The 72,089-nt window shown below is 48.5% G+C and overlaps 1 protein-coding gene across 1 annotated transcript; it reads left to right on the top strand.

The window, feature by feature from the left end:
* Positions 1–16,509: 16,509 nt before the first annotated feature.
* On the top strand, positions 16,510–46,543 carry LOC144506321 (scavenger receptor cysteine-rich type 1 protein M130-like). Its single transcript, XM_078232319.1, has 6 exons — positions 16,510–16,569; positions 16,884–16,989; positions 24,364–24,678; positions 34,505–34,549; positions 38,041–38,141; positions 45,740–46,543. Exons 1-6 carry the CDS (start codon positions 16,510–16,512, stop codon positions 45,818–45,820), a joined length of 708 nt encoding a protein of 235 aa, XP_078088445.1. The 3' UTR covers positions 45,821–46,543.
* Positions 46,544–72,089: the final 25,546 nt, after the last annotated feature.

Here is a 72,089-nt window from a genome sequence, read left to right as displayed (position 1 = left end):
AATGGTCAGCCACTCCCCAAGTTGTGAACCCCAGCAGTCATTGTTGCCACTGGCAAATATGCATCTATGGGAGTGGCCGGGGTCAGCCGTGGTCAAGACTACACATAGACATTGCAGGACCATTCATGGGACATATGTTCCTCATCCTGGTTGATGCTCATTCTAAATGGCTGGATGTCCAGTTGATGAAGTCCACAATGGCTACAGCCACCCTTTCTTTCCTATCCATGACATCCCAGAGGTCTTAGTATCAGACAATGGCACAGCAATTACAGTGGAGGAGTTTCAAAGATTTGGTAAGTCAAACAGTATTTACCATGTTAGGTCAGCCCATTACATCCCAGCTTTTAATGGGTTAGCAGAACAAGCTGTACAACTGTTCAAGTCATCGATTGGGAAAGCAACTTCACAGGCCATTGATTTTATGTTTGGCAAGTTACTTGTTGTCTTACAATACCACACCAAATGCAACCACAGGGGTTACGCCAGCTGAATTACTAATGGGATGCCATTTGGATTTGGTATTTCCAAAGGGTAGAGGGTGGAGGCTAGGATAACCTTCCAGAAAGAAAACCATGACTTGAGAGTTTTCCAAGTTAATGGTTTAGTTATAACCAGGAACTTTGCAGCTGGACTGACATGGGTAACTGGCAAAATTGTGGAAAGAGCGGTCCTGGTCTCCTATATTGTAGAAGTCCACGGTTGTTGTGCAAAAAAGCATGTGGATCATCTGAGGAAGAGAGTTGGGCTTGATACAGGGAATCAACGGATGTGTCCTGCTGCAGACTCATGTGCACAAATGGCTGATCCTGGGATCCCTGATGTAAATGTGGAGCCAAGGCAACCAGTGGTTTCAGAAGCTGAGGAGGCTGTCGACCCCAGATTGATGAGTTTGCCTTTTGCATTGGGCCACCTTGATTCTTTATTCATCAAAGTACCAGTACCGAATTAAGACATTCCTCCAGGGTCTGGAAGTCTTCTAACCAACTGAATTTGTGATGAGTTTTTCCAGATGTACCCATGATGTGTTGTGTGCCTATGTTCAATGATGTTCCTTTTTGTTTCATTCATATGTGGACTCAAGAGTTAGTGGGGAAAAAGTGTGGTAACATGGCCCTTTGAAATGGGCGATCCTTGAGGGCCAGTTGATCAGGCCGGACTCTACGGAGAAGCTGCACAGGAAGCTGAGCCAATCAGGAGCAAGGGCGCATGTCCTGGGTCAGGGAGGAACCTCAGTTAGAGCTAAGGAGGAGAGAGAGTAGACATGTATTGTATTCTGTCAGACGCTTAACAGTACATATATAAATATTGTTGTTAATAAATCAATTATTACCTGAAGCCACTACGAGCCACCTTCGAAGATACTACACACATGCAGCAGTGGAGACTGGACTATTGAATTTATTCAACTCAGAGTTAGACAAATATTTAATATCCAAGGGAGTCAAGGGTTAGGGAGGCAGACTGCAAAGTGGAGTAGAGACCTCAGCAAGATCAGTCATGATCTCTTTGAACGACATCACAGACCTGAATGGCCTACTCCTACCTCAAAGTCTTATGTTCCTAAGAAAGGTGACTGGATGCATTTGAGATACAGATCAGCAAGGATCTATTGAATGGCAGTACAAGCTCAAGAGCTGAATGTTCTCCTCCTGTTCGTAGGTTTTTAGATGTCCTCTGTGCTAACCTGCAATTACAAGAGATTTAATCCTGAACTACAATTTCTGCTGATATCTATTGTGAAATGCCATGTGGTCCCAAACTAATTTAACCATGTTCTTATCTCTAATCCAGGTCCAGTGCCTGTACGACTAGTGAACGGAAGCAACATGTGCTCTGGGAGAGTTGAGGTCTATCGTAACAACAGCTGGGGGACTGTCTCTAACAATGGCTGGGATGTAAAAGCAGCGAATGTGGTCTGCAGCATGTTGAACTGTGGAACAGCCCTGTCAGCAGATAGAGGTGCCTCCAATGGAGAGAGGACTGAGGTTATCTGGCTATATAATGTGAGCTGTGCTGGGACAGAATCTACCCTTGATGAGTGCACTGCCAATCCATATGTGGGGAATAACCGCAATAATATGAAAATCGCTGGAGTGATCTGCTTGGGTGAGTGGGGTTCCTTGGGATAATGTTTGGTGGTATTTGGTGATATCTAGGTATAGGTTAGTGTGAGGTTGATGTTGGAGTCTCGGTTTATGTTGGGAAATCTGGCATCCCCACAATGATATTGGGGGCGATCTATATCACTCATGTGATAGAGGAGAACACAAGTGTGTGTTCAAGGCAGACTGATATCTCGACCTGCTCTGTAACTCCACCCATTGTGTGAACCAGTTTAAGGGTGTTCCATCTCTATTCTAGGTCCAATGCCAGTGCGTCTGGTCAACGGTAACAACATTTGTTCTGGGAAAGTTGAGATCTACCGGAATTCCATGTGGGGAACCATCTGTGACAATGGCTGGAGTGTAAAGGAAGCAAGTGTGATCTGCAGAGTGCTAAACTGTGGGACAGTTCTAGCAGCAACGAGAGATGCCTACTTTGGAGAAGGGACTAAGGACATTTTGTTGGATAATGTGAGATGTAAGGGGACAGAGCTTGCCCTTGATCACTGCTCTGCCAACTCGCAGTTGGGGACTAACTGCACCCACAGGAAGGATGCTGGAGTGATCTGCTCAGGTAAGTCGAGTGATCCCCTCAGCTTTTTCAAAAGTTAAGTTATTCCCTATGAATGTGTGGTACTGAGGTATAGGGATTGTCGCTCACTCGTCACACCATTTAAGAGCCCAACCAACCTAATGCCACTTTCCAGCTCAATCCCCAAAGTGTGATTTTAAGAATTATTTTACAGGACATGGGAATGGCTGGCTACGCCACCATTCATATTGCCCATCCCTAATTGCCCTTGAAAAGGTAGTGGTGAGCTGCCTCCTTGAACCACTGCAGTCCATATGATGTAGGTACACCCATGGTGCTGTTTGCGGAAGGATATATTGGCCTTGGAGGGAGTGCAGAGAAGGTTCACCAGGTTGATACCAGAGATGAGGGGTGTTGATTGTGAGGAGAGACTGAGCATATTGGGTTTGTACTCGTTGGAATTTAGAAGGCTGAGGGGGGATCTTATAGAGACCTATAAGATAATGAAGGGGCTGGATAGGGTAGAGATGGAGAGATTCTTTCCACTTAGAAAGGAAACTAGAACTAGAGGGCACAGCCTCAAAATAAAGGGGGGTCAGTGTAGGACAGAGTTGAGGAGGAACTTCTTCTCTCAGAGGGTGGTGAATCTCTGGAATTCTCTGCCCACTGAAGTGGTGGAGGCAACCTCGTTGAATATGTTTAAATCACAGATAGATGGATTCCTGATCGGTAAGGGAATTAGGGCTTATAGGGATCAGGCGGGTAAGTGGAATTGATCCACTTCAGATCAGCCATGATCTTATTGAATGGCGGGGCAGGCTCGAGGGGCTAGATGGCCTACTCCTGCTCCTATTTCTTATGTTCTTATGTTTGGGAGGAAGTTCTAATTTTCCACCAAGGTTAATCCCAGTCTCCTCTTCACTCCCCACTCCTTCTAATGTCCTATTCAATCTAATCCCACCCTCCTACAAACTTCCTTTCCTTTAATATCATAGCCTCCTGCTTAATCCATGCAACATTAAAAACCCACCCAATCTAATTGTAATGTCCCATTTGTTCCACACATGCTTTAAATTCCCAACTGGTCTAATTCCACTTTTGCACTCACTCTCCAGTCCTTGAATATCCCACTCTGGCCTCTGCTCTATCCTCACATCCTGTGTAACTTTACTGGGCTACTGCGAGTGTGGTTGGTGATATGGGTGCGTGTAGAGACATCTTAATAGCACTTCCAATTATTTTTTTTAAGTACAAATAGTTTAATTGCACGTTTCAGTCGATGCAACAAAAGGACATTACTGGTCCAGTATTCAAGTGTTTCCATTCTGGAAGAAACATTGAACATTGTGTTCTTGCATCTCAAGTGTAGGAGTTCTTTATGCTTTTATTTTGCAATCCCCAACCCCAGCAATTCAATGTGTATACAAGCAATACTCAGGCAGATACTTCCCGGGAGAGTATTCACCCCGAGTGCCGATACCCCAGACACTCCACATTATGTGTCTCTGCAGAGCTCCCGTATTGGGAAGCCTTAACAGGTCTCAATTAGGGAACTCATATTCCAGCACGTCCAACTCATGGACCTCGTTGAAGTCATTACACCCTCCCCCTCTAGGTCTGAGGAATGGCGGCGTATCTACCACCTTGCGAGACCTTTTCTGTATTTTAATGCTGGGTCCGGTTACTCCTGCTCAACCTCAGAAGTGAGTGGGGTGTAGTGGATTGGAGCTTACCTTTTCCTTCGCGACATGAGTTCACTTGCTTCACAGGCAGCAAGGAGGTTGAGGCAGCTGAGTCCACCGTGTCCATTTCAGACTCAGAGGTGTAGTGGGATCTTTCTTTTTACTCCACTTACAGGCGGGTATTTGGGGGTCTGCCAATAGCTGCGACTGTCTCTCTCTTACAGGCCTTGAAATTTCAAAGGCCGGGGAATGCTGCACTGGGGCAACTCCGCAGGAGAGAGCGCTGAACCAGGCTCACCATTTATACCTGACCGGTAGCCTGATACTGATATCACACAGCCATCCCAAAACCGCCACCAAGGCCTGAGTGGTTCTCTCCCTTGTCGGTGGGACAACGGCCACCCTGCACCCACTCCACTCGAGTAGGTCTCCAAGAGAGAGAGCAGAGAGACTCTGTTCTTTATCTCCTGACCAGCAGTCTCCTTTGAGTGAGCGGGTTCGAATCGCTCAGATCACCCTCGGTTCTAGACTCCGGATTTATGGTAAGGGATATTGAAACTGTGACCGCGCCAGAGTGCGTTGATGAGAGAACAAGAGGCAAGACGAACTCCAAACGAGTTTCAAAACTTACAAGTGATTTATTTAACAATAGAATCAACCTCTCCAATACCACACCACACATGAATAAAACTTGTACTTTATACTATCACTATGGGAGAAATGCTAACGGGTACAACGTAAAATCTTACTTTACACAGTTCAAAACAAGATTACTGAACTTTAAAATTACAATACACCACCCCTCCCCTTGCCTCAACCTCTATCCTATCCTCGGGAGCTTCACAAGGTTGGCTGGGATACTCACAATTCTAAAAGGGGTTCCTTTGTGATGGGCTCGAACGTCTTAGTGCAGGGTCGGAACTAGGCTGCTGTTGGTCTTCACCTCTGCACGTGAGCTTGCGATTCTGGAAGAGAGCTCGGTTTGGCTTGTCTGCCTCCCTTGATCTTAACTTCAGCCCAATTTAACAACTAACTTCCCTGCCCCCATAGGTGATTTTCAAGGACGAAGGGCTTCCGATCACCGGCAGTCTCGGTTTAATTGAGTCAAGTCCAAACACAAAAGGCTGGAACTGCCTTGACCCCCCGTTGGTCGTTATTTTAAAGTCTTTTTAATGCTCCTCCGGAGCTTCCTGAACGGTATCCCATTAGTGGGATGGGTCTTCTTGTCTTCTGTGGATGGGTCGATTTCCGTGGCCATTGTCTCCCTGCTGGTCTGTTTACTGTTCGTTTGCTGGTCTCCATCTCCCTTTGTCCTTCTGATGATTAGATCTCTGGTGTGTCTGCCTTTCTGCCGCACCTGGCCACTTGCATATTCAGGGGGCTCACACCTTTTTCTTAGCACAGTCCACAGACAGGTCATGTTTGTCCTGCCGAGCCTTCTGGGAGGTTTTATCAGCCAGCAGCCAGAGTTGGCCACTTTTAAACTGTCAGGTTTCTCCTGAGTCCTTTTAAAATATGGAGGATTGCCCTGAAACTTACAGATGCCCCTACGATACATCCGGACTCGCTCGGACTGTATCGATTTAAAACAGTTGATGGGCAACTCCTCCAGCCTCCAGGACTGTAACCTTCCCTTTGCCAACCTGCGAAGTTATGTACCCCAAAGGTCCCCTTAATCACTAAACTAAACCCTCAAAGCACATCAATTACAGACAAAAACAGTATACATACAGGAACAAAAAAATCACGCATTGATACAAAGAACAAAGAACAGTACAGCACAGGAAACAGGCCCTTCGGCCCTCCAAGCCTGTGCTGCTCCATGGTCCAACTAGACCAATCGTTTGTATCCCTCCATTCCCAGGCTGCTCATGTGACTATCCAGGTAAGTCTTAAATGATGTCAGCGTGCCTGCCTCCACCACCCTACTTGGCAGCGCATTCCAGGCCCCCACCACCCTCTGTGTAAAAAACGTCCCTCTGATATCTGAGTTATACTTCGCCCCTCTCACCTTGAGCCCGTGACCCCTCGTGATCGTCACCTCCGACCTGGGAAAAAGCTTCCCACTGTTCACCCTATCTATACCCTTCATAATCTTGTACACCTCTATTAGATCTCCCCTCATTCTCCGTCTTTCCAGGGAGAACAACCCCAGTTTACTCAATCTCTCTTCATAGCTAAGACCCTCCATACCAGGCAACATCCTGGTAAACCTTCTCTGCACTCTCTCTAACGCCTCCACGTCCTTCTGGTAGTGCGCCGACCAGAACTGGACGCAGTACTCCAAATGTGGCCTAACCAGCGTTCTATACAGCTGCAACATCAAACTCCAGCTTTTATACTCTATACCCCGTCCTATAAAGGCAAGCATACCATATGCCTTCTTCACCACCTTCTCCACCTGTGTTGCACCTTCAAGGATTTGTGGACTTGCACACCTAGGTCCCTCTGTGTTTCTATACTCCATAACAACATAACAACAGTTCCTTAAAACGGAGGGAACATAACTTATATACAAAAAATCATGGGTTACGGCTGTGTCACAATAACGGGACTTTGTTCTGGCTGCGCCTGGCCGCTCGATTCATTAGTTGTTGTAGCTTGGCCGTCCTTCTCTGTCTTCTAAATTTAGAATTTGTGAACAACAGGTGCACGACAATTATCATCTGGCAGACAATGAGTAAATGGGAAATGATGCGGGCCCCAGGCTGGAACTACAATCCACGATTCCAGGTCCCACCAATTTGGAGATTTAATGTTCTCAATTTCCCTGGCGATATCCAGCGTCTTTTGCTCTCGGGAGAAGAAGTGTTTATGTGACAGCTCCCCTGCTGCCAGCAACTTCTTTCATTTCTCTCTGACTGGGGGAATATCACACCCAAAATGGGCCACATATTGATGTAAATTTGTTACGTTTTCACGTACCGAGAGGTGAACCGAGGAAGGTTCCGGGATGGGCGATATTCGCAGGTGTGTCACATGGACTTCTGCCCTGGGTTTAAAGCAGAAGCTGCTGTGCGGTACCGGGCACCACTGCTGTGGTCTGTGCTGAAACCGCTGGGCATTGGTGGTGACACAGTACGTCCCACTTCCTATATATGCCACCTGTGGAGGGACGTGGCCTGCGGCCATTGCCTCCATGGTGCAATTTATAGGCTCTGCCCCAACAGTCGTGAACCCACACTGAGGCCTAGCCTCGGTGTCCATGTGCTGGGGACACAGGATTTCCTGTGCTCCCCGGCTCCAGCAACCCAAAAGGTCGATGCCTGTCACAGTCTGCTCCCGCACTATGACATAGGGTGGGACCTTCCCGTAGCGAACATGTACCCCCCACCACGAACAACTCCCACATTCTCCACTCGGTACAGTGGGGCTGGTCGTGCCAAGGTTCCCGTGACTGGGATCCTCACGACCACCCCCATAATCGTATGGTTCGACTTCCCACAATTCACCGGTACTGGGTAGCCTCCTGAGGCTACACGAAGCTGACAAGGACTCAAGGTGCTGTTATAAGGGTGCAACGCTGCCAGGTGCTGATTGCTTCGGTTACATTTAGGACAGCAGAGGCCACAGCGTAATGTACCCCCTGGTACAACACCTTCTTAGTGGGGACAAGTACTAACCCATCTCCGGGCCCCCTTGGTGGTGGGCAGACAGTGGTGAGGGTCGGTTGGTTGAGCTGTGGGTACCTGAACCAGTAGTTCGGTAGCTTTCACTGTCATCCCCGTCCCAATTCATCCCGTTTCTGGAGTCCTGCCACCACCTCACGAAGGTGATCGATGCCCCTACTGGACATACCTTGGCAGACCCCCATAGGCACAAATACAGTCTCTGGTCGTATGCCCTCAGTCACCCTAACCCGGTCGGTTGCCACCTGTATCTCTGCACAGGGTACGGATGCTTCCCCGTAAGTGAAGCTCCTGTGGCTGGAGAACCTGGTCATCCAGGCCATCTCCCCTTATGGGAGTATCCGGCCTGGCTATCCGCTACTGGGTTCCCTCGCCCGGTCGTTACGAGGGGTGCCCTGCCCCAGAGCACCCGTACACCATGGATTCCTTCGTGTCCCCACGACGCGCCGTGCACATCCTGAGGCACATCATCCCCATCACCCATACAGCTGGGCGACCCATCTGTAAGACAAAACAGAAACACCCTCCTCGCCTTCACATCGTTATCCACCCTTCCTGCAATCCATCAAAAAATTGGAAAGGAGCCATTTGACCGATGGTAGCGGCGACCACTTTGAAATTGCAATATGTGTTTTGAAATTGCCGGCTGTGATCCTGTTTTTCGCAGGGTCCTAGTGCCCGGTGTCCATTTGATACAGCCGAAGTTCCCGTATTATACACTCCTGTGATCCCATACACTTAAAGAATCTACACACTAAACTCAAACAGAACACAATGCTATATACAACTCCACCCGTCTCCGGGTGGCCAATTCAAAACTGGTCCCCGCTATGCTGGGGCCGTCCATCTCGTTGGCCCAACGGCCCGGACCAGACTTTCTACTGTCGACGGGCCTGACTGCCTCTTGTCTCCCCTCCTGTTAAGTGGTTCTGGGATCCTCTACTCTCCCTGCGGGGACTGGGTTCCCTCCAGCAGTACTCTGCAGTGCCCTGTTCCCACCACTCCCTTCCCTGGCCCTTCTACTTCGGGCCCGGGTCCCGGGTGTTAGGTACAACGGGGACCACCTTACCGGGGGCTTGGAGACCCTATCGCTCCTACGTCCCCCCGGCGGTTCCCATGCTAATGGTGATACCTCCATTTCCTCGGTTTCTATGACCTCTGCCTCTCTGAGACAGTTCGCCCGACCTGTGAGCGGGTGCTTGGAATTTCCCTTACTGCACGGGCTGGGTGCCTGTATCACCGTTGGCCTCATGGTGGACACTACCTCTTGTACTGTTGGGCAGGGACAGCACGTTGCAACAGGCTGACTAACGGGGGGGGTCGGTCATCTCCCCTACCGTCTCTACATTCACTGGGGCCTGTTCACCCGTCAACTCCCTAGCTCTCGGCCCCCTCTTGCTCTTGCCTGCCCTAGTGGGGTCGAGCAATTTGCACTGGTTCACATGGAACCACTTGACTCTGCGGGGGAGCTGGACAGCGTACCATGGGACTGGCTTTATCTACAATACTATATGGGCCAGCGTACAAGGGTTCAAATGTCCCTACCCTTGCAAAACTGCGGACCATCACCTGGTCCCCTATGGCCCACTCGTGATTCGTGCGGGGCTCCAGCAGCAGTCTGTTCCTGCGGTGCTGGGCCCCCATGTTACTGGCTGCCTGCCAGTGCATCTGCTTAAGCTGCTCTAACAGCTTTTTGGCAAACCTGTCCCTATTTACCTCCCTGAGCTGTCCCTCTGTCAGGGCAGGCACCATGACATGTATCGGGGTCCTCATGACCCGACCGGTCATGAGTTGATGTGGAGAGTACCCCGTGCTCCTAGACTGGCTAGCTCAGATCCCCATGAGTACCAAGGGCAGAGCTTCCATCCACCGGTTGGGAGAGTCGCCGGTCTCTTTCCGTAACCTCTTCTTGATGGTCCGGTTTAGTCTTTTCTACGGGGCCCGAGGACTGGGGTTATAGGCCACATGCCACTTGGCCTTGATGCCCAGGACCTTAAGGGTCGCATGCATCACTTGCCCCGTGAAGTGGCTCCCTTGGTCAGACTCCACGAACTGTGGGTGTCCCCATCTAGAAAACACCTCCCGAACTAGGATTTTGGCCATGCCTACAGCGCTGGTTGTCCGACACGGGAGAGCTTCCACCCACTTGGAGAACACGTCTACCAGTACCAGACAATCCTTGTATCCCCCTGAGGCGGAGGGAAGGGGTCTGATATAGTCAATATTTACCGACTGCCATGGCCCTTCCACCCTTCGGATGTGTCCCAGTGAAACCTTCCTCTTCTGGGGATTGGGGTTGTTGGTTGCACAAACCACCACTCGCTGCCAGGTGGTCTCTGGTCCGGGGTGTCCCGCTCCGGGACTCTTATGGGCTACTTCCATAAATTCCCTCCTGTGCTGGGAAGGCACGACCCATTGGTCTCCCTTAAAGAGCAGGCCTTCTTTTACTGACATGTCTTTATCCCCATACGGTCCCTCTACTCTCTCCTGCCTGCAAATGGCTGCTGAGGCAGCCTTGAGAATGGGGTCCTGTGCCTGGACCGTGGCCAGGTCTGGGGCCAAAGCCACCCCTGTACTCCCTCTTTGAGGCTGCCCTCTGGCTGCTGCAACCTGTCCTTCCCCGTAGGAGTCCCACGTTACCCCATTCCTGGCTCACTCTTTCGCCAGGAGATCTGCCTTTCGGTTCCCCTCACACCGTGGCTCCGTTTTGGAGTGGGCTTTTACCTTGTGGATATACCTATCCCCGCCCTTCCCTACGGCAGCCACGATCCTCTCGAGCAGAGGCCTTGTGGTAAGGGGCTTCCTGTCCGAAGACGTGTACCCTCGGCGGGACCAGATGGCCAGATATTCTGTACATAAGTTGCAGGTAAACATGCTGTCCGAACATATGGTGTATGGAGTGGGGAAACGTTCGGGGTGGGTCACCACATACATCACTGTGGCCAGCTCTGCCTGCTGAGCACTTAGAGTATGTGGGAGTTTAAGGGCAAGGACTATCTCTGCCTCCGGGTCCCAGATCCCGCAACCCGTGAGCCTGGTGCCCTCAGATACGGTACTGGACCCGTCCACATATATCTCCCTACCCATGGGGTGCAGCCCTGCCTGAAAGCCAAACTCTACCTCCCGTACCCCCTCTACCGAACAATGGTGTGGTTCCCCGGGGTACACCAAGTTGGCTGCGAGCTACGAGCCCGTAAAGCCATTTGGGAAAGGAGAAGGGTCCATTGGGTGATCCTAGCGCTGCTCAGTGCCGTCCTTAATCCGGCCGTCCAACAGCATTTGGGTTGGGGTATGGTGGGTCAGGAGAGTGATGGGGGACATTCTAATTGTTGGAGGGAAATATCCCTTTACCAGTGCAGAATAGAAGTTGAGTCGCAAATCAAGGTTCAAAGCGTGTCTTTATTGTACAATTGCTGGGATCCCAGGGAGACCCCCGTAGCCAGCTCAGAAACAGTGGCTTGGCCACGTTGATCTCAATTAAATCACATCAGCGGTGTATCTTTATAGAGTTTCAAATTCGAGCGGGAACATTTGATTATGCATTTTTACAATATGTATAAAGTGGTCTGTCAGTTTAAAAAGTCCCTAGGAAGTTTCATCGATTAGCATTTGTATGGTGTGTGTTCGTGTTAATGGGATTACTTGGTCCTGCCCCGGTGTCTAAATGCGTTTCCCATTATCTTCTCTATGTGTCCTCTTAGTCCAAAGATGTGCGGGTTAGGTTGATTGGCCATGCTAAAAAAATTGCCCTTAAATGTGTAGGTTAGAGGGATTAGTGGGTAAATCTGTGGAGATATGGGGGTAGGGCCTGGGTGGGATTGTGGTCGGTGCAGACTCGATGGGCCGAATGGCCTCTTTCTGTACTGAAGGGTTTCTATGATTTCTATGATTTCTATGATTTTATCTGAATTGATCTTATTGTTTCGTGTCTGTGTTTCCTGCTTGTGAGATTGAGTGTTAATGTCATCCTGTCCTGTTGGATGTCTGGAGTATTTCATTCTAATCTTTTATTCTTATATCTTAGTTTATCAGATTTTTATGTCTGCCTTGGCCGAATTGGTAATATTTCAGTGATAGCTTGGTTTTGATAACCCACTCTATGTCTCGTTTCGTAGGGATCTTGATCGTCCTTGGCCAGTTTAAAATGCAGCTGCGCGCTGTTGCTAGGCAGATTAGGGATCTTCCGTAGTCTTTGAAATTCGCGAGTCTCTCAGCTGTGCAGGGGGGGACCCGATCGAATATCCATCCGGGGGTGCCCCTCTGCATTGTTGGCCTGTTATGAGTGGTGCCAATTAGTCCAATAAGTAAATATGTTTGATGCTACAAAATATGGTTTTCTGAAAAATTTCCTCCTTCATAATAAAAACTTGCACCTTCTTCACTGCCCAGTATGTGGCTCGCAGGTGCCGCTCACAGTTAGAGTTCGACCTTTCTACTTCCGTGAGGACCCGGGAGGAATAAACTACCGGCCTCAGCTTGCCGTGCCGTTCCTGGAGGAGCACCGCGCTCAGGCCATCACTGCCTGCGGCCACCTCCAGGAAAAACTCCCCCCTGGGGTCAATGGCTCCCAGAGCTGGGGCCTTCTGCAAGTCCTGTTTAAGTCGGACAAATGCAGACTCACATTTCTCATCCCATTCCCACTCTACCCCCCCTCGCAGCAGCCTGAGCAAAGGTGGTGCGGTTGTGGCATCGTCCTCAATGAAATCATGGCAGTAGCCTGTGATTCCCAAAAAGGACCTAACCCCTTTGACTTCCGCTGGGACTGGGAGTTCCTGTACTGTTTGCCTTCTTGCTGCATCTACCCCCCTTTGCCCGGCCCTGAGGGTCAATCCCAGGAACTTGACCTCCCGCAACCCAATCTGTGCTTTCGTTGGGTTGACTTTCAACCCGCTCCTACAGAGCAACTCCAACAGCTCGTCGACCAGGGGGCCATGTTCCTCACTACTGTCCGTAAACAGTAAATTGTCATCCACATACTGGATGAGTCTGTGAGGCTCACTAAATCCTTTCAGACATTCCGCCATGCATTGGTGGAAAATGTTGGGGCTGTTGTGGAACCCTTGTGGAAGGCAGCTCCATGGATACTGCTGCCCCTTAAACATAAACGCAAACTTATATTGGTCCTCCTGCCTGACTGGGATGGACCAGAAGCCATTAGAAATGTCCAGCGTTGTAAATACAGATGCTGACGCTGGGATCTCTCCTAACAGGTCTGCTACGGCTGCCACCGTTGGGGCGCAAGCCGGAATGTTTTTATTGAGGACCCTATAATCCACAGTCGCCCTCCATGAATTATCTGGCTTCCTTACTGGCCAGAGTGGCGAGTTCACGTGGGTGGCGATTGGCCTCAAAATGCCTTGCCTTGCCTGGCCAGCGAACTTAGGGCGGTTTCTAAATCAGCCTTCGCTTCCCGGGGGAAGTTATACTGTTTTTGGGGTCGGGACATGGGATCCCCGTCTATCCTTACCTCTGTTCCGGTGACCCTCCCACAATCATGCTTATGGGTCGCGAAGGTGGCTCGATTTCCTTTTACATACCCTTGATATTCCTCCGGGGTACTTCTTACTAGGGGCTCTGAATCATACCCCTCCTTAGGCTTTACCAGACACAGGGCCCCCTTCTCGTGTGCTTCCTCTATCACCATGACCTCCTTCCCAGCCCCCTCCCCTGTTATGCCCCACAGACAGTGTGACAGATCCACCAGGACCTGGTGTGCCACTATAAAGTCGGCTCCTAAAATCCCTTTACCCTCTTGTTCCCAGCTCATCAGGATGCATTTCCACTACGCCTGGAGTGTCCCTAACCTGATGGACAAAGGAACCAAGAAAAAACCAGCCTTCTCGTTCCCCGTAACCTGACAAGACTGTAGGGAGCCCCGCTGGATAGGGGGGATGTTCGAGGGTTGTCCGTGTGGACAATAGTACTGGAAGCACCTGTAACTCCCGACTACATCCTGGACCCCCATCCTGACCCAGGGTCTCCCGCATGGGCCATACTCTAGTGGGCATAAAAAGGTGGGCTGCTTCGATGGTAGTCATAGGGGTGCTTGGGGTACGGACACGGGTGCTCTCTGGCCGGTTGCCATGGCCACCTGTCCGGGTTCTGCTGCTTTGGATTGTAAATATGCCAGCAGATCTTTAACATCTATAGTCCCCTGTCCAGGTACACCTACCACCGGGGCTGGGTTGGCTGCTACCGGGGCCCTTTCCCCCACTGACCTATTCGGGTTTCTACACTCCCTCCTGTAGTGCCCGGGCTTCCCACACCCGTAGCACACCGGTCTCTTGTCCGAAATCCGACAGCCTTCCTGCTTCCACTCCCTCCTCTTGAGGGGGTGCCGGTGCAATTTCGTGCACCTTGCCCTTAGAGGGCTTCTCCTCACCCTTCTCCCCATTGCGGTATGCAAGGGTGAGTTTTCTAATTACCCCCGCCTCGTTAAGGTTCGGGTCCGTTGGGTCGAACCAATGCTCGGCCTTTGCCCTAACTCGCGGGAGACAGTTTGCTACCAGTGATTTCAGCCAGTGGGCTGTTCTCTCATCCAAATTCTGCCTGTCTAAAGGAGTTCCACACGCTCCCTCATACACCGTCCACAGCCTGTCTGCGAACATGTCCGGAGACTCTGCGACTTGCTGCTTTGTCTCCCACACCCTCGTGAAAGGACTACCCTGGTTTAACCCCATGGCCTCCAGAACCGCTGTCTGTGCCGCTACCCATGTTGCAGGTCTTCCCCCTTCCCTGGAGGTCACTGCCTTACATAGATATGAGTCTAGGGTCATCAGTAATAGTTTTACCCTTTCCACCTCATCACAGTCGTTTATGTCAGCTGCCTGCTGCACCTCCATAAAATGTAATGACGGGTCTCCCGCCCTGGTCAACCTTGGAATGTGGGTCACCATCCCCCTGAGCGCGTGTGCCCCATGGGGAATTATTATATCGCTCTCTATCGGTACCCTATCTGCCTGTCCCACTGGGGGACCATACTTGCGCTGCCTTACCGGGCACATCTGCCCCACCTGGGGCTGCTGCCCCTCTAACACTACGGCCTCCGGCTCTCCCACCATGATTGGTAGCCCCACCGCCTCGTGGTGTGCTACACACGACGGAGACGCCGTTAACTGGGGGTGTTCTCCCGACTCCCCTTCCCTTGGGCCCTTCCCTCCCTGGACAGCCCGAACCCCACCTGCCGACCCGGACACATTACCGGCGCTTCTGGAGGCGGTCTATTCCCCTTAGCCCCTGGGGAATCGTCTGCTGTGGGAAGCCCTCTGCCCCCAGGGGACCCTCCTAGTCCTACCAGCTACGCCCGTCCCCTAACTTTGGACAGAGCCTCCTCCAGCTCTCCTATCCTTTCCTGACACGGCCCATGATCACTGTCCCCCCGCTCATCACAGGCTACCCTGTATGCTGCCTGAATGTCCCTGAACCTTCCCTCCAGCTCCCTGTACCTCAGTGTACTCTGAGCCAGGAGTTCCTGGGCATTCCACTCCCTCTCCTTTGCCTCTACAATCTGGCATTGGAGAAACTCCTGGGTGTTTCTGTGTGACTCATTTGCCTGCAGGATACACTGCCTGGCCTCACAAAGCTCTTCATATAGCTGTTCCTCTGCTCTAGCGCCTTCCCCTGTGCTGGTCCTTGCTTCTCCAAGTTGCTCTTCCAGAATGGCAATACGTCTCTCCATTTTGGCTACCTGCTGGGATAAGCACGCCAGCCAAACTGCCTTTGCCTGTCCCTTATTATAATCCTTGCTCTCTTCCACTCCACGGCAGCAGCTGCGGGCTGCTCTATTGTTGTGAGCGCTATCACCCATTTTTTGGTAAGGTTGATTTTTTTAAATAGATAAGAGGAGATTCCCTCCTCCATCTTGCTTCTTTCCCTCACCCCCTCTGGCAAGTCACATATCCCAGACCACCGGAGTCCTGTCGCGGTCGCCATTGTAGCATGATCTTTCTCTTTACTCCACTTACAGGCGGGTATTTGGGGGTCTGCCGATAGCTGTGAGTGTCTCTCTCTTACAGGCCTTGAAATTTCAAAGGCCGGGGAATGCTGCACTGGGGCAACTCCGCAGGAGAGAGCGCTGAACCAGGCTCACCGTTTATACCTGACCGGTAACCTGATACTGATATCACACAGCCATCCCAAAACCGCCCCCAAGGCCTGAGTGATTCTCTCCCTTGTCGGTGGGATAACGGTCACCCTGCACCCACTCCACTCGAGTAGGTCTCCAAGAAAGAGAACAGAGAGACTCTGTTCTTTATCTCCTGACCAGCTGTCTCCCTTGAGTGAGCGGGTTCGAATCGCTCAGATCACCCTCGGTTCTAGACTCCGGATTTATGGTAAGGGATATTGAAACTGTGACCTCGCCAGAGTGTGTTGATGGGAGAAGAAGAGGCAAGACGGACTCCAAACGAGTTTCAAAACTTAGTGATTTATTTAACAATAGAATCAACCTCTCCAATACCACACCACACATGAATAAAACAATTAATACATACAAAGGTCTTTTCCAATACACAAGATTGCCATTTGGGGTATCATCAGCCTGCCCAATTTTCTAGCGAACGATGGAAAATATCTTGCAAGGCCTATTTCAGGTGGCTGTTTATCTGGATGACATCTTCATAGTAAGAGTTTTAACAACACCAGGTTAAAACTCTTACTGTGTTTACCCCAGTCCAACGCCGGCATCTCCACATCATGACATCTTCATAACAGGGAAAATGAATAAGGAACACCTAGAGAAAGTCCTGAGGCGATTTTCCAAAGCAGGCGTGGGAAAAATGTGTATTCCAGGTCCCCCAGTGACCTATCTGGAGTTTGGAGTAGACAAGTCTCGTCTACACCTGTTGGAAGACAAGGTGCAGGCGATCAAAGGTGCCCCAGCTCTCACATCCATCCAGGAGCTAAGATCATTTCTGGGGTTGATAACCTATTACAGAAGATTTATACCCAACCTTGCCTCCATCCTAGCCCCATTACATCAATTACTAAAAAAGGACCAACCTTGGAAATGAACTTCCAGGCAATTCTTGGCTTTCAGCAAAGTAAAGCAACAGCTTTCCTCGTTGAACATTCTGGCACATTACTGTCTCAGGAAAGAACTATTGCTGACCTGCGGTGTGTCCCCGTATGGAATCGGGACGGTATTGGCACATAGGTGGCCAAACGGAGATGAATGCCCAATTGCATATGCTTCCAGACCTTGGCTATCATAGAACACAAACACACCCATATTGAAAAAGAAAGGTTGGCAGTGATTATCGGGGTTTAGAAATTTCACCAGTATCTACTTGTGATCATTCTCACGGATCACAAGCCACTACTAGGACTGCTAAAGGAAGACAAGGCAGTGCCACCAATAGCATCAGCCTGAATCTAACAATAGACTTTATTCCTGGCCGCTTATCATTATTGATTGAAACACTGTCCAGGAGGCTGAATAGCCAATGCAGATGCTTTGAGTTGGCTACCAATAGCAGACACCCGACCGGTTGTATCCCCAGTAGAATAGATGGTGATGACGATGAACTTACTCCCAGTAGCAGCAAAGAATATTCGGTAATGGATGCAAATACAAGAAGACTGTCATTAAAGATGTCTGTAAATACCCCCACTAGCTGGTCCGTATGAAATACAAGTCAACAGTGTGATAGAATACTCTTTTGCCTTGATGAGTGCAGCTCCAACAACACAGGAAGCTTGACACTATCTGGGACAAAGCAGCCAACTTGATTGGCACTCCATACACAACCATTCACTCCCTTCACCACTGATGCACAGTGCTAGCAGTGAGTACCATCTACAGAATGTACTGTAGGAACTCACCAAGGCTTCTTAGGCAGTAGCTTCCAAACCCATGATCAATACCATTTAGAAGAACAAGGATGCAAGATACATGGGAGTACCACCATCAGGAAATCCCCTTCCAAGCCACTCACCATTCTGATTTGGAACTATATTGCTATTCCTTCACGGTCGTTGGGTCAAAATCTTGGAACTCCCTCCCGACAGCTCTGCTGATCATAGAAATCATAGAAACCCTACAGTGCAGAAGGAGGCCATTCGGCCCATCGGGTCTGCACCGATCACAATCCCACCCAGGCCCTACCCCCACATATTTACCTGCTAATCCCTCTGACCTACACATCTCAGGACACTAAGGGGCAATTTTTTTTTTTTAAACCTGGCCAATCAACCTAACCCGCATATCTTTGGACTGTGGGAGGAAACCGGAGCACCCGGAGGAAACCCACGCAGGCACGAGGAGAATGTGCAAACTCCACACAGACAGTGACCCGAGCCGGGAATCGAACCCGGGACCCTGGAGCTGTGAAGCAGCAGTGCTAACCACTGTGCTACCGTGCCGCCCCATCTCTGCTGATGTACCAAGAGGCCAACAGCGAACACAATGAGACAGCCAATGAACCGGAACAGCCAACAGAGAGATCTGCGGTGCAGCGACCGAAGAGGAAAGAGTCGAATTGGACTCCTCCGGAAGGCCGCTGCCCTCGACTCGACATGTATGCCCAAGCCATCAGGAGGTGTGTCAATGCCAGATTCATTAGCCGCACTCACAAGACGGCCCCGAACGTTACCCAAGCACAACGCAATGCCATCCATGCTCTCAAGACCAACCGCAACATTGTCATCAAACCAGCAGACAAAGGAGGGGCCATCGTCATACTGAACAGAACGGATTACTGCAAAGAAGTGTACCGACAACTGAACAACCAGGAACACTACAGACAGTTACCCCGCAGATCCGACCAAAGAACACACCTGTCAACTCAACAGACTGATCAAGACCTTTGATCCGGACCTTCAGAGCACCCTCCTTGCTCTCATCCCACGTACTCCCCGCGTTGGAGATCTCTACTGCCTCCCGAAGATACACAAGGCAAACACACCTGGCCGTCCCATCGTATCAGGCAATGGGACCCTGTGTGAGAACCTCTCCGGCTATGTCGAGGGCATCCTGAAACCCATTGTACAAAGAACCCCCAGCTTCTGTCGTGACACTACGGACTTCCTACAGAAACTCAGCACACATGGAGCAGTTGAACCAGGAGCACTCCTCGTCAAAATGGACGTCTCGGCACTCTACACCAGCATCTCCCACGACGATGGCATTGCTGCAACGGCCTCAGTACTCAACGCCGACAACTGCCAGTTTTCAGATGCAATTTTACAACTCATCCGCTTCATCCTGGACCACAACGTCTTCACCTTCAACAACCAGTTCTTCATCCAGACACACGGAACAGCCTTGGGGACCAAATTCGCACCTCAATATGCCAACATCTTTATGCACAGGTTCGAACAAGATATCTTCACCGCACAGGACCTTCAACCGATGCTATACACTAGATACGTCAATGACATTTTCTTCTTTTGGACTCATGGTGAACAATCATTGAAACAACCATATGATGACATCAACAAGTTCCATCCCACCATCAGACTCACCATGGACTACTCTCCGAAATCGGTTGCATTCTTGGACACGCATCTCCATCAAGGACAGTCACCTCAGCACTTCACTTTACCGCAAGCCCACGGATAACCTCACGATGCTCCACTTCTCCAGTTTCCACCCTAAGCATGTTAAAGAAGCCATCTTCTACGGACAAGCCCTCCGTATATACAGGATCTGCTCAGATGAGGAGGATCGCAACAGACACCTACAGACGCTGAAAGATGCCTTCATAAGAATAGGATATGGCATTCGACTCATCGATCGACAGTTCCGACGTGCCACAGCGAAAAACCGCACCGACCTCTTCAGAAGACAAACATGGGACACGGCGGACAGAGTACCCTTCGTCATCCAGTACTTCCCCGGAGGGGAGAAACTACGACATCTTCTCCGGAGCCTTCAACATGTCATCGATGAAGACGAACATCTCGCCAAGGCCATTCCCACACCCCCACTTCTTGCCTTCAAACAACCGCACAACCTCAAACAGACCATTGTCCGCAGCAAACTACCCAGCCTTCAGGCGAACAGTGACCACGACATCACACAACCCTGCCACAGCAACCTCTGCAAGACGTGCCAGATCATCGACACACATACCATCATCTCACGTGAGAACGCCATCCACCAGGTACACGGTACATACTCTTGCAACTCGGCCAACGTTGTCTACCTGATACGCTGCAGGAAAGGATGTCCCGAGGCATGGTACATTGGTGAGACCATGCAGACACTACTACAATGAATGAATGAACACCATTCAACAATCACCAGGCAGGAGTGTTCCCTTCCAATCGGGGAACACTTCAGCAGTCACGGGCATTCAGCCTCTGATCTTCGGGTAAGCGTTCTCCAAGGCGGCCTTCACGACACACGATAATGCAGAATCACTGAGCAGAGACTGATAGCCAAGTTCCGCACACATGAGGACGGCCTCAACCGGGATCTTGGGTTCATGTCACACTATCTGTAACCCCCATGGCTTGCCTGGACTTGCAAAATCTCACCAACTGTCCTGGCTGGAGATAATACACATCTCTTTAACCTGTGCTTACCCCTCTCTCCACTCTCATTGTCTGTACCTTTAAGACTTGATTACCTGTAAAGACTCGCATTCCACCCATTATCTTGTAAATTGAGTTTGTGTCTTTATATGGCCTGTTTGTGAACATGAGTCCTCCCTCACCTGAAGAAGGTGCTTGGAGCTCTGAAAGCTAGTGCTGCCAAATAAACCTGTTGGACTTTAACCTGGTGTTGTGAGACTTCTTACTGTGATGTATCTGTACCACAGGGTCTGCAGTGGTTCAAGAAGACAGCTCACCATCACCTTCTCAGGGGCAACTAGGGTGGGCAATAAATGCTGGTGAAGCCAGCATTGCCCATGTCCCATAAATGAATTTTTGAAAAAGCATAACTGCAAGCAACAATCAATTGGACAAATGGCCTTTTTCTGAGCTGTACATGCTCTGACACCATTCTAAGTTTTCTGAAGAATATGATTGCCTTTCTCACAGTTTCTTCATCATAGATTGTGACCTCTTTTGTAATTTACAACAGCATGACATCACTGAAAGGGAAATGTGGATTTCCAGAAGGCATTTGACAAGGTGCCGCACCAAAGACTGCTACATAAGATAAAGGTGCACAGTGTTACGGGTAATGTATTAGCATGGATAGAGGATTAGTTAACTAACAGAGAGCAAAGAGTGGGGGTAAATGGGTGTTTTTCTGGTTGGCGATCAGTGACTAGTGGTGTGCCTCAGAGATCAGTGTTGGGACCGCAATTGTTTACGATTTACATGGATGATTTGGAGTTGGGGACCAAGTGTAGTGTGTCAAAATTCGCAGATGACACTAAGATGGGTGGAAGAGCAAAGTGTGCAGAGGACGCTGAAAGTCTGCAAAGGGATATAGATAATCTAAGTGGGTGGGCGAGGGTCTGGCAGATGGAGTACAATGTTGGTAAATGTGATGTCGTCCATTTTGGTAGGAATAACAGCAAAATGGACTATTATTTAAATGGTAAAATATTGCAGCATGCTGCTGTGCAGAGGGACCTGGGTGTCCTTGTGCAGGAATCTCAAGGAGTTGGTTTGTAGGTGCAGCTGGTAATTAAGAAGGCAAATGGAATTTTGTCCTTCATTGCCAGAGGGATGGAGTTTAAAAACAGCGAGATTATGTTGCAGCTGTATAAGGTGCTGGTGAAGTCACACCTGGAATACTGTGTACAGTTTTGGTCTCCTTACTTGAGAAAGGATATACTGGCACTGGAGGGGGTGCAGAGGAGATTCACGAGGTTGATTCCGGAGTTGAGAGGGTTGGCTTATGAGATGAGACTGAGTAGACTGGGGCTATACTCATTGGAATTCAGAAGAATGAGGGGAGATCTTATAGAAACATATAAGATTATGAAGGGAATAGATAAGATAGAAGCAGGGAAGTTGTTTCCACTGGTGGGTGAAACTAGAACTAGGGGGCATAGCCTCAAAATAAGGTGAAGCCGATTTAGGACTGAGTTGAGGAGGAACTTCTTCACACAAAGGGTTGTGAATCTGTGGAATTCCCTCCCCAGTGAAGCAGTTGAGGCTACCTCATTGAATGTTTTAAGGCAAGGATAGATACATTTTTGAACAGTAAAGGAATTAAGGGTTATGGTGAGCGGGCAGGTAAGTGGAGCTGAGTCCACAAAAAGATCAGCCATGATCTTATTGAATGGCGGAGCAGGCTCAAGGGGCCAGATGGCCTACTCCTGCTCCTAGTTCTTATGTTCTTATGTGTCATGTAATCCGATCTTAGTTTCACTTTTGCTTTGAGCGCAGCGCTGACATCTTGAATCCTCATAGCTATGTGTAAATATTTTCACATGCATCATCTTAATAAATAAACTCACAATGTGTTTAAACTCGCAATGTGTTTACAGTATGAGTGATTGGTGCGTTGTATCTTGTACAGTAAATAGGCTGAAAGTATTATATCATTATAATAACATGACAGTCGGTTGGTGCATGTCAACTAGAACCTCCATGTTAACAGAAACTGTACAGAGAAAAGTAAACTCCAAGAGGTTTAAACAGAATTTAAGGTCTGAATGTGTTTTAGTGAGAGGGAAGAACTGAGGGAGATCAGTATTAGTAGAGAAATGGCACTGGGAAAATTGATGGGATCGAAGGCGGATAAATCCCCAGGGCCTGATAATCTACATCCCAGAGTACTTAAGGAAATGGCTCCAGAAATAATGGATGCATTGGTGTTCATCTTCCAGGATTCTATAATTCTCTGGAACAGTCCCTGCAGATTGGAGGGTAGCGAATGTCATTCCAATATTCAAAAAGGGAGATAGAGAGAAAACAGGGAATTATAAACCAGTAAGCTTAACACCGGTAGTGGGGGAAATTCTCAAATCCATTATCAAGGACTTTATAGCAGAGCATTTAGAAAGCAGTGGCAGGATCAGACAGAGTCAGTATGGATTTATGAAGGGGAAATCATGCTTGACAAATCTGTTGGAATTCTTTGAAGATGTAACTAGTAGAGTTGACAAGGGGGAACCAGTAGATGTGGTATATGTGGACTTTCAGAAAGTGTTTGACAAAGTCTCGCACAAGAGATTATCGTGCAAGGGATTGGAGGAAGTGTATTGAGATGGATAGAAAACTGATTGGCAGAGAGGAAACAAAGAATGGGAATTAATGGGTGCTTTTCAAATTGGCAGGCAGTAACAAGTGGGGTGCCACAGGGATCGGTGCTGGGACCCCAGCTATTCACAATATATATTAATGATTTGGATGAGGGAACAAAATGTAATATCTCAAAGTTTGCAGATGATACCAAGTTGGGTGGGAGGGTGAACTGTGACAAGGATGCAGAGATCCTTCAGAATGATCTGGACAGGTTGGGTGAGTGGGCTAATCAATGGCAGATGCAGTATAATTTGGATAAGTGTGAGGTTACTCACTTTGCAAGCAAAAACACGAAGGCAGATTACTACCTGAATGGCTGTAAATTGGGAGAGGGGAGTGTGCACCGTAACCTGAGTGTCCTTGTACACCAGTCACTGAAGGTAAGCATGCAGGTGCAGCAGGTGGTAAAGAAGGCAAATGGCATGCTGGCCTTCATTGCGAGAGGTTTTGACTACAGGAGCAGGGATGTGTTGTTGCAACTATATAGGGCCTTGATGAGGCCACACCTAGAGTATCGTGTGCAGTTTTGGTCTCCTTTTCTGAGGAAAGATGTTCTTGCTCTTCAGGGAGTGCAGCGAAGGTTTACCAGGCTGATTTGGGAACAGTGGGACTGATGTATGAGGAGAGATTGACTAGGTTAGGATTGTTTTCGCTGGAGTTCAGACGAATGAGGGGGTATCTCATAGAGACTTATAAAATTCTAACAGGTCTTGACAGGATAAATGCAGGCAGGATGTTCCCAATGGTGGGGGGTCCAGAACCAGGGTCACAGTCTGAGGATTCAGGGTAGACCATTTAGGGTGGACGTGAGGAGACATTTCTTCACCCAAAGAGTGGTTAGCCTCTGGAATTCATTACCACAGGAAGTAGTTGATGCCAAAACATTGAATGCATTCAAGAGGTGGCTGGATATATCACTTGGGGCAAATGGGATCAAAGGTTATGGGAAAAAAGCAGGATTAGGCTATTGAGTTGGATGACCAGCCATGATCTTAATGAATGGTGGAGCAGGCTCGAAGGGCCAAATGGCCTCCTCCTACTCCTATTTTCTATGTTTCTATGTTACAGAGTGGGTGGCTTAGATCCCAGTCTGTTCATTAATGGCAACTTATGACATTTAAATGCTCACTGATAACCTCACCCAAGCACACAACCCCCAAACTCCAAACCCATTCCCACCTCAGATCCATAATTACAGTAAATTCTAGATCATTCTAGTCAAAACCAGAAAGGTTTCTAACATTTCTTGATCTCTATTCCAGGTCCAGTACCCATCCGGCTGGTGAACGGTACTAACATGTGCTCTGGGAGAGTTGAGGTTTATCGTAAAGCTACCTGGGGGACCATCTATGGCAACGACGAGAATGTTAACGCAACAAATGTAATCTGCAGAGTGTTGAATTGTGGGTCAGCCCTGTCAGCAACACAAAATACCTACTATGGAGAGGGGATTGGGGACATCTGGTTGAAAGAATGGAGGTGTGACGGGAGAGAGATTTCCCTCGATCAGTGCTTAGCCAACCCACAGGTGGGGAATAGCTCCACACACACAAAGGATATTGGAGTGACCTGTTCAGGTGAGTGGAGTTCTCTGCTTGACTGAGTGGGTTCTCCTTTAGGAGAGCAGGATTCTCTTTTTGGTTGAGTGGCTCAGTTCACCAATATATACTGGAAAGCTGATGTCAGAGCAAGGAGCTCTCAGCTCCAGTACAATAATGGATTGTTCCAGCAGTTTTGATACTTTAAAATTCACATCATCATGTTTAAATCCATCCACGACCCTTTCTTCAAAGTTAAAGTGTATTTATTAGTCACAAATAAGGCTTATATTAACACTGCAATGAAGTTACTGTGAAATTTCCCAAGTCGCCATTGTCTGGCGCCTGTTCGGGTCAATGCACCTAACCAGCACGTCTTTCAGAATATGGGAGGAAACCTGAGCACCCGGACGAAACCCACGCAGACATGGGGAGAACATGCAAACTCCACACAGACAGTGACCCAAGCTGGAAATCGAACCCGGGTCCCTGGCACTGTGAAGCTGCAGTGCTAACCACTGTGCTACTGTGCCGTCCCCTCCCTTTCTCTCTCTCCCTCTGTAACTTACTCTGGATCTTTGATTCACATTCTTCTGTCCAGATCACTCCAGGGCCCTCATCCATTTCCTACCTCCAATCCGATAATTCTCACCTTCCTGTTCAAATGCTTCATTGATTCCTGCCTCTCCCTGTCTTTGCAAACTCCGTAAGAGGTTTAACAACACCAGGTTAAAGTCCAACAGGTTTATTTGGTAGCAAAAGCCACACAAGCTTTCGGAGCTGCAAGCCCCTTCTTCAGGTGAGTGGGAATTCTGTTCACAAACAGAGCATATAAAGACACAAACTCAATTTACATGAATAATGGTTGGAATGTGAATACTTGCAACTAATCAAGTCTGTAAGAAACAAAACAATGTGAGTGGAGAGAGCATCAAGACAGGCTAAAAAGATGTGTATTGTCTCCAGACAAGACAGCCAGTGAAACTCTGCAGTTCTAGGCAACGGTGGGGGTTACAAATAGTGTGACATGAACCCAATATCCCGGTTGAGGCCGTCCTCGTGTGTGCGGAACTTGGCTATCAGTTTCTGCTCAGCGACTCTGCGCTGTCGTGTGTCGCGAAGGCCGCCTTGGAGAACGCTTACCCGAATATCAGAGGCCGAATGCCCGTGACCGCTGAAGTGCTCCCCAACAGGAAGAGAACAGTCTTGCCTGGTGATTGTCGAGCGGTGTTCATTCATCTGTTGTCGCAGCGTCTGCATAGTTTCCCCAATGTACCATGCCTCTGGACATCCTTTCTTGCAGTGTATCAGGTAGACAACGTTGGCCGAATTGCAAGAGTATGTACCGTGTACCTGGTGGATGGTGTTCTCACGTGAGATGCTGGCATCTGTGTCGATGATCCGGCACGTCTTGCAGAGGTTGCTGTGGCAGGATTGTGTGGTGTCATGGTCACTGTTCTCCTGAAGGCTGGGTAGTTTGCTGCAGACAATGGTCTGTTTGAGGTTGTGCGGTTGTTTGAAGGCAAGAAGTGGGGGTGTGGGGATGGCCTTAGCGAGATGTTCGTCTTCATCAATGACATGTTGAAGGCCATGGAGGAGATGCCGTAGCTTCTCCGCTCCGGGGAAGTCCTGGACAGCGAAGGGTACTCTGTCCACTGTGTCCCGTGTTTGTCTTCTGAAGCGGTCGGTGCGATTTTTCGCTGTGGCGCGTTGGAACTGTTGATCAATGAGTCGAGCGCCATATCCTGTTCTTATGAGGGCATCTTTCAACGTCTGGAGGTGTCTGTAGCGATCCTCCTCATCTGAGCAGATCCTGTGTATACGGAGGGCTTGTCCGTAGGGGATGGCTTCTTTAACATGTTTAGGGTGGAAGCTGGAGAAGTGGAGCATCGTGAGGTTATCCGTGGGCTTGCGGTACAGTGAGGTGCTGAGGTGACCGTCCTTAATGGAGATGCGTGTGTCCAAGAATGCAACCGATTCCGGAGAGTAGTCCATGGTGAGTCTGATGGTGGGATGGAACTTGTTGATGTCATCATAGAGTTGTTTCAGTGATTGTTCACCATGAGTCCAAAGGAAGAAAATGTCATCGATGTATCTAGTGTATAGCATTGGTTGAAGGTCCCGTGCGGTGAAGAAGTCTTGTTCGAACCTGTGCATGAAGATGTTGGCATATTGAGGTGCGAATTTGGTCCCCATGGCTGTTCCGTGTGTCTGGATGAAGAACTGGTTGTTGAAGGTGAAGATGTTGTGGTCCAGGATGAAGCGGATGAGATGTAAAATTGCATCTGGAAACTGGCAGTTGTTGGCGCTGAGCACTGAGGCCGTTGCAGCAATGCCATCGTCATGGGGGATGCTGGTGTAGAGTGCCGAGACATCCATTGTGACGAGGAGCGCTCCTGGTTCAACTGCTCCATGTGTCCCGAGTTTCTGTAGGAAGTCCGTCGTGTCGCGACAAAAGCTGGGGGTTCTTTGTACAATGGGTTTCAGGATGCCCTCAACGTAGCCAGAGAGGTTCTCGCACAGGGTCCCATTGCCCGATACGATGGGACGGCCGGGTGTGTTTGCCTTGTGTATCTTCGGGAGGCAGTACAGATCTCCAACGCGGGGAGTACGTGGGATGAGAGCAAGGAGGGTGTTCTGAAGGTCCGGATCAAAGGTCTTGATCAGAGTGTTGAGTTGACGGGTGTGTTCTTTGGTCGGATCTGCAAGTAACTGTCTGTAGTGTTCCTCCAAGGCGGCCTTCGCGACACACGACAGCGCAGAGTCGCTGAGCAGAAACTGATAGCCAAGTTCCGCACACACGAGGACGGCCTCAACCGGGATATTGGGTTCATGTCACACTATTTGTAACCCCCACCGTTGCCGAGACCTGCAGAGTTTCACTGGCTGTCTTGTCTGGAGACAATACACATCTTTTTAGCCTGTCTTGATGCTCTCTCTACTCACATTGTTTTGTTTCTTAAAGACTTGATTAGTTGTAAGTATTCGCATTCCAACCATTATTCACGTAAATTGAGTTTGTGTCTTTATATGCTCCGTTTGTGAACAGAATTCCCACTCACCTGAAGAAGGGGCTTGGAGCTCCGAAAGCTTGTGTGGCTTTTGCTACCAAATAAACCTGTTGGACTTTAACCTGGTGTTGTTAAACTTAGTAAGAAGTTTAACAACACCAGGTTAAAGTCCAACAGGTTTATTTGGTAGCAAAAGCCACACAAGCTTTCGAGGCTCTGAGCCCCTTCTTCAGGTGAGTGGGAATTCTGTTCACAAACAGAACTTATAAGACACAGACTCAATTTACATGAATAATGGTTGGAATGCGAATACTTACAACTAATCCAGTCTTTAAGAAACAAAACAATGGGAGTGGAGAGAGCATCAAGACAGGCTAAAAAGATGTGTATTGTCTCCAGACAAGACAGCCAGTGAAACTCTGCAGGTCCACGCAACTGTGGGAGTTACAAATAGTGTGACATAAATTCTGATTCTAGGATCGCATGATAAAGACTCAGGAGGAAAAAAGCAGAAATATTTATGTGAAATAGTGTGACATAAACCCAATATCCCGGTTGAGGCCGTCCTTGTGTGTGCGGAACCTGGCTATCAGTTTCTGCTCCGCGACTCTGCGCTGTCGTGTGTCGCGAAGGCCGCCTTGGAGAACGCTTACCCGAATATCAGAGGCCGAATGCCCGTGACCGCTGAAGTGCTCCCCAACAGGAAGAGAACAGTCTTGCCTGGTGATTGTCGAGCGGTGTTCATTCATCCGTTGTCGCAGCGTCTGCATAGTTTCCCCAATGTACCATGCCTCGGGACATCCTTTCTTGCAGCGTATCAGGTAGACAACGTTGGCCGAGTTGCAAGAGTATGTACCGTGTACCTGGTGGATGGTGTTCTCACGTGAGATGATGGCATCTGTGTCGATGATCCGGCACGTCTTGCAGAGGTTGCTGTGGCAGGGTTGTGTGGTGTCTTGGTCTGATCAACACTCTGATCAAGACCTTTGATCCGGACCTTCAGAACACCCTCCGTGCTCTCATCCCACGTACTCCCCGCGTTGGAGATCTCTACTGCCTCCCGAAGATACACAAGGCAAACACACCCGGCCGTCCCATCGTATCGGGCAATGGGACCCTGTGCGAGAACCTCTCCGGCTATGTCGAGGGCATCCTGAAACCCATTGTACAAAGAACCCCCAGCTTTTGTCGCGACACGACGGACTTCCTACAGAAACTCGGCACACATGGAGCAGTTGAACCAGGAGCGCTCCTCGTCACAATGGATGTCTCAGCACTCTACACCAGCATCCCCCATGACGATGGCATTGCTGCAACGGCCTCAGTGCTCAGCGCCAACAACTGCCAGTTTCCAGATGCAATTTTACATCTCATCCGCTTCATCCTGGACCACAATATCTTCACCTTCAACAACCAGTTCTTCATCCAGACACACGGAACAGCCATGGGGACCAAATTTGCACCTCAATATGCCAACATCTTCATGCACAGGTTCGAACAAGACTTCTTCACCGCACGGGACCTTCAACCGGTGCTATACACTAGATACATCGATGACATTTTCTTCCTTTGGACTCATGGTGAACAATCACTGAAACAACTCTATGATGACATCAACAAGTTCCATCCCACCATCAGGCTCACCATAGACTACTCTCCGGAATCGGTTGCATTCTTGGACACGCGCATCTCCATTAAGGACGGTCACCTCAGCACCTCACTGTACCGCAAGCCCACGGATAACCTCACGATGCTCCACTTCTCCAGCTTCCACCCTAAACACGTTAAAGAAGCCATCCCCTACGGACAAGCCCTCCGTATACACAGGATCTGCTCGGATGAGGAGGATCGCAACAGACACCTCCAGACGCTGAAAGATGCCCTCATAAGAACAGGATATGGCGCTAGACTCATTGATCAACAGTTCCAACGCGCCACAGCGAAAAACCGCACCGACCTCCTCAGAAGACAAACACGGGACACAGTGGACAGAGTACCCTTCGTTGTCCAGTACTTCCCCGGAGCGGAGAAGCTACGGCATCTCCTCCGGAGCCTTCAACATGTCATTGATGAAGACGAACATCTCGCCAAGGCCATCCCCACACCCCCACTTCTTGCCTTCAAACAACCGCACAACCTCAAACAGACCATTGTCCGCAGCAAACTACCCAGCCTTCAGGAGAACAGTGACCAAGACACCACACAACCCTGCCACAGCAACCTCTGCAAGACGTGCCGGATCATCGACACAGATGCCATCATCTCACGTGAGAACACCATCCACCAGGTACACGGTACATACTCTTGCAACTCGGCCAACGTTGTCTACCTGATACGCTGCAAGAAAGGATGTCCCGAGGCATGGTACATTGGGGAAACTATGCAGACGCTGCGACAACGGATGAATGAACACCGCTCGACAATCACCAGGCAAGACTGTTCTCTTCCTGTTGGGGAGCACTTCAGCGGTCACGGGCATTCGGCCTCTGATATTCGGGTAAGCGTTCTCCAAGGCGGCCTTCGCGACACACGACAGCGCAGAGTCGCGGAGCAGAAACTGATAGCCAGGTTCCGCACACACAAGGACGGCCTCAACCGGGATATTGGGTTTATGTCACACTATTTCACATAAATATTTCTGCTTTTTTCCTCCTGAGTCTTTATCATGCGATCCTAGAATCAGAATTTATGTCACACTATTTGTAACTCCCACAGTTGCGTGGACCTGCAGAGTTTCACTGGCTGTCTTGTCTGGAGACAATACACATCTTTTTAGCCTGTCTTGATGCTCTCTCCACTCCCATTGTTTTGTTTCTTAAAGACTGGATTAGTTGTAAGTATTCGCATTCCAACCATTATTCATGTAAATTGAGTCTGTGTCTTATAAGTTCTGTTTGTGAACAGAATTCCCACTCACCTGAAGAAGGGGCTCAGAGCCTCGAAAGCTTGTGTGGCTTTTGCTACCAAATAAACCTGTTGGACTTTAACCTGGTGTTGTTAAACTTCTTACTGTGTTTACCCCAGTCCAACGCCGGCATCTCCACATTTTTGCAAACTCCTCCAGCCCCAATGTTCCACATCCTCCTGTTCAAATCCCTTGATGGCCTCTGCCTCTGCCTGTCAGTATAACCTCCTTTAGCCCCACAGCACTCTGAAATCTCTGCTTTCCTCCATATCTAACTTCATGAGCGTCTCCTATTTTGATCGTAACACCATTGGCAACTGTGCTTTCAGGTACCTGGGCCTTGAATTCTGGAATCACTTCCCCAAACCTTTCTTTCTCTCCTCCTTAAGATGCTCCTTAAAACAAGTTTTCCGAATCATCTACCCTTTTGCTGTTCCAGACCCTTCAACAGCAACAAATTACATTCATATAACAAGGCACTACTCTCGGCAGCGGCGTCCATCCATCCAGGTAAGGTGATGGACGTGCGACAAATCCATTGGTAATGCAGTAGTTAGGAGTGTTGCACTTTTACTGATGTTTGAAAAGAACAATCTGAAAGAGGCAGGTTCTGTCACAAGTGCACATATGAGGCAGTTATTAGGTGGCATTGTGGAGTGCTGTTTTTGGTATGGGCATCTGTTATCAAGCTGCTGTTGCCCTGATCCGCATAGTGGTTTCACTTTGCACATAGGCAATGTCAGCACCACTCTCATTTGTTGGCTGTCATGAAAATTAGATTTCAGCTACAAATTACTTAAAGGCATATTGAATATTTTAAAAAAGATCTGTGTTTTTTAAAAAAGAAATGCAAGAAAAGACATTGAGCAGAAAATATCTGATAATGTAAAGTGACTCTTGAAGAGTCAAATTGTGTGTCACCATTGATCCAATGTAACTCAAATTTGCTAACCAATTTCAAAATAGTGTTGTTTAGTGTGATTGAGCCCTTGCCATTATTAAGACCCTTAACTGGTTACTTAATGGCCTTTCTCCACTCAGCCTCAATTTTTAGGCTGGTGGGTGCCCAATGACTGAGGGTAGGAAACTGAAAAAGTTCTCACTCTTGGTCTCAGATGGGGGGGGAGATGTTTGCCCCAATCAGAAGTTGCATGGAATCCAGAAGCAGTGGAGGTTTGTTCTTCAACGCAGGTAAGTGGTTTTCTGGTCAGGAACAGATTGAAGTTGAAAAACCAGAAGATTGAATTCTCTTAATCACAGCAGTACTTCCAATCCCTGTGCTAAAATGTCAGATGTGTTACATTGTAGGCTACGTATGCTGGGCTGTATTCCTTGGAATATGGAAGATTTAAGGGGTGATCTAATTTAGATGTTTAAAACTATTAACAGATTTGATATAGAACATAGAACATTACAGCGCAGTACAGGCCCTTCGGCCCTCGATGTTGCGCCGACCAGTGGAACCAATCTAAAGCCTCTCTAATCTACACTATTCCAATATCATCCATATGTTTATCCAATAAGCATTTGAATGCTCTTAATGTTGATGAGTCCACTACTGCTGCAGGCAGGGCATTCCACGCCCTTACTACTCTCTGAGTAAAGAACCTACCTCTAACATCTGTCCTATATCTCTCACCCCTCAATTTAAAGCTATGTCCCCTCGTGCTAGCCATCACCATCCGAGGAAAAAGGCTCTCACTATCCACCCTATCTAATCCTCTGATTATCTTGTATGCCTCTATTAAGTCACCTCTTAACCTTCTTCTCTCTAACGAAAACAACCTCAAGCCCCTCAGCCTTTCCTCATACGATTTTCCCACCATACCAGGAAACATCCTGGTAAATCTCCTCTGCACCTTTCCAACACTTCCACATCTTTCCTACAAAACGGCGACCAGAACTCTACGCAATACTCCAAATGCAGCTGCACCAGAGTTTTGTACAGTTGCAGCATGACCTCCTGGCTCCGAAACTCAATCCCTCTACCAATAAAAGCTAACACACTGTACGCCTTCTTAACAACCCTATCAACCTGGGCGCCAACTTTCAGGGATCTATGCACATGGACACCCAGATCCCTCTGTTCATCCACACTACCAAGTATCTTACCATTAGCCCAGTACTCTGTATTCCTGTTACTCCTTCCAAAGTGAATCACCTCACACTTTTCCGCATTAAACTCCATTTGCCACCTCTCAGCCCAGCTCTGCAGCTTATCTATGTCCCTCTGTAACCTGCCACTTCCCTCCGCACTGTCTACAACTCCACCGACTTTAGTGTCATCCGCAAATTTACTAATCCATCCTTCCACGCCCTCATCCAACTCATTAATAAAAATGACAAACAGCAGTGGCCCCAAAACAGATCCTTGCGGTACACCACTAGTAACTGAACTCCAGGATGAATATTTCCCATCAACCACCACCCTTTGTTTTCTTACAGCTAGCCAATTCCTGATCCAAACCACTAAATCACCCTCAATCCCATGTGTCCGTATTTTCTGCAAAAGCTTACCATGGGGAACCTTATCAAACGCTTTGCTGAAATCCATATATACCACATCAACCGCTTTACCCTCATCCACCTCTTTGGTCACCTTCTCAAAGAACTCAATAAGGTTTGTGAGGCACGATCTACCCTTCACAAAACTGTGCTGACTATCTCTAATCAAATTATTCCTTTCTAGGTGATTATAAATCCTATCTCTTATAATCCTTTCCAAAACTTTGCCCACAACAGAAGTAAGGCTCACCGGTCTATAATTACCAGGGTTGTCCCTACTCCCCTTCTTGAACAAGGGGACAACATTTGCTATCCTCCAGTCTTCTGGCACTGTTCCTGTAGACAATGACGACACAAAGATCAAAGCCAAATGGTATGGTAGATAGAAACTATTTCCTCAGGTGAAGAAGGCCAGAACAAGAGGGCAGTTCCTTAAAATTAGAGCTCAGTTATTTAGGACTGATGAAACACGTCTTCACACAAAGGGGAGTGGGGATCTGGAACTCTGTGATGCTTGGAATCAGTTGGAAACTTCAAAACTGAGATTGATAGATTTTTGTAAACTAAATGTATTAAGGTTTATAGAACTATGGGTGGATGGAACTAAGATACAAATCAGCCATGATCTATTTGACTGATGGTGACTCAAGGAGTGGGTAGCTATCTTTGTAACAGGCCTGATGGCTGAATGACCTCCTCATGTTGCTATGTAACATGCTCAAGGTGCTGACTCGACCTCCTCTGTTCCTGTGCATTATGTTCTATTAACTTCTTGTACTTGCATAACAAACTTGAGGTGGCTAAATGGACCTCCTCCTGTTCTTGTGTAACTGACTCAAGGACTGAATGGCCTCTTCCTGTTCTTCTATAACCAACGCAAGGGACTGAATGGACCTCCTATTCCTGTATCCCTACCTTCCTTGTTCTCTTTCCTCTTCAATCATCTTCCTGTTGTTTTGGAAGCCCTAATGAACTTGGTTTCAGTCCATGAATCCAATGCAATGTTTTACACTTCCGTTATGCAAGTTCATTAAACCACCAACCATCCCCTCCCAAATCCTCTCATTGGTCACGCTGTTCCACCCCCACCCCACCCTCCACCATCTTCCAGAGCTCCTCCTTTTTTTTTTTGCATCCAGGTAAGATCAGCTAACTTCTGCTTTCCCTGGCTTTCATCTTCGTTTTTCTCCATGTCATGCTGTCTGTCAGGGAGACCAAGGTTTGTGCTGATGGCACTGACACTTTCAGAACAGGAAGCAAGGTTTCCTTCTGTGTGTGGAGCACACCAAGTGAGATCAATTACTCAACACAGACTAGGGATGGAACCTCATTCTTTACTGGTGTGTGCATGTGTATGTCAACTGCTCTCTGACTGGTAAAGAGTAATAGGAGGCATAGATTCTCAAAGGACATTATGTACCAACTCTTTCTTTCTGTTTTTCAGGAAGTGTCAGGACTCCAGCTCAGAAAACTTGCCTTACCTCTGAAGGTGTGTTGAAGAAGAATAACATTTATCTTTCTATCAGGACCTGTGTGCCACTTGCTCCCTTCAGAGCACCCACTCTGGGCATTCCTGGCAAGTAGGAGAGCATTGCTCTGCCCTTTGAATGCATGCAGAGCTGGTGATGTTTGCTGGAAGGGAGTTGAGGTACTAGCCACCATTGCATCAAGCCAGTTCCCTTCAGAGGAATTAGGAGGCCACCTACTGGGAAAGGGTGTGTAGATAGTTTGAGTCATGTTGAGATCAAAAAGGAGGCGGTATTGGGGCTCTTGAGAAACATTAAGATAGATAAGTCCCCAGGGCCTGATGGGATATACCCCAGAATACTGAAAGAAGCAAGGGAGGAAATTGCTGGGCCTTGAGAGAAATCTTTGTATCCTCACTAGCTACAGGAGAGGTCCAGAGGATTGGAGAATAGCCAATGTTGTTCCTTTGTTTAAGAAGGGTAGCAAGAATTAATCTAGCTAATTACAGGTCGGTGAGCCTGATGTCAGTGGTAGGGAAATTATTGGAGAGGATTCTTCAAGACAGGATTTACTCCCACTTGGAAATAACAGGATGTATTAGCAAGAGGCAACATGGTTTCGTGAAGGGGAGGTCGTGCCTCACTAACTTGATCAAGTTTTTTGAGGAAGTGACGAAGATGATTGATGAGGGTAGGGCAGTGGATGTTATCTACATAGACTTCAGTAAGGCCTTTGACAAGGTCCCCTGGTGCAGAAGGTGAAGTCACATGGGATCAGACGTGAGCTGGCAAGATGGTTACAGAACTGGCTCGGTCATAGAAGACAGAGGGTAGCAGTGGAAGGGTGTGTTTCTGAATGGAGGGCTGTGACAAGTGGCGTTCCTCAGGGATCAGTGCTGGGACCTTTGCTGTTCATAATATATATAAATGATTTGGAAGAAAATGTAACTGGTTTGGTTAGTAAGTTTGCGGACGACACAAAGGTTGGTGGATTTGCAGATAGTGATGAGGACCATCAGAGGATACAGCAGGATATGGATCAGTTGGAGGCTTGAGCGGAGAGATGGCAGATGGAGTTTAATCCAGACAAATGTGAGGTAATGCATTTTGAAAGGTCTAATACAGATAGGAAATATACAGTAATGGCAGAACCCTTAAGAGTATTGATAGGCAGAGGGATCTGGGTGTACAGGTGCACAGGTCACTGAAAGTGGCAACGCAGGTGGAGAAGGTAGTCAAGAAGGCATACGGCATGCTTGCCTTCATAGGCCGGGGTATTGAGTTAAAAAATTGGCAAGTCATGTTGCAGCTTTATAGAACCTTAATTAGGCCGCATTTGGAATATAGTGTTCAATTCTGGTCGCCACACTACCAGAAGGATGTGGAGGCTTTGGAGAGGGAACAGAAAAGATTTGCCAGGATGTTGCCTGGAATTAGCTATGAGGAGAGGTTGGAGAAACTTGGTTTGTTCTCACTGGAATGACGGAGGTTGAGGGGCGACCTGATAGAAGTCTACAAGATTTTGAAGGGCATGGATAGAGTGGATAGTCAGAAGCTTTTTCCCAGGGTGGAAGAATCAATTACTAGGGGGCACAGGTTTAAGGTGCGAGGGGCAAAGTTTAAAGGAGATGTACGAGGCAAGTTTTTTACACAAAGGGTGGGTGCCTGGAACTCACTGCCGGGGGAGGTAGCGGAAGCAGATACGATAATGAGTTTTAAGGAGCATCTGGACAAATACATGAATAGGATAGGAATAGAGGGATATGGTTCTCGCAAGGGTAGGGGAAATTTAGTTCAGTTGGGCAGCATGGTCGGTGCAGGCTTGGAGGGCCGAAAGGCCTGTTCCTGTGCTGTAATTTTCTTTGTTCTTTATACTGCTGAAAGCATAATCAGTATAATGGGAAAATCTAGGATTGAGATCAGGAGAAATGTCCTTGCTCAGAGAGTTGTGACTCTTTAGAATTCTCCACCCCAAAGGCCTTTGAATGCTGAGCCATGCAATATATCGAAGACTTGAGACTGATTTTCAGTTACTAAGGGGCTTAAGGAATATGGGGATCAGGTAGGAAATTGCAGTGGTGATACAGATTTCTCATGATTGAATTGAATGGCCTCCTGTTCCTATAGTGTTTGATGAGTCAGTGTAGAGAGAGTTTTTCCCTGTATCTAACCCTGTGCTGAAACTTCATTGGGCAGTGTAGATCTTTACTCTGCATCTCATCTGTGTTGTACCTGTCTTGGAAGTATTTGATGCAGCAGTTCAGAGGAAGCTTTACACTGTATCTGGTCCCTCACTGGGAGGGAGCAATCTCGGGGGTGGGGAGGGGGGGTGGTGGGGGTGGAGGGGTATAATTTAAGCAGCCCTAATCTCTCCTCAAGCCACCCATCCATAAACTGGAAGGTTTTGATGTGATCTGATTTCTATTAATAACCCCACAGCAAACTCAAGCTGGGATGAATTCAAAGGGTTAGTTTCAAAGGCAGAAGGAGGGTCACAATGTTGCCTCTCTTGTTGCATTCAGACAGTAAAAGAGGAATAGAGGAAAGGAAGATTTACACTACAGAGATAACTGGGAAAACAGATATTGTTTCCAGAGTCCAGAATCAAAGTCCTGTGAGTTATTCCTTCACAGAGGTTGGTAAACTGAAAATGGGGTTCAGTTACATTTTTGGTGATATTGACTTCACATGCTGGAATTAGCATGCAGGATGAATCAGTACTGTAGGCGATGGTACAGATTTTCCAGTAGAAGCTGTGTAGGTGGCCTGGTGTCCAATCTGAAGCAGAGTTTCCTATCTGCAATACTACCATTAGCTAGATAGTACATTGGCAAATTGACTTTTCAATGCAACAAGACAATATTATTGTTCCACATATCAGAGGTCTATGTCACATGACTCCCATCTCTTCTCACTGTCTTTTGACAAAAGATTTGTATTCCTCATCTGGGTCCCTGAGATTGGTAAATTTCTCAACCATTAAGAATCAAAAGAAAGGTGTGGGGCCCTTTGTCCTAGCAGACAAGTAGACTCTGGATGGTCAGCCTGGGTTATAAAATTCAGCTGGCCTTTGTAAAACTCTCTTTGAATTTAATCTGTGCAACCCACAGGGGGTCATTAGTGTTTCTTCAGAGATAATGAGAGGAATGATTTTCCGATCATGCCAGGTAACTCCTTTTGTTCAAGTGTCACAGACTAATAGGTACAGTTTTTGCAATATAAATGAGCATATCTCTATTTCATTTTTTAAAAATATACAAGGTGAGGTCTTAATCCCCCCATATGTGGAATTCCCTTCCTAGATTTTGCCACCTCTCTTTCTTTAAGACATGACCTGAAATCTGCATCTGTGACTAAGCTTTTGGTCATCTATCCTAATATCTAATTTTCTGACGAGGTGTCAAATTTCATTTGAAAATCAGTCTTGTGAATTTCTTTGAAATGTTTACTATGTTGAGGACACTATATAAATGTAAAATGTTTTCTCTCCCACAAATCATTTCTTGTTTTCCAGATTTTGCTCAGAAACGAGTTGGTGGAACAGTGCATTACTCTTTGACTGGTGGATATTTTTGTGCCTCTGATCCCAAGGTGATAGATACTCTGAAGGAAATGGTGAGTGCTACTTATCCCTGGGAAACTGTTCCAATTTCAGTATCTGTCTTCTCCTGACTTATTAGGTTATAGGATGAATGCTATTAATCGATCCCTGCGACACTGATCTAGTCTCAGCTAGATTTTTTGTGTCATAGTATCTTTCTGGGACAGAAACGGACCTTTCACCCCATCATGTCATGCCAGCCATCAAACATCTATCTATTCTAATTCCGTTTTCCAACACTTAGTCCGTAGCCTTGTATGCAATAGCGTTTCAAGTGTTCATCTAAATGCTTCTAAAATGTTGTGAGAGTTCCTGCCTCGACCACCCTTTCAGGCAGTGAATCCCAGATTCCTACCACCCTCTGAGTGAAAACGTTTTTCCTTAAATCCCCTCTAGATCTCCTGCTCCTTACCTTACATTTATGCACCTTCCCCCACCCCCCTGGTTATTGACTCCTCTACTAAGGGGAAAAGTTTCTCCCTATTTACCCTATCTATATCACTCATAATTTTGTACTCCTCAATCAGGTCCCCATTCCCTGCTCTAAGAAAAATAATCCCAGGCTGTTTAGCCTCTCTTCACAGCTGAAATTATTGGAAAACATTCTGAGGGACAGAAATAATCTGCACCTATAGAGACAAGGATTAATCAAGGGTAGTCTGTGATGCACTATCAATCGAGCCGAGACTAGTTGTGAGCAAGACAGATAGGCTTTTATTAGCAAGAACTTGGAGCCATCCCTGTCGGTGATCTGGTCTGAACTGAGAGCAAGGGGGAGGAGCCACCGCCTTTATACCCAGACCAGGGGGAGGAGACTTGGGCGGAACCGACAGGGATGTGCCACATATACAGGTACTGAGAAATACTAACTACGGTGGTTAACCTCTATAGATAACATATAACAGTGGTTTACCACATTCACCCCCTGTTTAAAAAAAGAGTCCGTCGGGGGTGAGGCAGAGTGAACAATATTTACAATGTTTACAGATTGAATCTATCCGGAGGCCTGCTCTTCCGCTGCGATCTCCGTAGTACCAGTTCCGACGTGGTTTCAGGTCGCGGTGTCGTTGCGGGTGCCGGAACGTAGCTGTCATCCGTGTTTTCATCCGCCCATCGGGTGCGTGGTGACGACTCCTGGGGCTCAGGCGAACTGTACACGGGGGCGAGAGGAGCGCATAGTGATTCTGACATGGTAGGGACAAAATCGGGGGTTGGGGGCTACAGGGGTCCCTCAGTCACCTGCGGGCGCTAGGGCATGGCTAGATACTGTGTCCTCCCACCCATCGGGGTACTGCAGGTAGGCGTATTGGGGGTTGGCATGGAGGAGTTGTACCCTCTCGACTAGGGGGTCAGACTTACGGGTCCTGGCATGCTCCCGAAGCAGGACAGGGCCTGGGTGTGCCAGCCACGATGGTAGTGAAGTCCCTGAGGAAGACTTCCTGGGGAACACGAACATCCGTTTGTGGGGGGTGGCATTGGTTGCTGTGCAAAGGAGGGATCTAATGGAGTGTAGTACCTTCGGTAGGCCCTCTTGCTAGTGGGTGACTGGAAAGCCTTTAGACCGTAGTGCTAGTAAAACAGTCTTCCAGACAGTGGCGTTCTCTCTCTCCACCTGTCCGTTACCCCGAGGGTTGTAACTGGTGGTCCTACTTGAGGCTATGCCTTTGGAGAGCAGGTACTGTCGCAGTTCCTCACCCATGAAGGAGGATCCCCGGTCGCTATGGATATAGCTGGGGTAACCAAACAGAGCGAAGAGGCCGTGCAGGGCCCTAATAACTGTGGCCGAGGACATATCTGGGCAGGGAATTGCAAAGGGGAAACGTGAGTACTCGTCAATGACATTGAGGAAGTATATGTTGCGATCAGATGAGGGGAGGGGACCTTTGAAGTCGATGCTGAGGCGTTCAAAGGGGCGGGTGGTTTTTATGAGATGTGCCCTGTCTGGCCGGTAGAAGTGCAGCTTGCATTCCGCGCAGACCTGGCAGTTCCGAGTTACGGATCTGACATCCTCGACTGAGTAGGGCAGGTTTCGGGCTCTAATAAAGTGGAAAAACCTGTGACCCCTGGGTGGCAGAGGGCGTTGTGAAGAGCCTGTAACCGGTCCACCTGTGCACTGGTGCATGTTCCATGGGACAGCGCGTCAGGTGGCTCATTGAGCTTCCCGGGCCGATACAAGATATCGTAATTGTAGGTGGAGAGTTCAATCCTCCACCGTAATATCTTGTCGCTCTTGATCTTGCCCCGCTGCGTGTTGTTGAACATGAAGGCAACGGACCGTTGGTCCGTGAGTAAGGCGAACCGTTTACCAGCTAAATAGTGGCGCCAGTGCCGTACAGCTTCCACTATGGCTTGGGCCTCTTTCTCGACAGAGGAGTGTCGAGTTTCGGGGCCCTGGAGGGTTCGTGAAAAGAAGGCCACGGGTCCGCCCGCCTGGTTAAGGGTGGCAGCTAGGGTGAAATCAGACGCATCGCTCTCCACCTGAAATGGGATGGATTTGTCTATAGCGTGCATCGTGGCCTTCGCGATGTCTGCTTTGATATGGTCGAAGGCCAGCAGGGCCTCCGCTGTCAAGGGAAAAAGGGTGAATTTTATGAGCGGGCGGGCTTTATCCGCATAGTTGGGGACCCACTGTGCATAGTACGAGAAGAAGCCCAGGCATCTTCTCAATGCTTTGAGGCTAGTGGGGAGGGGAGGTTCCAGAAGGGGACGCATACGGTCGGGATCGGGGCCGTGGACTCTATTCTCCACTACGTACCCCGAGGATGGTGAGGCGGCGTGTACTGAACACGCACTTCTCCTTATTGTAGGTCAGGTTAAGGAGCCTATCCGTGTGCAGGAATCTGTGGAGGTTGGCATCGTGGTCCTGCTGATCAAGGCCACAGATGGTGATGTTATCCAGGTACGGGAAGGTAGCCCGCAGCCCATTCTGGTCTACCATTTGGTCCATTTCGCGCTGGAAGACCGAGACTCCGTTGGTGACGCCAAAGGGGACCCTGAGGAAGTGGTAAAGGCAACCATCCACCTCAAACGCCGTATATTGGCAGTCCTCCGGGCGGATAGGGAGCTGGTGGTACGCTGACTTCAAGTCAATGGTGGAGAATACCCGATATTGTGCAATCTGATTGACCATGTCAGATATGCGGGGAAGGGGGTACGCATCCAGCTGCGTATATCGGTTAATGGTCTGACTGTAGTCAACGACCATTCTGTGTTTCTCCCCGGACTTAACGACTATCACTTGTGCTCGCCAGGGGCTGGTACTGGCTTCGATGATCCCTTCCCTGAGGAGCTGCTGGACTTCGGACCTCATGAAGTCCCTGTCTCCAGCACTATACCGCCTGCTCTTGGTGGCGATGGGCTTGCAGTCGGGAGTGAGATTCGCAAACAAGGATGGAGGGGCAATCTAAAGAGTCGAGAGACTGCAGGTAGTGCGCGGTGGGCAATTTAGACGCTGCTGATTGCAGATGGAGAGTGGGCGAAAAGGGCCATTATACTGTATAGTGACACTCTTCAGATGGGTCATCAAGTCGAGCCCCAGGAGTACGGAAGCGCAGAGGTGTGGCAGCACGAGGAGCCTGAGGTTATCATATACCGTGCCCCGCACCTTCAGGGTCACCACGCAGCAGCCGAGGACATTTACAGAGCGGGAGTGTGACGCCATGGAGATCGTCTGCTGGACGGGTCGCACGGAAAAGGCGTATCGGCGCACCGTATCGGGGTGAATGAAGCTCTCCGTACTCCCACTGTCAAACAAACAATGCTCCCTGTGCCCGTTTACCTCAATGTCCATCATGGACTCGGCAAGACGATGAGGCTTCGTCTGATCCAGGGTCACTGATTCCACTGTTGAATCCTGCAGATAACTGTAGGAGGCTGATGAGGTAGGAGATGGCGGCCCCTGCTGGTCACTCGTGGTAGTTGTCGGCCAAGAGGACGGCCCCCGCGGGTAGCCGATGGCCGATGATGTCATCCAAGATGGTGACCCCCGCGGGTCGCACACGGCTGGGGTCGTCCAAGATGGCGGCCCCCGCGGGTCGCACGCGGCCGGGAGCGTCCAAGATGGTGGCCCCCGCAGGTCGCACGTGGCCGGGGGCGTCCAAGATGGCGGCCCCCACGGGTCACACGCGGCGCTCGTGGATTTGGGAGCAGACTTACAGCAGGCCTTTGTGTGGTGCCCCTTCTTCCCACACGCGGAGCAGAACGACTCCCTCGCCGGGCAGCGGTGTCGGGGGTGCTTGCCCAGGCTGCAGAAGTAGCATTTCGGGCCTCCAGAGGTGCAGCCGTGGTCAGGTCACCGGAGAGGCGTGGGGCAGCGTAGGGCTGTGGTCCTCCCGCTAGCGACGGCCGCGGTGTCCAGGATGCGCCCACGTGGTCAGGTGAGTAGGATTCAAGGTACTGTGAGGTCACTTCTAGGGACACAGCCATTTGCACTGTTTTCTTTAAGTCCAGCGCACCCTGTTCCAGCAGCCGTTGCCGGATGTAAGTAGTTCCGATGCCCATGACAAAGACATCCCGGATTAAGTCGTCTGTATATTGGGCGGCAGTCACAGACCTACAGTTACAGTCCCGGGCAAGCAGACGCAACGCGCGCAGGAACTGGTCGACTGATTCACCTGGCTGCCGTCTGCGTGTAGCGAGGAGGTGTCTTGCATAGACTTCGTTAGGCCGTTTATTATACAGGCCTTTTAACAGTTCGATAGCGGCCGTATAATTTTCTGCGTCTCGGATCATAGCGCATACTACGTCGCTTACCCGACTGCGGAGCACCCGTAGTTTGTCAGCATCTGTACTGATGGCAGTGGAGGCTCTGATGTAATCTTCGAAGCATTGCAGCCACTGATCAAACGTGTTAGAGGCTCCGGCAGCTTGCGGGTCCAGATTCAGCCTTTCGGGTTTCAGGAGCTGCTCCATTCTTCAAAAAAAAAGCTTGCTAATAAAATTGATGCACTATCAATCGAGCCGAGACTAGTTGTGAGCAAGATAAATAGGCTTTTATTAGAAAGAACTTGGAGCCATCCGTGTCGGTGATCTGGTCTGAACTGAGAGCAAGGGGGAGGTGTGGTGAACCATCGTTGGTTACCACTGGGGGTTGTTATTATGTTACTGTTGGGCTAGGGTGTTGTTACTGTGGGGGTTGTACAATGTTGTTGGGTTAGGGTGTTTACCTGTTATAAGTGTTATCATGGCACATCCCGGTGGGGCCCCGCCTCCGGTGGCGAGGTATAAGACCCTCTGCTCCGGCAGGACCCCTTCAGTCTGAACTGGTGTATTCGTGTTAGTAGTTCCATTGTTACACAATAAAAGCCTTCAATATCGAAGCCTTGGTTCCACGTGCTTGATTGTCGCGCATCAATTTTATTGTGTAACAGAAAACTCTCAGCTGTACCAAAAAAAAAAGAGTATGGAAAAGATCTTAAAACCAGATCGTCTGGCGCTGGACCCACGTGCGGTCGGTGCCGCTAATACCTTCGACCACTGGTGGAAGTGTTTCGAAGACTACCTGGCTGCCTCTGTAGCTATCACTACAGACAGTGACAAACTCCAAGTCCTCCACGCAAGGGTAAGCGACACGATTTATCTCGCGATTCGTGCGGCTCCTACTTACCCGAGGGCCGTTGAGCTCCTGAAGAAACGATACACGAAACCACCCAACGAGATACACGCTTGTTACCTCCTCGCTACACGACGTCGGCAGTCGGGCGAAACCATGGAGGACTACGCCAATGAGCTCCTGCAGCTTGCCAGGGGTTGCGATTGTAAAGACGTATCAGCCGAACAATATATGTACGACCTCGCCCGAGACGCGTTCGTAGCAGGGGTAGGGTCCTCGTACATCAGGCTTAAATTGCTGGAAAAGGGGAACCTCGACTTGACCCAAGCAATGGAGATGGCTGAGATGCTGGAAGCGGCGTCGAAAAGCTTGGCGCTGTACCCCGAGGACCACGTGCAGTCAACGTGGCAGGAGCAAGCTCAGCTCCCTCCTCGCCCCGCTAACCCGTGCTCCCAGATCGATCCGACGACGGCGGCAGCTCCAGGTGGCCAGCGATGCTATTTTTGCGGTGGGGCCAAGCATCCACGGCAACAGTGTCCGGCAAGAACGGTTATCTGCAGCCAGTGCGGTAAAAAAGGCCACTACGGTAAAGTCTGCAGGTCGAAGTCTAAAACCGGCAGTGCAGCTTGTAACCCTCCAGAACGGAGACAATCTCCTTCGGCGTCGCAGTACCCACGAGGTCCGACCACGTGCGAACCCAGGACGGCGCCATCGTGGCTGACGGAGGAGGAGGAAGACCACCAGGAGTCGCTGCGTTTGGCGCCCTCGCCCACGTGCGATTCATGGGGGCGGCCATCATGGTCCACGACGACTAGGAGCGACCAGCAGGGGTCCTCAGCATCAACATCGGCGGCATGCAGTGATGCCCAGGGGCCAACGGTGGCGTCGATCTCCCTGGACCAGACTAAGCACCACAGGCTTGAGAATTCCATGATGGATATAAAGGTAAATGGTCGAACTGTGAATTGTCTGTTTGACAGTGGGAGCACCGAAAGTTTCATACACCCTGAAACTGCTAAAAGGTGTGGACTCCGGGTTCTCCCTGCCAAGCAGACAATTTCCATGGCATCACGGTCCCGGTCTGTACCGATCCAAGGACGATGTATGGTAACTCTTGAGGTACAGGGCACAATTTACGAGCAATACAGGCTCCTTGTGTTACCTCACCTTTGTGCGCCAATTCTCCTCGGACTAAATTTTATGGTCCAATATCGAAGCCTTGGTTCCACGTGCTTGATTGTCGCGCATCAGGAGGAGCCACCGCCTTTATACCCAGACCAGGGAAGGAGACTTGGGCGGAACCGACAGGGATGTGCCACATATACAGGTACTGAGAAATACTAACTACGGTGGTTAACCTCTATAGATAACATATAACAGTGGTTTACCACAGTCTGCTGCTTTCAATCCTGATCCTCGCGACCTTTGCGAGCGTAAGGGGAAGATGGGAAGTCATCTGCATCATTAATCGGGCACGTTAATGTAATTAAGGCATTCATTAAGAGTTTGTGTTTTGAAGTAAAGAGATTTTTGGGCGGTTGGCTGGCCATTGGGAACTGTGTAAAACTGAAAAGTTCCAGCCTGTCAGGGACAGGGTCAGGCAGTGTTGAAAATGTTTTGTATAAAAATGAAGTTTTGATGAAAATCTATTGCACAGCAATGTAATTTTAATAACCTTGACACTTCCTACCTTATCCTGGGTTCCAGCTCTTCATCTACCTCAGCCAATTTGAAGGTGCAGGTTGTTTCCTCTAAAAAAAAAACTTATTCACATATGGCAGCCACAGCAATGTCTGAACCAACTTCCACTTTCTGCCTCATCTGCAATACTCCTCCCCCAGTAACTGCCTCTGCATGGAGTATTGAAGGATGTGGTCATTGTGATTAATGTATCCCTGGGACACTGGTCCACTCCAAGTGGCTGTCTCCCTGTAGGTATTGGAGGACCGGGTTAGTGTTATTAATCTATCCACAAGATCACATCTTACTCGAAATCTTTAGAATTGAAGGTGGGCTATAAACAAAAAATGTTAATATTTTCTTCTTCCTCTTCATTTGCAGGTTATTTCAATTCTATCATCCATCCCCAGGAATCGAATCATGAAACTGGACGTTAACCCAAAAAGCAGATGCAGACAGTGAAAATAAGTTTGGAAGTAGACAACAGAGTTGAAGCCTTCCGTTTTATAGCCAACTTTAACACAATGGCAGGAGTGGAAAATTGGAAACTGTGTAGTCTTCAGATCTTCAACTCTGTTTGCTAAACCCCAAATGCAGGCTGTGGTGCATGGTCTATTTAATAACTAGGATACTTCTCTCTGTTCTCTGCGCAACCAGCTGGGTCCTGTCTGCGATAAGCCATCTTCAACCTTCCCTCGCTCTATGGTCCTCACTATAATACTGGACTCTGTCTGAGGAGGAGAATTCAGAGTAATGGGCTAGACAGGTAGGAAAGAGTGGCTAGGTTGCAACTGTTAGTGATTTGACTGTGTATTAATTTTCAGCTTTCACCTGTGAAGGAAGATTCAGACTTAAATTGTCATCACATTTGCTTTATTTCACTAACATAAATGCAGTGATGAGCAAGTTTAGATAGTGAAACTGAATTTCTTATATTGAAACAGCGATGACACCTTATAAAGCACTTCTTTGGCTGCAAATTGCCTGAGGTGGTGAAAGATGTTGAAACTGTACAAGTTCATGTCTCAGTGGAAAGCAGAGACAGAGAGCTTCAGTGGACGATAGGATTAGAAAAAAAAATTAGTTTTATGGGCAACTTTGTGAGCAGCTTGAGGAGGTTCACCACTGTACGTCAAGATTGTAACTTGTTTTGAATTTGATACTTAATAAATCATGAATATCTACATTCAATGTTGTGAACCCTTTTCTTTTATGAAATTACTTTATACAAAGGCCACAATCCAGCCCACCTTCCCATTACAGAGGAAATGCTGTACTGTCAAAGAGAGACGTATACAATTTTGAATTTGATTTCCACAATCCAGCTCGATACTCACTAGTGCCAGTACTGAGGGAGTGCTGAGTTAGGTACCTATACTTTAGGACCTGAGCCCCATAATCCAGACTGACACTTCCAGTGACCGTGAGTGTTATACTTGTAGCGGGATTCCTCTTTTTAACTCCACTGGGCTTATTTTAGGTTTGGTTCTCCGTCACCCAAACCCCACCAATGCCCGAGTGATTCTCTCTCTCGCCGGTGGAACAACGGCCACCTTGCGTCTACTTCACTAGAGTAGCGCTCCCAAGAGAGAGAAAAAGAAACTGCTGCCTATTCACTACCTGGCAGCCTTTCCTGAGTGGGCGGTTTCGAAGCGCCCAGGGTACCCTCAGTTCTAGACTCCGGAATTATGGTAAGGAATATTTATATTGTGACTTAGTCAGAGATCATTGGTGAGAAATTGCAAAGATCAAAATGGACTCCAACGGAAGTCAAAGATATATATATATATATATATATATATATATAAAACATCAAGGTCAAAGGTCACCAAACACCAGGAAAACAACACACCATGCCTTATGCTCTATGAGACTATAGCTATGGAAGGAATACTAAAACGGACACCACGGAATTCTTACTTTATACAAGTTTACCATGTCTTAAACTATGAAAGGTGCATGCAAAAGCCCCCCCCACTTTCCCCAAAGCCTCATCCACTATGATGATCTCGGGAACTTCGCGAATTACCAGGGGATACTCACGATCCTAGTTTAAATTGCTCAGTGGGCTTCGGGCTGCGTGCTAGAGACGACCGAGAGGCAGGAAACAGGAGAGGAGTGCTGTCATGCTGGTCCGAAGAGAAAAGAGGAAGAAATGGCCGGCCTGACCATCCTTTTATATTGTAAAACTTGAATTATTTTCCTGCCAACTCCGCCCCCCTTCCAACCGGCTGTTCCACAGACGAAGGCTTGCTCGTTATCTGCAGCTGCGATCTTAAAGTCCATAGAGACCAGATGGTCCCATCCCAGGTGATAGGTCTCTTGCTGTCCTGAATTGTTCCATCGCAGATCGTTTAATTGTTTTCCCATTAGGGAAATGGGCTTCTCCTCGCTCTGGGACAAGGCCATTATCACCTGTATTGAGTCCAGACCAGGTGCATTGTCTTGCTGCCGGCCTACTCTGGTGATGTCGTCAGGTCCTTTTGTTCTGCTGATAACCTAATCAGCAGTCTGTCTGGTTTCTGGCTGCTTGCAATTTTTGGACTGGGCCCCTTCACACACACACACACACAGGCTGGCTGGGCTCCCTGGGACATTTTTGGTCAAGTCCTAAAGCCAAGTGTGGCCACTTTCACAGTTCTTTAGGGTTCAAGTCCTTTTCCCAGCTCATAAAAAAAAAGGCCTGAGTTGCCCGAAAAACTTACAGATGTCCCTTCGATACGTCCAGACTCGCTCGGACCGTATCGACATAAATGTTTGAGGGGCAACACTTCTCCTCCTTCGTGACTGTAAGCACCCCTTATTAACCCGCGAAGCTCTGTGTCCCGAGGAGTCCCCTTAATCTGAGCTACACCCCTTTTACATACAGCAACACAGAGAAAGGTGACATAGGTAGGTACATTACAACAATCCCTTGCAATATGCGGGATGGAAAAACATTAAATACAACAAGTACAGCAATAAACCAGCGGCCCCCAAACGTAGGGGTTACCGCATATATATATATACAGAAACTTCACAGCATTGGGATACAGTAGCGGTTTTTGTTAAACTGGCGAGGTTCGGTTCGGGCTGTGGAGGTTTGATCGAGTTAATAACTTCCGCAGCTTCGCGGTCTTCCTCCGCTTTCCGAACTTGCAGTTCTCTGTCTCGCGAGGGCACCATGCTGATAGACGCACTTCAGTCAAATTTAACACAACGGAGGCAACAGTGTAATGTACCCCCTGGTACAATACCTTCTTGGTGGGGACGAGCACTAGGCCATTCTCGGGCCCCTTGGTGGTTGTTGGACAGTTGTGGGGGTCGATCGGTTGGGCCGTGGGCAGGGGTCTCTTTACCTGAACCAGCAGTTCAGTAGCTTTCACAGTCATCCCAGCCCTGGGAGTTACGCATCCCTTCCCACTGCGGTCCCAATTTATCCCGCCCCCGGAGTTCTGCCACCACCTCACGAAGTTGATCGATGCCCCTTGTGGACATACCCTGGCAGACCCCCATAGGCACAAATATATCCCCTGGTCATAAGCCCACCACTTCTCCCAACATACAGTAATCCCTCCTGGTGACCCCGTGATGGTCCGGTAGGTATTATTGTCCAGTTGTTCCCAGTCCGAGGATCGATCCCTCATGTCCGGGCTCAGCTTCCTGAGCCACCACCACTTCCCCAAAGGAACATCCCCCTTACAGGTTAAACACACCCATCTGCCCTCAGTCACCCTAACCCGGTCAGTCACCACCTGTATCTCTCTGCAGAGTACAGAGGCCTCTCCGTATGTGAAGCTCTGGTGGCTGGGGTACCTGGTCGAGTTCGACCCCAGCCACCCAGGCCACCTCCCCACGTGGGAGTAGCGTGCCTGCTCCGAGGCCACCAGGTCTCCCTGACCGGTAGTTACGAGGGGTGCCCTGCCGCCAGAGCACCCATATACCAACGACTCCTCCATTTCCCCTCTACGGGTCTCGCACATCTCCAGGCACATTGTTATACTCAGTATCCATATGGCAGGACGACCCATCTGTAAAACAAAACAGAAGACCTCCTTGCCTCCACATTGCCATCCACCCTTCCTGGAACCACTTCAAACGGAAGGGCGCCATTGTATTCCTCGCTTGCAGTTACCGCTTTTGAAATTGCCGCCGTGCAATTTCACAAGCTGCCGGCTGCAGTACTGTATTTTGCAGCCTGGTTCCCCAGGGTCCTAGTGCCCTGCGTCCATTCTTAAACAGTGTAAGTTCCCGACCTCCACACTACTGTTCCCAATTCGGAAAACATCACATACACAGAATAATCTACACGGAAAACTACTAAACCAACCAGAATGTGAATCCTATATCTATTTACACCGCCACCCGTCTCCGGGTGGCCAACTTAAAACTGATCCTCACCCTGCTCAGGCCAGTTGTCTGCCTGGCCCGACCGTCCGGTCCGGACCTCCGTGGGCCGAGGGTCCTGACTGCCCCTGGCCTCCCCTTCCCCAAAGGGTTTCCGGAATCCCTCTCCGTTCCCTGCGGAGACTGGGCTACCCGTGGCCGCACTTGGTAGTGCCCCACGCCTTCTACTTTCCACCCAGGCCCTTTTGCTGCGGGGTCGGGCCCTGAGTGCCATGTGTGAGGGAGACCACCTTACCGGGGGTCTGGAGACCCTGCTGCTCCGACAACCCCTCCCTGACTCCCATACCAGAGATGATACCTCCATCTCCTCTGCCTCCCTAACTTTGGCCTCACTGAGGCAGTTGACCCGGTCAGTGAGCTGATGCTCGGGTAGTTTAAAATTACCCGGGCTGGGTGCTTGTATCACCGTTAACCTCACTGCGGCCGCTACCTCCGGTGCTGCCCAGCTGGGACAGCACATTGTCACCTGGTGGGTAATGGTGGGGTCGGGTATTTCCCCTACTGTTTCCACCTCTACGGGGGCTTCCTCACTTGCTACCCCTTTCCTCACTCCCTTCTTGCTCTTCCCGGCCCTGGTGGGGTCAAAGAGCTTGCATTGGTTTACATGAAACCATTTCACCTTGCGGGGGAGCTGAACAGCCTATACCATGGGGCTGGCCTTGTCCACTATACTGTACGGCCCCGCGTACAGCGGCTCAAAGGTCCCCACCCGCGCAAAATTGCGGACCATCACCTGCTCTCCTATGGCCCACTCGTGAGTTGTGCGGGGCTCCAGCAGCAGCCTGTTTCTGCGGTGCTGGGCCCCCATGTTACTGGCTGCCTGCCAGTGAACCTGCTTCAGCTGTTCCAACAGCTGTTTTGCGAACTTATCCCTATTGACCTCCCTGAGCTGTCCCTCTGTTAGGGCAGGTACCATGACATGAATCGGAGTCCTCATGACTCGCCCGGTCATGAGCTCGTGTGGGGAATATCCTGTACTCCTGGACTGGCTAGCCCGGATCCCCATGAGTACTAGGGGCAGAACTTCCACCCACCGGTTAGGAGAGTTGCCGGTCTCCTTCCGCAACCTCTCTTTAATGGTGCGGTTCAACCTCTCTACAGGACCCGAGGACTGGGGGTTATAGGCCACATGCCATTTTGCCCTGATGCCCAGGACCTTAAGGGTCGCCTGCATGATCTGCCCCATGAAATGACTCCCCTGGTCCGACTCCACAAACTGCGGGAGTCCCCACCTGGAGAACACCTCCCTGACTAGGATCTTGGCCGTGCCTACAGCGGTGGCTGTTCGGCACGGGAAGGCTTCCACCCACTTCGAAAACACACCCACTAATACAAGGCAGTACTTGTATCCCCCTGCAGCGGTGGGAAGGGGTCCAATATAGTCGATCTGTACTGACTGCCAGGGCCCCTCCACCCTACGGACGTGCCCCAGCGAAACCTTCCTCTTTTGGGGATCAGGATTATTCGTGGCACACACTAAACAGTTCGCACAAAAGTCACAAACGTCCTCCCGGAGGCCAGGCCACCATCCTACCTTCTCTACCCGCTGCCAGGTGGTCTCGGGACCGGGGTGTCCCGCTCCCGGGCTCTCATGAGCTACCTCTATGAATTCCCTCCTATGCTGGGAAGGCACTATCCACTGGTCTCCTCTAAAGAGCATGCCTTCCTTTAAGGTCATGTCCTTCTCTCCATAAGGACCCTCTACCCTTTCCTGCCTACCCAGGGCTGCTATGGCGGTCTTCAACTCGGGGTCCTGTGCCTGAACAGTGGCTAGGTCTGGGGCCAAGGTCACTCTTGGATCCCCTCTCCGGGGCTGTCCCCTGACTGCTGCCACCTGTCCTTCCCCGTAAGGATCCCACTCTACCCCGTACCTAGCCCCCACTCTGGCCAGACTGTCTGCCCTCTGGTTCCCCTCACCCCGTGGCTCTGTCTTGGAGTGGGCTTTAACCTTATGGATGTACCTATCCCTGCCCTCTCCTACAGCAGCCACTATCCTCTCTAACAGGGGTTTTGTAGCGAGGGGCTTCCCATCCGAGGAGGTGTACCCTCGGCGGGACCAGATGGCCAGATACTCCGTGCACGAGTTGCACGTAAACATGCTGTCTGAGCAGATGGTGTATGGAATGGGGAAACGCTCCGGATGTGTGACTACATACATCACTGCGGCCAGCTCTGCCTGCTGAGCGCTCAGTGTGTGGGGGAGCTTGAGGGCCAGGGCTATCTCTGCTTTGGGGTCCCAGATCCTACAACCCGTGAATCTGATGCCCCCCGATACGGAACTGGATCCGTCTACGTATATCTCCCTACCCGTGGGATGCAGCCCTGCCCGAAAACCAAAACCTACCTCCCATACCCCCTCTACGGAACAATGGTGTGGCTCCCCTGGGTACACCAGGTTGGCTGCGAGCTGTGGCTCACTCAGCCCCTTCACCCATAGCACCATTTGGGACAACAAGAGAGTCCACCGGGTGATCCTGGCACTACTGACCGTGCCATCTTTAATCTGGCCGTTTAACAACATTTGGGTTGGGGTGTGATGGGTCAGGAGGGTGATGGGTGCCATTCTAATAAAAACCTGCACCCGCTTCACCGCCCAGTATGTAGCTAGCAGGTGCCGTTCACAGTTGGAGTATGCCCGCTCCACTTCTGTGAGAACTCGGGAGGAATATGCCACTGGCCTCAACTTGCCATGCCGTTCTTGGAGGAGTACAGCACTCAGGCTATCACTGCCTGCTGCTACCTCCAGGAAACATTCCTCCCGGGGGTCAATGGCTCCCAGAGCTGGGGCCTTTTGCAAGTCCTCCTTGAGTCGGACGAATGCCGACTCGCACTTGCTGTCCCACTCCCATTCCACCCCCTTGTGCAGCAGCCTGAGCAGAGGCGCTGCAGTCGCGGCGTAATCTTCAATGAAGTCACGGCAATAGCCTGTGACTCCCAAAAAGGATCGTACCCCCCTAACGTTTACCGGGACTGGGAGTTCCTGCACTGCCTGTCTCCTGGCCGCATCTATCCCTCTCTCCCCAGCCCTAAGGGTTAAACCCAGGAACTCGACCTCCCTCAACCCGATTTGGGCTTTCTTGGGGTTAACTTTTAACCCTCCCTTATGGAGTAACCCCAACAACTCGTCTACCAGGGGGCCATGTTCCTCGCTACTGTCCGTGAACAGTAGTATATCGTCCACATACTGGACCAGTCTGTGGGGCTCACTAAACTCTTTCAGGCATTCGGCCATGCACTGGTGAAAAATGCTGGGGCTGTTGTGGAAACCCTGTGGGAGACAGCTCCATGTATACTGCTGCCCCTTAAACGTGAAGGCGAACTTATACTGGTCCTCCCGCCTGACTGGGATGGACCAAAACCCATTCGAAATATCCAGCACTGTAAAAACAGAGGCTGACGCTGGAATTTCTCCTAACAGGTCCGCCACGGCTGCTACCGTTGGGGCGCATGCCGGAATATTCTTATTAAGGACTTTGTAGTCCACTGTGGCCCTCCAGGAATTATCTGGCTTCCTCACCGGCCAAAGCGGTGAGTTCACGTGTGGCAGTTGGCCTCAAAATGCCTTGCCCTACCAGTGAATTTAGGGCCACCTCTAAATCTGCCTCCGCTTCCCGGGGGAAACTATACTGTTTCTGGGATCGGGACATGGGGTCCCCATCTATTCTGACCTCTGTCCCAGTGACCCTCCCGCAATCGTGCTTGTGGGTCGCAAAGGCGGCCAAATTCTTCCGGACATACCCCCTATATTCCTCCAAGGTATTCCCTACCATGGCTTCCAAATCATACCCCTCCTTGGGGTTTCACTACACACAAAGCCCCCCTTTCTTGTGCCCTCTCTATGACCATGACCTCCTTCTCAGCCCCTTCCCCTGCTATGCCCCACAAACAGTGGTTCTTCAGGTCCACCAAGACCTGATGAGCCACTATAAAATCGGCGCCTAGGATCCCCTTTCCCTCCTGCTCCCATCTCATCAGGACGCATTTCCACCGTGCCTGGAGTGTCCCCAACCTGATGGACAGGGGAACAGAGAAAAAAACAGTCTTCTCGTTTCCCGTGAAGCCGACAAGACTGTAGGGCACCCCGCTGGATAGAGGGGATGTTTGGGGATTGTCCGTGTGGACAATGGTACTGGAAGCACCTGTGTCCAGTAGGTAACTCCCGACCACATCCTGGACCTCCATCCTGACCCAGGGTCTCCCGCATGGGCCATACTCTAATGGGCATAGGAAGGTGGGTTTCCCCGCTGGCAGTCATAAGGGAGCTCGTGGTGCGGGTGCAGGCTGGCCCTGGCCTGTTGCCATCGCTACCTGCCCGGACCCTATTGCCTTGGTCTGCAGATAAGCCAGCAGATCCTTTACATCGATCGTCTCCGGGGGAAGTGCTCCTACCACCGGGGTTGGTGTCTTTTTCATGGGAGCCCTTCCCTCCCTGCTCGGGTTCCTACACTCCCTCCTGAAGTGCCCGGGCTTCCCACACCCGTAGCACACCGGCCTCCAGTCTGAGGCCCGGCTGCCTTCCTGCTTCCACTCCCTCCTAAGGAGGGGTGCCGGTGCGACCTCATGCACCTTGCCCTTCTGGGGCTGTTCCTTACTTCTCTCCCCATTGCGATACGCAAGGGTGAGCTTCCTTATTACCTCCGCCTCGTTAAGGTTGGGGTCCAGCGGGTCGAACTAATGCTCGGCCTTTGCCCTAACTCGCGGAAGGCAGTTAGCCACGAGAGTCTTCAGCCAGTGGGCTGTCCTCTCGTCCAGATGTTGCCTGTCTAAGGGAGTCCCACACGCTCCCTCATACACCATCCACAGCCTGTCTGCGAACATGTCCGGGGACTCAGCGACTTGCTGCCTTGTCTCCCACACCCTCGTGAAGGGACTACCCTGATTTAACCCCATGGCCTCCAGAACTGCTGTCTGTGCCGCTACCCATGTGGCAGGTCTTCCCCCTTCCCTGGAGGTCACTGCCTTACATAGATATGAGTCTAGGGTCATCAGTAATAGTTTTACCCTTTCCACCTCATCACAGTCGTTTATGTCGGCTGCCTGCTGCACCTCCATAAAATGTAATGACGGGTCTCCCGCCCTAGTCAGTCTTGGGATTTGGGTTACAATCCCCCTGAGCACATGTGCCCCATGGGGAATTATTATATCGCTCTCTATCGGTCCCCTTGCGTCCCCTCCCACCGGGGGACCATACTTTCTTTGTCTAACTGGGCACATCTGCCCCACCTGGGGCTGTTGCCCCCCTGCCTCATCGGCATCCGGCTCTCCCTCCATGCTCGATAGCCCCACCACTCCGGGGTGTGCTACCCATGTCGGAGACACCACAACCTGGGGATACTCCACTGACCCCCCTTGGACCTGCCCCTCCCTGGACGTCCCGAACCCTACCTGCTGACCCGGACACATTACCGGCATCTCAGGCAGCGGTCTGTTCCCTTTCCCAAAGGAATGGTGCACTATACCCGGCGGACACGCCGCCACCTGGGGGTACCCCGTTGACCCCCCTTGGACCTGCCCCTCTCTGGACAGCCCGAACCCCACCTGCCGACCCGGACACGTTTCCGGCGCCTCAGGAGGCGGTCTATTCCCCTTAGCGCCCGAGGAATCATCCGCTGCGAGGAGCCCTCTGCCCCTAGGGGACCCTCCTGGACCTCCCAGGTGCACCCGTCCCCTGACCTTGGACAGAGCCTCCTCCAGCTCTTCTATCCGTGCCTGGCACGGCCCATGCTCGCCATCACCTAACTCGTCGCAAGCCACCCTGTACGCTGCCTGGATGTCCCCGAACCTCCCTTCCAGCTCCTTGTACCTCTGCGCACCTTGAGCCAGGAGTTCCTGGGCCTCCCGTTCCCTCTCCTTTGCCTCAACTACCTGGCATTGGAGGAATTCCTTTTCATATCGGTGTGACTCGCTAGCTTGTAGGATGCACTGCCTCGCATCAGTTAATTCATTAAATAACTGTTCCTCTGCTCTAGCGCTGTCCCCCGCGCTGGCCCTAACTTTGCTCAACTCTCCCTCCAGAACAGCAATCCTCCTTTCCATTTTGGCTACCTGCTGGGACAGGCAGGCTAGCCAAACTGCCTTTTCCAACCCTTTAGTGTATTCCTTGCTCTCTGTCCATGCAGGCGCAGCCATTACGGGCTGCTCTGCATTGATTAGTGCTAATACCCACGTTTTGGTGAGGTTGACCTTTTTCCACAGATATGAGGAGATTCTCTCCTCCATTTTGCTTCTTTCCCTCACCCCCTCTGACAAGTCACATATTCCAGACCACCGGAGTCCTGTCGCGGTCGCCATTGTAGCGGGATCCCTCTTTTTAACTCCACTGGGCTTATTTTAGGTTTGGTTCTCCGTCACCCAAACCCCACCAATGCCCGAGTGATTCTCTCTCTTGCCGATGGAACAATGGCCACCTTGCGTCTACTTCACTAGAGTAGCGCTCCCAAGAGAGAGAAAAGGAAACTGCTGCCTATTCACTACCTGGCAGCCTTTCCTGAGTGGGCGGTTTCGAAGCGCCCAGGGTACCCTCAGTTCTAGACTCCGGAATTATGGTGAGGAATATTTATATTGTGACTTAGTCAGAGATCATTGGTGAGAAATTGAAAAGATCAAAACGGACTCCAACGGAAGTCAAAGATATATATATATATTAAAACATCAAGGTCAAAGGTCACCAAACACCAGGAAAACAACACACCATGCCTTATGCTCTATGAGACTATAGCTATGGAAGGAATACTAAAACGGACACCACGGAATTCTTACTTTATACAAGTTTACCCTGTCTTAAACTATGAAAGGTGCATGCAAAAGCCCCCCCCTCACTTTCCCCAAAGCCTCATCCACTATGATGATCTCGGGAACTTCGCGAATTACCAGGGGATACTCACGATCCTAGTTTAAATTGCTCAGTGGGCTTCGGGCTGCGTGCTGGAGACGACCGAGAGGCAGGAAACAGGAGAGGAGTGCTGTCATGCTGGTCCGAAGAGAAAAGAGGAAGAAATGGCCGGCCTGACCATCCTTTTATATTGTAAAACTTGAATTATTTTCCTGCCAACTCCGCCCCCCTTCCAACCGGCTGTTCCACAGACGAAGGCTTGCTCGTTATCTGCAGCTGCGGTCTTACAGTCCATAGAGACCAGATGGTCCCATCCCAGGTGATAGGTCTCTTGCTGTCCTGAATTGTTCCATCGGAGATCGTTTAATTGTTTTCCCATTAGGGAAATGGGCTTCTCCTCGCTCTGGGACAAGGCCATTATCACCTGTATTGAGTCCAGACCAGGTGCATTGTCTTGCTGCCGGCCTAGTCTGGTGATGTCGTCAGGTCCTTTTGTGCTGCTGATAACCTAATCAGCAGTCTGTCTGGTTTCTGGCTGCTTGCAATTTTTGGACTGGGCCCCTTCACACACACACACACACACACAGGCTGGCTGGGCTCCCTGGGACATTTTTGGTCAAGTCCTAAAGCCAAGTGTGGCCACTTTCACAGTTCTTTAGGGTTCAAGTCCTTTTCCCAGCTCATAAAAAAAAAGGCCTGAGTTGCCCGAAAAACTTACATACTGTGGAGCTGCAGTCCTTCAGATGATGTGTTAAAGTCGTGTCCTTCCCGGGACACTACAGCTCTCCCAGTGTCCTTGAGTTAATATTTATCCCTCAATCATCATCATGGAAATAGGAGCAGAGGAATGTAGAATCATTAATAGTAGCCGACTGGTTAATAAGACCATAAAAATGGAAACTAAACATTGCTTTAATTCACAAGGGATTGAATAGTAAAGTCACATGCTGAATTTTTTGTGAAACCTTTTTTAGACCACACTTGGGTAACTGCGCTCAGTTCTGCTCTCCATATGGGCAGCACTATGGCACAGTGGTTAGCATTGCTACCTCAGTGCCAGGAACCCGGGTTCAATTCCGACCTCGGGTGACTGTCTGTGTGGAGTTTGCACATTCTCCCCGGGCTGCATGGGTTTCTTTGGGTTTCCTTCCACACTCCAAAGATGTGCAGGTTAGGTTGATTGGCCGTGCTAAATTGACAGTTTTAGGTGTAAGTGGAATCCTTAATGGGGTGGTAAGAGTTTTAAACCAGTGGACATTAAGGCACTGACAGAACTAGCAGCATTCAGTTAAATGACTTTTAAAATAAGTTTATGAGCTAACAAGAAGAAATTTACACATACGAGATGCAGTAATTGATTCAAACAAGTGATTATGATTGTAAAACATATATGCTGATATTTTGAATGTATTATTGATTTTAAGGAATATTGTTCACTTTAGTCAAAAAGTATTTTACCACAAGGCATCATGGTGGAAGTCATTATGGCAAAGCCATATTTCGAGAAAATATTTGGGCCTTGGAAATATGCAAGTTTCATCAGTAAAGTTTCGGATGGGAGAGCATTTAGAACGCCATTATATTTCATGAATATGGTTTATTCACTGTCCGGGCAAGATGGATGGTGCCCAGACATGATGTCGTGAGTTAATCTGGTTAAACAGTTTAAGGGAACCCTTGAGAACATTTATTTGAACTCTGGGTTTTTGATTTGATTTGATTTATTATTGTCACATGTATTAACATACAGTGAAAAGTATTGTTTCTGCGCGCTATACAGACAAAGCATACCGTTCATAGAGAAGGAAACGAGAGAGTGCAGAATGTAGTGTTATAGTCATAGCTAGGGTGTAGAGAAAGATCAACTTAATGCAAGGTAGGTCCATTCAAAAGTCTGACGACAGCAGGAAAGAAGCTGTTCTTGAGTCGGTTGGTCCGTGACCTCAAACTTTTGTATTTTTTTTCCGATGGAAGAGAGAATGTCCGGGGTGCTTGGGGTCCTTAATAATGTTGGCAGCTTTGCCGAGGCAGCGGGAAGTGTAGACAGAGTCAATGGATGGGAGGCTGGTTTGCGTGATGGATTGGGCTACATTCACGACATTTTGTAGTTCCTTGTGGTCTTGGGCAGAGCGGGAGCCATACCAAGCTGTGATACAACCAGAAAGAATGCTTTCTATGGTGCATCTGTAAAAGGTGATGAGAGTCGTAGCTGACATGCCAAATTTCCTCAGTCTTCTGAGAAAGTAGAGGCGTTGGTGGGCTTTCTTAACTATAGTGTCGGCATGGGGGGACCAGGACAGGTTGTTGGTGATCTAGATACCTAAAAATTTGAAGCTCTCGACCCTTTCTACTTCGTCCCCGTTGACGTAGACAGAAGCATGTTCTCCTCTCTGCTTCTTCAAGTCTATGACAACCTCCTTTGTTTTGCTGACTTTGAGGGAGAGATTATTGTTGCCGCACCAGTTCACTAGATTCTCTATCTCATTCCTGTACTCTGTCTCGTCATTGTTTGAGATCTGACCCACTACGGTGGTGTCGTCAGCAAACCTGAAAATCGAATTGGAGGGGAATTTGGCCCCACAATCATAGGTGTATAAGGAGTATAGTAGGGGGCTGAGAACACAGTCTTGTGGGACACCAGTGTTGAGGATGATTGATTGTGGAGGTGGTGTTGTTGCCAATCCTTACTGATTGCGGTTTGTGGGTTAGGAAGTTCAGGATTCAGTTGCAGAGGGAGGTGCCGAGGCCCAGACCACGGAGTTTGGAGATGAGTTTTGTGGGAATAATAGTGTTGAAGGCTGAGCTGTAGTCAATAAATAGGAGTCTGACATAGGTGGCTGAGCACTTTAGCTACTAGGCAACCAGGGTGTGGGGTCAGCCAAGATTTAATCAAATTCTCATCCTGTACATGTCCTCCACTTGAGGTAATGAAACCTTGCCTGTTCCATGTTGTCATATAGTCATGAATTACGTATAGAGGAGAGAAGGGAAAATAATAGCACCAGAAGCAATACAGCAAACCCTGTTGAAAGTATAGCATTGACTAACCCATACAAGTAGAGATAAGATGATCAATTTAATTGGAAATTGTTGGTGGTGGAAAGGAATAAGGAAAATGATAGCGAAATTCTGTCAAAGATTATTTGCAGTGTGCCCTGGTGGAAACGGGTCATCATTGCAAGGTTAAAATGGGGAACCAGCCGAGACCCAAAGGACTATAGGAATATCTGCAGATGGATTTCACAGGACCACTACCTAGGGTGAAAGGGAAGACCTATTGTTTAGTCATTATTGATCAGTTTACTTGATGGGTTGAAGCATTCCCATGTAAGAGATGCCACAGCCAAAACTGTAGTTTTGATATTGGCAAATGAGATAATACCTAGGTGGGGAATGCCTCTTCAGTTAGACCCAGACCAGGGAACTCACTTCGCAGGGAGAGTTTTAAGAGAAGTTTGTCGAATGTTAGGGGTAAAACAAAGGTTTCATATACCATACCGCCCACAGAGCTCAGGAATGGTAGAACGAATGAATCGAACACTGAAGAATAGTTTAGCCAATGCCATTTTAGAGGAAGGAAACAATAGGGTACAGGCTTTGCCTGCAATATTGTTATGACAGAAAGCTACTCCATCTTGAGGAACTGGATTAACCCTTTTTGAACTGATGACTGGTAGGGCAGGAGGTAGAGAACTCGAGATTGGCACAGAAGCAGTGTTTCAGTGTATATGAGATTTGGTAGACTGTTTGCATTCGCTCAAAAAGCAGGTAATCATTCAACAACAGCACAGAGATTGGATGAAATTGGCAGAGAAGAACACTCCTAAGTTACCTACCCCAGGGTATGAGGTAATGGTAAAACCCATGACAGACAAAAAAGGGCTAGGAATCCGATGGTGGACCTTTAAACGTAATTGTCACAGGACAAACATGTGCCCTAATTGATGAGAAGTACAGTTCACGATGGCGACACTGGACACAGCTGAAACCATATCCTGATGAGCACTCCAGCAAGAACGAAATTGTCCCAGAGGGTGGATAATCTTGTAGAACAGGCAGTCATCATAGCCTTTGTAGCCATATTACTGATGATAGGGTTCATTTGGATGTGCAGATGAGCTATTAGATTAGGTCAGATTATGGCACTGGGAAATCAGGGTAATATTAGAATAGGGGCAGTAGACATGATTTAGCTAATGTGATATTAACTCAAGTGCCTCAGGGCACTTTGTGTTTACAGAATTTGTACGAAGATATCCAGAGAACTTTACAGAACATAAGAGCCAACAATCAAGCCCCAAGACGGATTGTCAAGCTCAAGACTTGAAATTTAAGGCAACGTAATCGTGGCTCATTGTTCCAGAGGAGCAGCTGGAGAGGTGATTCAAGTGAGGAAAGCTAGTAGGAAAGAGGGATTTATAACTTAATTTTTTTTTCTTTTTTCGGGGTTTTTGTAAGACTTTTGGAAGTCTAAAACCGGAAGTAGGCCCCAGTGAAACCTGGGAAGTTATTTTTTCTGACGTCAGCCAGTAGCGTGTGGAAGGTTTAAAAAGCAGGCCGCTCTATCCAGCGGGCAGCGTTGTGAGCGGGCAGCGGAGTGAGAGGGAGCAGAGTGGGACGGCTTTGGCTCAAGAGTGAGAGGGAGCAGAGTGGGACGGCTTTGGCTCAAGAGTGAGAGGGAGCAGAGTGGGACGGCTTTGGCTCAAACAGGCTTCGGCGTGAACAGGCAGAGGCGAGGGTAGGTTCCGGTAAGTTGTTATTGTTTCTTCAGAGTAGAAAGAATGCCAGGCAGGATGTTGGAATGCTTCTCTTGCATGATGTGGGAAGTCAGGGAGACCTCCGGTGTCCCTGACAATGACACCTGCAGGAGGTGCATCCAGCTGCAGCTCCTAACAGACCGCGTCAGGGAACTGGAGCAGGAGCTGGATGACCTCCGAATCATTCGGGAAAATGAGGAGTTTATAGATGATAGCTTTAGGGAGGCAGTTACGCCAAAGGCACAGAGCACAGGTAATTGGGTTACCATCAAGCAAGGGAAAGGGAAAGGGCAGGCAGAGCAGGGTTCCCCTGTGACCATTCCCCTCCACAACAGGTACACCGATTTGGATACTGTTGTGGGGAATGCCTTACCTGGGGCAAGCTGCGGCAGCCGGATCTCTGGCACTGAGTCTGGTTCTGTAGCGCAGAAGGGAGGGTGGAAGAAGAGGAGAGCGGTAGTGATAGGGGACTCGATAGTCAGAGGTACAGACAGGAGGTTCTGTAGTCGTGACAGAGATTCCCGGATGGTTTGTTGCCTCCCGGGTGCCAGGGTCAGGGGTGTCTCTGATCGCTTGCACAGCATTCTGAAGTGGGAGGGTGATCAGCCAGATGTCATGGTACACATCGGTACCAATGATGTAGGAAGGAAGAGTGAGGAGGTCCTGAAGAGTGAGTATAGAGAGCTTGGTAGGAAGTTAAATAGCAGGACCCCGAGGGTAGTAATTTCAGGATTACTACCTGTGCCACGTGCCAGTGAGGGTAAGAGTAGGATGCTCGGGCGGATGAACACGTGGCTGAGGAACTGGTGTAGGGGGCAGGGTTTCAGATTTCTAGATCATTGGGACCTCTTCTGGGGCAGGTGGGACCTGTACAAGAGAGACGGGTTACACCTGAACTACAAGGGGACCAATAAACTTGCAGGGAGGTTTGCTAGTGTTATTGGGGAGGGTTTAAACTAGATTTGCAGGGGGATGGGAACCAGAGTGCCAGAGCAGATAGTGGAGCGGGGGTGAAAATAAATGATGTTAATAGTTCATGCAAGATCACAAATAGAAGGGTTGTGTGTGGTGGTAATAATCTTCTGAGGTGTGTCTATTTCAATGCCAGGAGTATTGTGGGGAAGGCAGACGAGCTGAGGGCGTGGATTGACACATGGAATTATGACATTATAGGTATTAGTGAAACTTGGCTACAGGAGGGGCAGGACTGGCAGCTCAATGTTCCAGGGTTCCAATGTTTCAGACGTGATAGAGGCAGAGGGATGAAGGGTGGGGGGGTGGCATTGCTAGTCAGGGAAAATGTTACAGCAGTGCTCAGGCAGGACAGATTGGAGGGCTTGTCTACCGAGGCCATATGGGTGGAGCTGAGAAACAGGAAAGGTATGACCACATTAATGGGGGTGTATTATAGACCACCCAATAGTCAGCGAGAATTGGAGGAGCAAATCTGCAGCGAGATAGCAAACAACTTCAGGAAACATAAAGTTGTGATAGTAGGGGATTTTAATTTTCCACATATAGATTGGGACTCCCATACTGTTCAAGGTCTAGACAGGTTAGAGTTTGTAAAATGTGTTCAGGAAAATTTTCTAAATCAATATATAGAGGTACCAACTAGACAGGATGCAATATTAGATCTCCTATTAGGAAACGAGTTAGGACAAGTGACGGAAGTGTGTGTAGGGGAACACTTTGGTTCCAGTAATCATAATGCCATTAGTTTCAACTTGATCATGGATAAAGATAGATCTGGTCCTCGGGTTGAGGTTCTAAACTGGAAAAAGGCCAAATTTGCAGAAATGAGAAAGGATCTAAAAAGCGTGGATTGGGACAGGCTGTTCTCTGGCAAGGATGTGATTGGTAAGTGGGAGGCCTTCAAAGGAGAACTTTTGAGAGTTCAGAGTTTGTATGTTCCTGTCAGGATTAAAGGAGGTCATGGAACCTATACAGATTAAAGGGGAGGAGGTGCTTGTTGTGTTGAGGCAAATCAGAGTAGATAAATCCCCAGGACCAGACAGGGTATTCCCTCGGACCTTGAAAGAGACTAGTGTTGAAATTGCAGGGGCCCTGGCAGGTATATTTAAAATGTCGGTATCCACGGGTGAGGTGCCGGATGATTGGAGGATAGCTCATGTTGTTCCATTGTTTAAAAAAGGCTCAAAAAGTAATGCGGGAAATTATTGGCCAGTAAGTTTGACGTCAGTACTAGGTAAATTGTTGGAAGGAGTACTAAGAGATAGGATCTACAAATATTTGGATAGACAGGGACTTATTAGGGAGAGTCAACATGGCTTTGTGCGTGGTAGGTCATGTTTAACCAATCTATTAGAGTTTTTCGAGGAGGTTACCAGGAAAGTGGATGAAGGGAAGGCAGTGGATGTTGTCTACATGGACTTCAGTAAGGCCTTTGACAAGGTCCCGCATGGGAGGTTAGTCAGGAAGGTTCAGTCGCTAGGTATAGATGGAGAGGTAGTAAATTGGATTAGACATTGGCTCAATGGAAGAAGCCAGAGAGTGGTAGTGGAGGATTGCTTCTCTGAGTGGAGGCCTGTGACTAGTGGTGTGCCACAGGGATGAGTGCTGGGTGCATTGTTGTTTGGCATCTATATCAATGATCTGGATGATAATATGGTAAATTGGATCAGCAAGTTTGCTGATGATACAAAAATTGGAGGTGTAGTGGACAGTGAGGAAGGTTTTCAAAGCTTGCAGTGGGATTTGGACCAGCTAGGAAAATGGGCTGAAAAATGGCAGATGGAGTTTAATGCAGACAAGTGTGAGGTATTGCACTTTGGAAGGACAAACCAAGGTAGAACATACAAGGTAAATGGTAGGACACTGAAGAGTGCAGGAGAACAGAGGGATCTGGGAATACAGATACATAATTCCCTAGAAATGGCGTCACAGGTAGATAGGGTCGTAAAGAGTGCTTTTGGTACATTGGCCTTTATAAATCAAAGTATTGAGTATAGGAGTTGGAATATTATGGTGAGGTTGTATAAGACATTGGTGAGGCCGAATTTAGAGTATTGTGTGCAGTTTTGGTCACCTAATTACAGGAAGGATATTAATAAGGTTGAAAGAGTGCAGAGAAGGTTTACAAGGATGTTGCCGGGACTTGAGAAACTGAGTTACAGAGAAAGGTTGAATAGGTTAGGACTTTATTCCCTGGAGCGTAGAAGAATGAGGGGAGATTTGATAGAGGTGTATAAAATTATGATGGGTATAGATAGAGTGAATGCAAGCAGGCTTTTTCCACTGAGGCTAGGGGAGAAAATAACTAGAGGACATGGGTTCAGGGTGAGGGGGGGAAAAGTTTAAAGGGAATATTAGGTGGGGCTTCTTCACACAGAGAGTGGTGGGAGTTTGGAATGAGCTGCCAGATGAGGTGGTGAATGCGGGCTCACTTTTAACATTTAAGAAAAACTTGGACAGGTACATGGATGAGAGGGGTGTGGAGGGATATGGTCCAGGTGCAGGTCAGTGGGACTAGTCAGAAAAATGGTTCAGCACGGCCAAGAAGGGCCAAAAGGCCTGTTTCTGTGCTGTAATGTTCTCTGGTTCTATGGTTCTATGGCATGGTTCCATAAATGAATTTGTATCTTTTTTTAATACTGACCAACAGCTGGGAGATACAAAAGAAAATTTTGAGATCTGCAGGTGATAATTATTAAACTGATTGTAAACTTCCCTATTCTTTATTGACTTTATTATGTTTAATACAGACAGTCCATCGGGAATTGCATACTAATACTTATCTGCCAATATATCTAAATGTTGGGTTTGCTCGCACATTCCTATACATACTGAGGGATGAATATCTCTCCATCCAGTGCCTCTGTCATGGTCAGATTTAATTGTGTGAGATCAGCTTACTCAGTCTTTTAGAGATCATAAAGTAGTAGCATCAGGTTTTCCTAGAGATTGTGAGAGAGTAGACTTTTACGGAACTAGATCTTGTACAAGTGGGCCAGGTCACATAAACAGGTCTTCATCTGTTTTTAACAAATCCAGTCCAGCACCCAGCCTTATTTTGAATGAAGCAGAATCAAAACCGTGTGTCGAGAATAAAAAAGGTTCTGGAGGAGACTTGGGCACAAGCAAGTGTCAACACTCAGTGGACTTAACCAAAGTTGCCATTTTGCTCAGTGCTCGGGAGTTGAAATAAGTGTAGGAGTTCAAGAAAGTCGGGGAAGGGGTATTGCTGTGTCTTGTTTTTTTTCATTGTGTCCACAGGTTAGTGGGGCCAGTTGCAGACCAAAGCAGGAGGAATGAACATATCTGTCTGACATCACAGGTAAGTGACTGGTAGGTGAGCCCTTCTCTCTTCTACTTTTCTGACTTTGGAAGTGAAGATTGGGTAGGGAAACAGAAATTGTGGAAAGATTGGTGGTATAAGTAAAAACAAATTTAAGCAAAGGTATGGAATTATTTGATTTTTTCCTTTTAAAAAAGTCTTCTAAAGTTTTAAAACTTAAAAGGGTTTAGTCATGACAGGAGAGCGCAAAGCTGTGGTTTGCTCTTTTTGCTCTATGTGGGCAGCTAGGCACAACTCCAGTGCCCGGGCATGTGTGCAGGAAGTGTGTCCAGCTGCAGCTCCTGGAAGCCCATGTTTCAGAGCTGGAATGGCAGCCAGGGACACTCTGGAGCATCCATGAGTCTGAGAGCAATGTGGATAGCACATTTAGAGAAGTGGCACACCACAGCCGAAGGGATCTGAGGAAGGAAGGGAATGGGTGACCACCAGGCAATCCAAAAGAAACAAACAGGTAGTTCAGGAGTCCTTTGAGGTCTCGTTCACAAATTGGTAGTCCATTTTGGAGGCTGATGAGGGCACTGGTTCCTCCAGGGAGTGCAGACAGAGCCAAGCTTCTATCACTACAAGCAGCCTGTCTGTACAAGAGAAGGGGAAGTGAGGCAGGGCAATAGGAATAGTGGATTCTGTAATCAGGGGAACTGATGGGCACTACAGTGGCCATCAACATGACTCCAGGATGGCGTGTTGCCTCCCTGGTGCCAGGGTCTGGGATATCACTGAATAGCTGCAGGGCATCCTGAAGGGGGAGGGTGTTAAGGCAGAGGTCCTAGTACATGTTGGTACCAATGTCATAGTTAGAAAGAGGGATGAGGTCTTGCATCAAGATTTCAGGGAGCGAGGCAGTCGACTAAAAAGCAGGGCTTCTCGGTTTGTAATCACTGGATTACTCCCAGTACCATGTGCTAGCCAGCACAGAAAGAGGAGAATAGTGCCGATGAATGTGTGGTTTAAGAGTTGGTGCAGGAGGGAGGGTTTTAGATTTCTGGATCACTGGAACCATTTCTGGGGAAGGTGGGACCTGTTCAAGCGGAATGGTCTACATCTGAAACAGAGTGGGACTAACATCCCTGCGGGGCATTTTGCTGGTGCTATTGGAAAGAGTTTAAACTAATTTTGTAAGGGGAGGGGACACAAGATTGTAAGCAGAGTAAGGGCACAGCATCATTATATTAAAGCAATCAAGTCAAAGGGAGTGCAGCAGTACTAAGTTTCAAGGGAGTAAGGCAAGACTAGATTTGATTTGATTTGATTTATTATTGTCACATGTATTAACATACAGTGAAAAGTATTGTTTCTTGCACGCAATACAGACAAAGCATACCGTTCATAGAGAAGGAAATGAGAGAGTGCGGAATGTCATAGCTATGGTGTAGAGAAAGATTAACTTAATGCAAGGTAAGTCCATTCAAAAGTCTGACAGCAGCAGGGAAGAAGCTGTTCTTGAGTCCGTTGATACGTGACCTCAGACCTTTTCCTAACGGAAGATGGAAGAGAGAATGTCCGGGGTGCGTGGGGTCCTTAATTATACTGGCTGCTTTGCCGAGGCAGCGGGAAGTGTAGACAGAGTCAATGGATGGGATACTGGTTTGCATGATGGATTGGGCTACATTCACGACATTTTGTAGTTCCTTGGGGTCTTAGGCAGAGCAGGAGTCATACCAAGCTGTGATACAACCAGAAAGAATGCTTTGTATGGTGCATCTGTAAAAGGTGGTGAGAGTCGTAGCTGACGTGCCAAATTTCCTTAGTCTTCTGAGAAGTTAGAGTCATTGGTGGGCTTTCATAAGAATAGTGTCGGCATGGGGGGACCAGGACAGGTCGTTGGTGATCTGGACACCTAAAAACTTGAAGCTGTCGACCCTTTCTACTTCATCCCCGTTGATGTAGACAGGGGCATGTTCTCCTTTATGCTTCCTTAAGTCAATGACAATCTCCTTCGTTTTGTTGACATTGAGGGAGAAATTATTATTGCCGCACCAGTTCACCAGATTCTCTACCTCATTCTTGTACTCTGTCTTGTCATTGTTTGCGATCCGACTCACTACGGTGATGTCATCAGCAAACTTGAAAATCGAATTGGAGGGGAAGTTGGCCACACAGTCATAGGTGTAAAAAGAGTATAGTAGGGGGCTGAGAACACAGTCTTGTGGGGCACCGGTGTTGAGGATGATCATGGAGGAGGTGCTGTTGCCTATCCTTACGGATTGTGGTCTGTGCGTTAGGAAGTTCAGGATCCAGTCGCAGAGGGAGGTGCCAAGGTCCAGGCCAGATGCGTTTTGTGGGAATAATGGTGTCTACTTAATAGTAGGAAATAATAGTCTCTACTTTAATGCCAGGAGTTTTGCAGATAAAATGATTGATGTGTGGAATTGTGATATAGTAGCCATCACAGAGACATGGTTGAGTGAAGGGCAGGATTGACAACTCAACTTCTCCGGATATAGAATCTTCAGGAGAGACAGAGGAGGGGGTAAAAGAGGAGGAGGCATTGCATTATTAGTTAAGGAGTCAGTTGCTGCAGTAAGGAGAAATGATACCTTGAAGGGGGCATCGAATGAAGCTTTGTCGGTAGAGCTTAGGAATAAAAAGGGGCAGTCACATTGCTAAGTGTTTATTATAAACCTCCAGGTAGTGAGCAGGAAATTGAGGAACAAATATTCGCAGAATTTGCGGAGGTGTGTAAAAAAATAACAAAAGGGTAATTATAGTATATGATTCAACTTCCCCAACATTAACTGGGATAGATATCATATTAAGGGTTTAGGTTGGAGTGCATTTCTTGAAATGTGTACAGGAGAACTTTTTAGGCGAATACATAGAGGGTCCGACAAGGGACGGATCTGTGCTGGACCTAATTCTGGAGAATAAAGCAGAACAGGTGGTTGAGGTGGTGGTGGGGGAGCATTTTGGTGATAGTGGTCACAATATGGTACAACTTAAGCTTGTAATGGACAAAGGAATAGACAAGCTGCAAAAAAAAGTTTTGGATTGGGGAGAGCGAAGTTTAATAAAATAAGGCAGGATCTGGCCAAGGTAGACTAGGAACAGCTGCCTGTGGGGAAATCTACAGAAGAGAAGTGAGGGGCATTGTAAAAGGATATGGGGAGGATGTAAGCCCAGCATGTTCCCCCTAGGGTGATAGGATGGAGTAACAAGCCCAGAGAACCATAGATGACTGGAGATATTAAGGATGAGAATGATACGATGAGAAGGAAAATGAAGGATTTTAGCAGGTCCAAGGGGAGCAAATCAGCAGAGGCATTAGTGAAATACAGAAAGTGCAGGATGGAGCTTAAGAAAGCAACTAGGAAAGCAAAGAGGGAATATGAAAAAGCCCTGGCTGGTAAAAGTAGGGAAAATCCCAAGATATTCTATGAATATATCAACGCAAAGAGGATAACCAGGGAAAGAGTAGGGCCCATTAGGGACCAAAGAGGAAATCTGTGGGTGGAGCCAGAAGACATTGGTAGAATGTTGAATGAATGCTTCACCCAAGAGAATGAGGATGATGCTATGGAATTTAGGCAGACAGACTGCGAGGTTCTTGAGCAAATTGACTTAGGAAGTAACAGGGTATTGGAGGTGTTGGCAGGCTTAAAAGTAGACAAATCTCCAGGTCTGGATGAATTGTGTTCCAGGCTGCTGTGGAAGACAAGGGAGGAGACAGCATGGGTTCTGACCAAAATCTTTAATTCCCCTCTGGCCACAGGGTAGGTGCCTGAGGACTGGAGAACAGCTAATATAGTTCTGCTATTTAAGAAAGGTTACAGGGATAAGCCAGTGAACTACAGACCAGTGAGTCACACTCAATGGTAGGGAAACTATTGGAGTAAATTCTGGAGGAGAGCACCTATCTCCACTTCGATAGGCAAGGTTTGATCAGGGATAGTCAGCATGGCTTTGTCAGAGGGACGTCATGTCTAACAAATTTGGGTTGAATATTTTGGGGAGTTGACCAGGTGTGCTCACCCCAATCCAAAACGTTTTTTTTGCAGCTTGTCTATTTCTTCGTCCATAACAAGCTTAAGTTGTACCATATTGTGACCACTATCAATAAAATGTTCCTCCACCACCACCTCAACCATCTATCCTGCTTTATTCTCCAGAATTAGGTCCAGCACAGTTGATGTAGTTCATATGGATTTCAGCAAAACATTTGACAAGGTCCCACATGGGAGACTGAGAGACTAAAGAAGGGAAATGCATGCTGGATACAGGGTAATTTGATAAAATGGATTCAAAATTGGCTCAACGAAAGGAGACAGAGGGTGATGACTGAAGGCTGCTTCAGTAACTGCAAGTCAGTGTCCAGTGGAGTACCACAGGATCTGTGCTGGGTCCTCTATTATTCATCCTTTATGTATGTGACATAGACAATTTTGTGGGGAGGGAGGGCGGGGGATAGAGTTAGTAAATTTGTGGATGACACAATGATTGGCCAGGTGGTTAACAGTGAGTCTGAGTGTCTTGGGAGTAATTTGATAAGAAAGTAGTCAATGAATGGCTTGACACCAGGAAGTTCTGTGGAACAAAGGGACTTTGGCATGTTTATTCATCAATCTCTGAAGATATGTTAGTACAGTGGTGAAATAGGCATATGGAACGCTTGCCTTTATCAATCGAGGCATAGATTACAAAAGCAGGGAAGTCATGTTGGAGCTGTATAGAACTTTGCTGAGGACACAGCTAGATTAATTATCCTCAGAGAATCAGCATTAGGTCTCTAATCTTACCATTGCTACAGTCACTTTGTCCACTGCATGCAGGTGAATGAAAGAAAAACAAAACCGACATTTATACAGCACCTTTCACTATGTTGGAAATCACTTTAGAGCTAATCAAATACTTTTGAGTTAGTTATTGTGTGACAATACTGTGCCTTTAAGAAATGTAGTTGTGTCATGTTTCTTGTGCAGGATTTGTTTTACCAGTCAGTCCTATTATTGGTGCCATTTTGTCTGTAAGCGGCAGCCCCTGTTGATACTACGGAAGCATAATTGCTCCTAATTGCTGGAATGTTTGTTTTAATCTGGGTTAATGCAGTTTGGTTATTTTAATGTTTTCCCATGGGTTTTTCAAAGTAGAGTTTGATTAACTTGATTGACAGGAAAAATCATGTGATTGGACAGCATTAGGCTTACACAGAGAAATCAAGTCAGTTGTTGCTTGGAATTGCTAGAGAGAAGTGCCTCATATTTTCCCTCTGGATTTGGAGACTGGGATCCGCCAGGAAATAAGTATTTTCTCTCTGGAGGCTGCTATATGGGAGTCAGAAGACAGGTGTCTTTCTATATCTGTCCAGAGGGATAAAAGGCAGAAAACATAGCACCCACGTGAGCATACCTGTTTTTTGTGCTAACTGATTCTGAAGAAATATTTATGTCTGTGGGGATATTACTTACATTGGAGCTATGTAGAGGTGGTTAGCTGTTAAGAATTATACCTTGTCATCTGTAAGTATTTTAATTGATAAAATCCATGCTAATTCTTTTTGTTATATCTTACCTTTGTTAAATAAAGTTTATTTTAATTAAAGTTTCCTAGTAGGTCAATTAAAGCATACCAGAAACAAAACACCTTATGCATACCCTAATGCCAAAATCAAAAAAGATTGAGGCCTAGGCTAACTTCATAACATACCTTGATTGGCCATTCTAAATTGCCCCTTAGTGTCCCGGGATGCATAGGTTAGAGGGGTTAGTGGGTAAATATGTAGGGATATGTGGATAGGGCCTGGGTGGGATTGTGGTTGGTGCAGACTCGTTGGGCCGAATGGCCTCTTTCTGCACTGTAGGATTCTATGATTCTATGACCTTGGAGTTTCTGATCTGGTCCCTGACAATTGGCATAATATTGGTATAATGTGGACAATGTTATCCAATGGTAGAGTTGGCTAAAAGTGTCAAACTATGCTCCTAATATGCAAGTTGTATGTCATTCTGGATGGATGAGATAAGTTGGCCTTTATGGCCTTTGTCATTCATAATTATCTTGTGAATAGAGGGTCGAATCATGACGGATGCTATGTTCATTTTGTTGCTAATGGAAATTCATGTTAGTAAGCTTTGTGGTGTGAAATTGTCAAGACAGGAGTGCATAATAGGCTCAGAGTGAATTCGTAACCTGTTTTACACTGCAAATGTTTCTTAAGAGTCTTTTCTATTGACTTCAATCTTGTCCTTTTACCTGTTATCTACTCTATTTTGGTGCTTTTGAGTTTTATGAGGAATGAAATTCCATTATAAATATGTGTTGTGAGAAGCAGCCATCAACAGAGTGTTTGGATTTTCTGATATAGAAACACAGATACAGTTGTGCATCATTGCATCTTTTGTCTTCAGGCCTTTGAAATGTTGTGTCCCACAGAGACACCTGAAGGTTCCAATGCATCTCTTTGACAGTGCAACCTTTTCTCGTTCAATCAGTCCAATTTGTTGC

The sequence above is a fragment of the Mustelus asterias genome, chromosome 1 (genome assembly GCF_964213995.1).
Source record: "Mustelus asterias chromosome 1, sMusAst1.hap1.1, whole genome shotgun sequence".
In the NCBI taxonomy this organism is placed as follows: Eukaryota; Metazoa; Chordata; class Chondrichthyes; order Carcharhiniformes; family Triakidae; genus Mustelus; species Mustelus asterias.
The sequence above is the reverse complement of the archived record's forward strand: the minus strand, read 5'-3'. Positions and strand labels throughout refer to the sequence as shown.

Bases quoted from the DNA above. Each gene is read 5' to 3' on its own strand.
- LOC144506321 (XM_078232319.1), top strand. From the start codon at position 16,510: ATGGAAAATATCTTGCAAGGCCTATTTCAGGTGGCTGTTTATCTGGAT. The intron at 34,550-38,040 runs GTGTGTTGAAGA...CTTGTTTTCCAG, and splicing joins AACTTGCCTTACCTCTGAAG to ATTTTGCTCAGAAACGAGTT. The intron at 38,142-45,739 runs GTGAGTGCTACT...CTTCATTTGCAG, and splicing joins TAGATACTCTGAAGGAAATG to GTTATTTCAATTCTATCATC.